Genomic DNA, 58296 nt, shown 5'->3' with positions numbered 1-58296 from the left:
TTACAAGTGACTGTGGGGGTAGCTGGGTGGATGGTTTGGTGCTGAGATATAGTTGTGTGTCGTCAGCATATGAATGAAAGCTGAGACCGTGGTGGCGGATGATCTGACCAAGGGGGAGCATGTAGATGGTGAAGAGGAGGGGTCCCAGCACAGAGCCTTGAGGTACGCCATGGTTGACTGGGGCCGGGGTGGAACTGGAGTCTCTGATGGTGACAAACTGTTTTCTGTTTGTGAGGTAGGACTGAAACCAAGAGAGAGCTGAACCGGTGAGGCCAAGGTAGTCAGATAGGCGGGTGAGGAGGATGGTGTGGGAGACTGTGTCGAAGGCAGCTGAGAGGTCCAGGAGGACGAGGATGCTGATGTGACCAGAATCTGCAGCGATGAGGAGGTCATTTGTGATTTTGATGAGGGTGGTCTCTGTGCTGTGGTGTGGTCTGAAGCCAGATTGAAACGTTTCGTAGAGCTCAAATAAAACCAATGTTCATCCACCCGGGTAGCATGTGCTTTTTTTTTTCTTTGGAAAATGGGAGTGTGTTGTGATCGCAGCGCTTATCTGTATGATGTGATGAAGATTGTGGAGTGAATCGGTCCTCTGGACCGGTGAGATGCCCCTCTGAAAACCTGCCGTGCATCGTCGGCTGTTATGTTGTCTAACAAATCAGGTGCAAAAAAGAAAAAGAAAAAAACTATATAAGCAGAGCAACGTTTAAAGGGACTTTAAAGGGACATTTAAAGTTTGTAACTTCTTACATGTATAAATCACCCGGGTCGGTGTCCCATGCGCGCTCGCATATACTCGCTCGCGTGTGGCTACGCTGTTCAGACAAGACTCCAACACAAACTACACAGAAGCACCAAAACCGCAAAGTTATATCTAGTGAAGCCCGTCTGTTGAGCAGTGTTGGCTGCGGTCGGAGGACGCGGGGGAGACCGTAACTTTGGTCTCTAGGGCCGGAGTCTCTGCTGTACTCTGCTCCTCTGCTCCTCTGCCTGCTTGCCTTCACTCAGCTCGCTCCACCTCACGTGCATGCGTGCACACTACACACTGCAGAAGAGTTAGTTTAGCTCTGAGAATATCTAGTGAATGTACAGTGGACATTTGTGCAAAAATAACTGCTGCAGCTCCTCCAGACCAACAGAGGTTTCCCATGTCTTGTGAAGTGACGGAGCTCCGCAGTGAGAAACGTTATCGTCTCCGACCGGGTGCCGGTGTCTCCCTCCGGCCGTGGTCGGGAGGCTGAGGCAGGAAAAGCCAACACTAGGATCAGCATTGATTCATGGAGAGACCTTCGTCTGGTCAGCTAACATTACTGTCATGCAGGTGAAATATAGAGTGATATTGTGGTTTTAGCTGACGTGTGTCACCTCACTGTTTTGAGCGTTGCTCGTTCATGTCTATGTAGAGCGAGCACAAGCGCGAGCCCCAAGCTGACTTTCGTTGACTTAACGGCCACAGGTGTCGCTGTTAACAAGCATTTCTGATTCTTACAAACAGTCCCTTTAATTATTCTGTATTAAATGAAAAATAATACCAGATCTGGAACTAATATCACTCAAAAAAATCCACATTAAAAAAATGACAGTAACGTTACTTTCAAGAATACTATACATTCAATCCTCTTGCTGCTGCACATGTAAAACCCTGGCGCTACTGTAGCATACCACACCACCTCAGCTCCTTCTAATTATGCTTTAGTTTATTCAACTCAAGTCATAATTTGATTATTTTTTAGAAAATGTATTATCAAGAAAGCCCACAAATCAGCTTAATGTCAATAATTCGTGCCGAGAGAACTTCTCACTCTCTGTAACTTAACAGAATACATTTAGCATTGTTAGCATTGTTAGCTAGCACAGAATGGTAACGCTAAATATGCAAGAGACTCACCAGAGAATGAAACACACAAATCATTAAATCCTCGTAGAACTTTGACCTGTTACAGCTTGTAACCCATTTTGTGACAGATTTCGTTCAGAAGAACCTTCAAACTAACTTTAATGTTGTGTTTATTCTTGTGAATGAGTCTTGATGCTGTTAGCTAGCTATGGTTCTGCTGTCTCATCCTACTCTTCCTCTAACCTGGAGGCCTGTTGTTGTGTTTCTCTCTGCAGCGCCACCACTGACCTCTGCTGGACAACAACAGCTACTGCAGGAAAGAGATGGCTACTACTGGAAACCCCCTCATTATAGGCTTCTTTGAGTGGGTTAAATATTAAGATGTGAATATTAGCAGGTCTAGTATCAGTGCCTTGCTTTTTTAATCAATTAAGTCAATCATGTTCATTATTTACAAATGTGATAAGATAAGATAAGCAATATCGTTGATGCAATATACACCTCAAGTGCAACTACCTTTGTTTACATTTATTTATTTATTACATCTACCCTACCTGTTTTACAAGTGCAATTACCTCTGTTTACATTACATCTATTTTTATATTTTATACCTCTAGTGTAACACTTTTGTTTATATTTATTTATTACATCTACTTTACCTGTTTTATTTGCTTTATAACTGTGTGTGTTTTACCTGTTATATGTTTTATCTGCCTCGTTTAGTCTTGTCAAGTATTTGTTTTAAAGCACTGACCAGAAGTGGCAACTGTGAATCTCGTTGTATTTAATTTACCATTTACGTGATACTTTAATCCTATACGGAAGCTTTAAAATGTCTAAAATGTCAGTATCATAATTAAATAAAACATATTTAGCTTTTTGTCTTTTTTTTTTTACAGGGAATCCACCTTGAGTTCCTTAATGACAAACCGGGCAGTAGAACTTTGCAGAAAGCTTTTAATCATCATATTCAGATCATGTTTACATTAATATCCACACCCATGAGTCATATATTAGCTAACACACATATACATACATACACACACACAAATGTAGTGCACTACCATGAATTAGTGCCAAATAAAATCATGTAATAATAACATAATAACACAATAACATCATAACACAACACACGATAAATAAAACAAGCTATAGTAATGGTAATTTAAATTAAAGTTGGGCAGTGGCAAAATGCCTCATAAATTTGATTAAATCACATTATTTAGTAATTATTTTTCTTTTACGTCAAGATGGGTAATAACACTGTGTATATATTTATCAAGCATTGTCCTGCAAATTTTATATATCAAACATCACTATATCTTGTTATTATATGACATGATTTTATTTGGTATATATATATATCTATAGATATATCTATATCTATACCTATATTGATATATAGGTATAGATATAGATTTATGTATATATATGCTGTATATAGATCAATATATACATATACTGTACATATTCATATACATATATATCAAACATCACTATATCTTGTTATTATATGACATGATTTTATTTGATATATATATATATATATATATATGCTATATATAGATCAATATATACATATATATCAAACATCACTATATCTTGTTATTATATCACATGATTTTATTTGGTATATATAGATATAGATGTCTATATCTATATCTATATCTATACATTTATATATATAGATATAGATATATATATGCTGTATATAGATCAATACCTATATAATAATACATATATATCAAACATCACTATATCTTGTTATTATATGACATGATTTTATTTGGTATATATACATATATACACATATGTATATATGTATATATGTATATATATATATATATATTCTGTATATAGATCAATATATACAGTATAGCCTATACTGTATATAGGCTCCTCCTAGGCTGTGAGCACTACAATGAATTAGTACCAAATAAAATCATGTCATATAATAATAACAACAAAATAACCCAACACAATAAATAAAACAAGCTATAATGATGTTTATTTATAGTTAATATGAGTTGTGTAGTGTCCTAACAGTGAAATCCCCGCTGACACAGTGCTCACCACGAACCTAACCCTCCAGCCCTTTGTTGTTGTTCTCACGCTAATGTGCGAGATCCGCCGAGCCTCTCTGCTGCGCGGTCACATTCCGCCCAGCCTTCCCCCTCTCTCTCTCTCTGCCAGCGGCCTGGTGCTTTGAGATGAGTACAAGATGTCGGTTTCGGGGCTGAAGGCCGAATTGAAGTTTTTGGAGTCAATTTTCGACCCGAACCACGAACGATTTAGAATAATAGACTGGAAACCAGACGAGCTGAGCTGCCAATTCAACGTGACCGGAGAGAAGCTGCTGATCATTCACTGCAACATCACGGTGAGTCCAGAGCAGAGGCCAGCAGACAGAGATCTCTCTGCGCACTAAGCTACCACAGCAGAGCTAACGAGCTAACACGAGCTAACACCAGAGCTACTGACTACTGACTAACGAGCTAACACCAGAGCTACTGACTACTGACTAACGAGCTAACACCAGAGCTACTGACTACTGACTAACGAGCTAACACCAGAGCTACTGACTACTGACTAACGAGCTAACACCAGAGCTACTGACTACTGACTAACGAGCTAACACCAGAGCTACTGACTACTGACTAACGAGCTAACACCAGAGCTACAGACTAACAAGCTAACACCAGAGCTACTGACTAACAAGCTAACACCAGAGCTACTGACTACTGACTAACAAGCTAACACCAGAGCTACTGACTAACAAGCTAACATCAGAGCTACTGACTACTGACTAACGAGCTAACACCAGAGCTACTGACTACTGACTAACATGCTAACACCAGAGCTACTGACTACTGACTACCAAGCTAACACCAGAGCTACTGACTACTGACTAACGAGCTAACACCAGAGCTACTGACTACTGACTAACATGCTAACACCAGAGCTACTGACTACTGACTACCAAGCTAACACCAGAGCTACTGACTACTGACTAACGAGCTAACACCAGAGCTACTGACTACTGACTAACAAGCTAACACCAGAGCTACTGACTACTGACTAACGAGCTAACACCAGAGCTACTGACTACTGACTAACATGCTAACACCAGAGCTACTGACTACTGACTAACATGCTAACACCAGAGCTACTGACTACTGACTAACGAGCTAACACCAGAGCTACTGACTACTGACTAACAAGCTAACACCAGAGCTACTGACTACTGACTAACAAGCTAACACCAGAGCTACTGACTACTGACTAACATGCTAACACCAGAGCTACTGACTACTGACTAACAAGCTAACACCAGAGCTACTGACTACTGACTAACATGCTAACACCAGAGCTACTGACTACTGACTAACATGCTAACACCAGAGCTACTGACTACTGACTAACAAGCTAACACCAGAGCTACTGACTACTGACTAACATGCTAACACCAGAGCTACTGACTACTGACTAACGAGCTAACACCAGAGCTACTGACTACTGACTAACAAGCTAACACCAGAGCTACTGACTACCAAGCTAACAGCAGAGCTACTGACTACTGACTAACAAGCTAACACCAGAGCTACTGACTAACATGCTAACACCAGAGCTACTGACTACTGACTAACAAGCTAACACCAGAGCTACTGACTACTGACTAACAAGCTAACACCAGAGCTACTGACTACTGACTAACAAGCTAACACCAGAGCTACTGACTACCAAGCTAACAGCAGAGCTACTGACTACTGACTAACAAGCTAACACCAGAGCTACTGACTAACAACCAGGCTAACAGAACAGCTAAAACTAACCCAGAGCTACTGAAACAAGCTAACAGACCAGCTACTGAAACAAGCTAACAACCCAGAGCTACTGACTAACAAGCTAGCAACCCAGAGCTACTGACTACTGACTAACAAGCTAACAGCCCAGAGCTACTGACTACACAAGCTAACCCTAGCTACTGACTACACAAGCTAACCCTAGCTACTGACTACTGACTACACAAGCTAACCCTAGCTACTGACTACTGACTACACAAGCTAACCCTAGCTACTGACTACTGACTACAAAAGCTAACCCTAGCTACTGACTACTGACTACACAAGCTAACCCTAGCTACTGACTACAAAAGCTAACCCTAGCTACTGACTACTGACTACACAAGCTAACCCTAGCTACTGACTACTGACTACAAAAGCTAACCCTAGCTACTGACTACTGATTACACAAGCTAACACCAGCTACTGACTAACAAGCTAACAGTCTAGAGCTACTGACTAACAAGCTAACAGCCCAGCTACTGACTAACAAGCTAACAGCCCAGCTACTGACTAACACGCTAACAGCCCAGAGCTACTGACTAACAAGCTAACAGCCCAGCTACTGACTAACAAGCTAACACCAGAGCTACTGACTTACAAGCTAACACCAGAGCTACTGACTTACAAGCTAACACCAGAGCTACTGACTAACAAGCTAACACCAGAGCTACTGACTAACAAGCTAACACCAGAGCTACTGACTAACAAGCTAACACCAGAGCTACTGACTAACAAGCTAACACCAGAGCTACTGACTAACAAGCTAACACCAGAGCTACTGACTAACAAGCTAACACCAGAGCTACTGACTAACAAGCTACCAGAGCTACTGACTAACAAGCTAACACCAGAGCTACTGACTAACAAGCTAACACCAGAGCTACTGACTAACAAGCTAACACCAGAGCTACTGACTAACAAGCTAACACCAGAGCTACTGACTACCAAGCTAACACCAGAGCTACTGACTACCAAGCTAACACCAGAGCTACTGACTAACAAGCTAACACCAGAGCTACTGACTACTGACTAACAAGCTAACACCAGAGCTACTGACTACTGACTAACAAGCTAACACCAGAGCTACCGACTAACAAGCTAACACCAGAGCTACTGACTACAAGCTAACACCAGAGCTACTGACTAACAAGCTAACACCAGAGCTACTGACTAACAAGCTAACACCAGAGCTACTGACTACTGACTAACAAGCTAACACCAGAGCTACTGACTAACAAGCTAACACCAGAGCTACTGACTACAAGCTAACACCAGAGCTACTGACTAACAAGCTAACAGACCAGAGCTACTGACTACCAAGCTAACACCAGAGCTACTGACTACCAAGCTAACACCAGAGCTACTGACTACCAAGCTAACACCAGAGCTACTGACTAACAAGCTAACACCAGAGCTACTGACTAACAAGCTAACACCAGAGCTACTGACTACCAAGCTAACACCAGAGCTACTGACTACCAAGCTAACACCAGAGCTACTGACTACCAAGCTAACACCAGAGCTACTGACTACCAAGCTAACACCAGAGCTACTGACTACCAAGCTAACACCAGAGCTACTGACTAACAAGCTAACACCAGAGCTACTGACTACCAAGCTAACACCAGAGCTACTGACTACCAAGCTAACACCAGAGCTACTGACTAACAAGCTAACACCAGAGCTACTGACTAACAAGCTAACACCAGAGCTACTGACTACCAAGCTAACACCAGAGCTACTGACTACTGACTAACAAGCTAACACCAGAGCTACTGACTACTGACTAACAAGCTAACAGACCAGAGCTACTGACTAACAAGCTAACACCAGAGCTACTGACTACCAAGCTAACACCAGAGCTACTGACTAACAAGCTAACACCAGAGCTACTGACTAACAAGCTAACAGACCAGAGCTACTGACTAACGACTGAACCAAGCTAACCTCAGCTAAAGAAAAACTGAAGCCCAACATAATCATTCAACCGCCTTGAGTTGCCCGATGATGTTCGTTTGCAAGTCGTAAACATGGGAGACTTATATCTAACACGATGCTGCAGTCATACCCAACCCATTTTTAACTTTATGCCACGCATCTTCAGTCACAAACTGAAGGTCATTCATGATTTAACAACTGTATTAAGGTCTAATTTAAGGTTCAGCGCAGCACTCCACTTGTCTTCCAATGCTGGAGATGCTCTACAGCTGGCAGTAGACAAATCATTTTATTCAGTGTGTGTCTGTGTGGGCTCAGACATTCGGTCTGAAGTATTTATAGCTTTGGAATAAACTTGAACATTTTATGTAGATTAGAATATCCCTGGGCAACATTTTGGTTTGGTGGTTCTCTGTTAATATCTGTAGACAATAAAGCCATTAACATACAGTACAAGCATGACCGGCTAAATTCCCATGTCCTACTGTTGACTCTGTTGCAGGAATCTTATCCCTCAACACCCCCAATATGGTTTGTTGACTCTGATGATCCTAGTCTGGCTGAAGTGTTGGAGCGCTTAGAGGATGTGAGAAAAGGCAGCACATTGGTAAGTTAACTGATGTGGATCCAGCTTCACAGAGGCTTGCTCAAAATGTCACATAAGGTTACTGCTGTAACAGTAGAAACTTGGTAGAATTGCAGTTTTCACTATAGATGTCTTCTCTTGCTGATTTCACCCACAGCTCCTTCAGCAGTTGAAGCGCCTCATTTGTGATCTTTGTCGGCTTTACAACCTGCCACAACATCCAGATGTAGAAATGCTCGACCAGCCTCTACCCGCTGGCCCGATTACCCAGGAGCGAAAGGTACTCGCTTAAAGCAAGAGCAAAATTCAATCTCTTTTTGAAACTCAATGTCTGTCAACTCACAATGTTTCACCACGCTGCAGCACGGGCCAGCAGATGAGGTGACATCTGAAGAGGAAGAAGAGGAAGAAATGGGAGAGGTACCAATGTGTATTAATGATATTCTTCATAGCTTAATTAGTTTTACATCCTGTTTCTAAACATAATTGACACACTGACAGCAGGACATTGACCTGGACCAAGACCTGGACCATTACGACATGAAAGAAGAGGAGCCAGTTGATGGAAAAAAGTCAGAAGATGACGGGATAGAGAAAGAAAATCTGGCCATCTTGGAGAAGATTCGTAAAAGCCAGAGACAGGATCACTTGAATGTAAGTGCTCTTTGAGGTTTTCTTTATTAAGCAATAGAGTGGAGGAAACTGCAAATTCTCTTTTAAATGTTAACTTTTTGGCAGCAACCTCAGTGTCACTCACCCCAAAAACATGGGAGTCTCTGGATTTTATTGAATCTGAATCCACTTATTGAATCCAAATCCTTTCAAATACCTTTATCAAATCTAATGTGTTTTCACATTTGTAGGTAACTGAAGTTATACAGAATTAAACCTCAAAGAATCAATTTAGATCTGTAATCACCTTTTGTTTGCTGACAAGGCCAAAACTCTGTACTTTCTAGTGGCAGCCCAAAATAATATACACAACCTGAAAATGAGACGTTGGATCAAATTCCTATGTCATGGATCGTTTGTTTTCTACTCCAGGGATTCTCAAACATTTTGGGGCCAGGGACCCCTTACATGGGAGACCCCGTCATAATCGTAACACTAATTTAGCATTATGCTTACTACCATTTGTATTCTAAAACTTTTCAACCTAAATACCTCAGACCTGTTTCATAGTGATAAACAGAAACGCATTTATACCGCTTATATACTTTTTTAAGTTAATTCTTTTCTCTTTTTTTTTAAACAGAGGGTCATTTTATTCAACGTGAATTTGGACTCAACATGACGGCATTTATAGCCTACATTTCAAGTAATTGATGTAAGATCGAAGATTTAAGAAAATAAACAGTTGTAAGACTCACATAGTCCTAATAAATCCAGATATCTAAACTTACCAGTCTAAAGCTGACTTTCATGAAGTGCTTCAACTTAAAAAATAATGAACTCATTGCTGTGTGTCACAAACATATCAAAGTTTCAGAAGCTAACGTGGTTGGGAGTAATGGACACAATATGCTTCTTTTATTGGTGCAAATAGTCCCAATCTGTAGATATGTACTTTTTAATGACTGATTTTGTAATCTATAGCAAATTATTTCGCGGACCCCCTGACAGAGTGCCACGGACCCCACTTTGAGAATCGCTCTTCTACACTGTTCTGTACTAATAACAAGAACGAGGAGAGATCAAAGGTTCAATAACAGATTTGTTAGCGTTAGAGTTTAGTGAATCTGGGTATTTTGCCAACCAGGAACCATTTTGCAAAATGGAACCGTTATTGAACCCAACCCTTCTCCTGGACAGTTTCACAGTACTATAGGATTATACTATAATAGACACTGGACATAAATTCTTATTTTTTATTATTCCTTCTGTCAGTTTCACCATTTTCACATCAACAGTAGCACTGCGTCCAAAATGCAGACTCATTGTTCCTTTCACTGCTGACACAGTGTGGCTGCTGCTGCAGAGGGCTCCAGCAGAATGGCTGTCCTGCAAAAAGTTTAGTTGGCTCTCAACTTTAGCAGCAGTGCACGCTGTCCTGCCATCATCAGGCAATGCAGTGGATAAAAGATGCCTGCTGAAATCAGGAACAAAATACCAGGAATAGTCCAAACTTCATCAAAAACTGAACTGATTTAAATTGCTGAATTTATTCAGATTCTATAAAGGTCAACATGTAACGGATAATGTACAGCGAGCCAGTCATTGTTGTGAAAGAAACCCCGACACGAAGCGGAGGGATCTCTCATCGCCCTGAAGGGGTTTCTTTCACAATAATGACCCGCTAGCTGTACATTATCCCGCTTATTACAGTCAATCAGATGTCGCCTTAACTTGGCTAGCTTCATGGCTTCGTGACTCATGACAGATTGTCTTGATGTGTCACAATCATATCAGAGTTTCTATTTGGCCCAAAGCTAACATGGGTAGGGGTAATAGAAACAATACGCTTGCTTTATTGTCGCAAATGATCCCCATCTGTAGATATGCACTTTTTAATGATACAGCACAATTTTATAATTTATAGCTAATTATTTTGTGGACCACCTGACGGACTGCTCTGCATCTTCTTATTTGTCCAGGTGTCCTACCATCTGTGTGATTCACTTTTGTGATTTATGTTGCAGGGTGCAGTGTCTGGCTCCGTGCAAGCCTCAGACCGCCTAATGAAGGAACTCAGGGAGATCTACAGATCACAGAGTTACAAGACAGGTGACTGCATTACCCCACAGTGGTGACCTTTTATTGTTTTAACATCTCATCAGCAGACTGACGTAAAGCTCTGTGTTTGTGTCACAGGTATTTATTCATGCGAACTAGTCGGCGACAGCCTTTATGAATGGCACGTCAAGTTAAGGACGTAAGTCTCACCTTCAGTTTGCTTTAAAAATTTAGAAATATTGTGTGGTGTTTTCTGTCAGATTTGACTTGTTGGTTTGTATTACAGGGTAGACCCAGATAGTCCATTACATAGTGACTTGCAGGTCTTAAAAGAAAAGGAAGGAGTGGACTACATTCTGCTCAATTTCTCTTATAAAGTGAGTGCTGTAATAATATTTGTCAGTTGTTTTATTCAAGTTTTCTCAAGACTCAAGGTTTGTTTGTTTTTTCTTCATATGACAGGATAATTTTCCTTTTGACCCACCTTTTGTGCGGGTTGTCGCACCTGTGCTCTCCGGAGGGTGAGTGTGTAGTGATCTCCCCCTGAAATGCTCTGAAGAAAGTAATCACTGACGGGGACATGGTCAACATTTGTTGTGCGTACAATTTTGAGATGGACTTTGTTGGGAGAGATTTACTCACAACGTTAACTTGTCCCATCGTGGATGAAATAACCCAAATGTTTCACATCGTATGTTGTGCTGGCAGCTGTTGGAGATATGTTGATACTGTGCTTTGCAACCTGATGTCCGATCCTTTATGCTTTTAGGCGCAAGGTTAACTTAATGTTATGTTGCTGCATAGTACAGGCCATGTGGTTTGCTTATGAGTGGCTGCAAATTATTGTCTCCGACTCTTAAAAGTAAATAAAAGCATCGCCTTACATCAGTGCTTTAACTCTGTGATACAAATCCATCATGCATCTCAAATCATTCAGATTCTTCAATGGTTCTGATTATTAATTAATAGGCATAAACAAATGTGCCTGGAAAATTATGCTTGAATTTCTTGGTACATCCAAAAGTTGCATACACAACGGTTTCTGGATTCAAATTGCCTCTTTGTGAAAATCTCTCCCACAAGGTAAATCAAGGTATTGTGAAATCAATTTGAAGCACAACAAATTTGCAAAAAGTCCCGTGAACACTTTCTTGATCAAATGAACATACCTGCTCTAATATATGTATTATTTAACATTCATCCTTTTATTCAGATTTTCTTTTTTCATTTCAGTTATGTTCTAGGAGGAGGGGCCTTGTGCATGGAGCTTCTCACAAAACAGGTTTAAAAAGGAGTTTGATGCATCGTTATGACATCGTGTTGCTCAATGTTTAACAGCAGAATTAATGGTTTTGTGTGTGTGTGTGTGTGTGTGTGTGTGTGTGTGTGTGTGTTTTCAGGGCTGGAGCAGTGCCTATTCCATAGAATCTGTCATTATGCAGATAAATGCAACTCTGGTGAAAGGAAAAGCCAGGGTGCAGTTTGGAGCCAATAAGGTAACTGATGTCATTGGTCAGGTCTGCTTAAAATGATCGAGGCTGCACAACATGTCGTTCAACCACGTCTAAACCACGTTTATAGCTGTTTCGAATGGCCACGCGTTGAAAAGCCCGACGATGTCAGAGAGAGGCGATGAATCCTATAAATGGGGATACCCAGACCAGCGGCGCCAGAATGAGTTTTGAAGTGGGGGGGCATCCAGCTTTGGATGATGTAATACAGTGTTTCCACAGGATTTTGTGAGACTGCGGTGGACCTCGGACCCTCTAAGGGTCTCCAGGGGTATGCTCCCCCGAAATAATATTTTGTAGGCTACATTTTAAATTTAAATGCATCAATCTGGTGCACTTTGAGAACAAAATCATGAGGCTAGATCTAGGAAGAACTTTGTGCTCTTGTAAACAAATTTAATCATAAACACATTACTGTTTGGATATGAATGCTGATGGCAAAAAGTCACACTGCATAAGCATTGTCAACGAGATGGGGTCCGTGTTTCAAGACGGGCCAGTGCCGACATTGGCCCCTGGCAAAAAAAGGGAAAAGTGTCTCAAGTTAAATCATAGGTCCCATTTACACCCGTCAATTCAAGTGTCTTGTATCTGGATAAATCAGCTGTAGAGGCTATTCCCTCAGACCGTTTACTGACATAGTTAAACTTCGGAGGAGTAACGGTTGAGTACGCGTCTTGCCGTTTTATGCCTTTATTGGAGCCAATAGTAGAAAGATGACGAGAAAGAACTATGAGCGAAAAAGAGACGGGGGATGCCATGCAACAAAGTTCCCCCTCCAGACACATTACGGAAACATTACACTTTGTGTTTTTCGTTGATTGTAGTTTATTTCCTATCAAGCAATTTCTGTGCATCTAACAGAGCATAATTTGTTTTTCAGAACCAGTACAATCTTGCCAGAGCACAACAGTCGTACAAATCCCTTGTGCAGATTCATGAAAAGAATGGTGAGTAAATATTCTTAAATAGTTGGGTGTCAGTAGACACACAGTGGTATGGATCCATTAGCAAAAGGGTTTCTCTTTCTTTATCTACAGGCTGGTACACACCACCTAAAGAGGACGGATAAGGAGCTACTACCACTATGCACTGGGAACATGTCTTTGGGTCAAAGTATCTTGTTTTCTTTGGATTATTTTCCCCTCCTCTGACTTCACTGGGGGATATATCATCTTTCTCGCGGAAACCATCTCGTTGGCTCATCTGACAAGTATTCCTCCGCCCTGCTCTGGGAAAGACTTTGTTCTGGTATCACTCTGCTTCTCCCCTCAGTGTTTTAGTGAGGAGGAGGATGTGAGGGTATCACTAGTCCTGTTTTCTAAACATGCTCATTTGTCTTTAAAAAAAAAGACTTTTTCTCCCTTTAAATGTGGGGAAATGCTTTTTCTTTAGCTGCTTTGACAAAGTGGGCTTCACAACCAGTCAGTTCCCCCTCTTTAAATGGGAAATTTAACAGCAGATTGATACTGAAGCTCTTGATGTGGCACCTCACTGCACCTCTTTTTATTGCCCACTGGAAAATTAACTGGTACATAAATGCAAATATTGTAGACATATTATTCAGCAATTGTTTTTTTTTATTATTTGAGCATCCTTCCTAGACAGTTAATAAATATTTCATCTTTTGGAAGCTCATCTTAAAATTGAGATGGACAACCACTCGGTATCTTTTAGCTCTTACTTTTTAAAATATGTGAAGAATATCGGGCCAAGCAGAATCAAAATGCTGCGATGTTGTTGAACTAAGATTAACTGTTGTCTGTGAACAAATCCACCAGTGGTTGATAATAAAACCAATGGACATGAAATATCTCAGAATCTGCATGTTGCATATCTTGGGAAGAGGAAACATAGATATATTTTCACCAGAAGGTTTAACAGATCTAATGTTGACGCTCAAAAGCTCATTTTGCCTCGTTTCAGTAAACACAACGCCGCCCGCAGGCGCTCAGTTTGGCTATTGGCCTTTCTATTGATTATAGCTGTAGACTTTGGTGGCTAGTTTGATGCTGAAAATGAAGCCCTGTGTGTGCAAAGCTAACAGCGTGGTGCACAAGTAGAATCACACTGGGATTGGCTTTACAGTGGGAATAAATGAAGAGTGTTTGGATGTTTTTTTCACAACTTTGCCCAGTTTAGCAGCAAATCTGTATGTCACATCTCCCTGACATACATGGATTGTAGTGGTTTGCCGCTGCCCAGTTTAGATTTTAAACTGCGTCCCTGTTACATGACGTCACATGCAGCTGGATTCATCTCCTCAGCAGCTAAACATCCATTTACAGGGCTTCCTTTGCCACAACAGTGAACCATAAATATTTCGGTGTCGGTTTTGATGTGTAACAAGACGGGTCATTCGCAACTGACCTGAAACTCTGACCACGCAATATACCGTAGTACATCCTCGCTACTGCTGTTCCCCATACTACAGGACACACACTGTATCTATCAACCTGTCCGTTTATTTGTTAACACTGTCTGCAAAAGTATGTTTGAATGGCAACTCAGGTAACAAACAATACTTAGGAGAGGAATCTGTACATGTACATGTCGAGTTTTGGGTTATTTTCTTGGATTAATTAACGCTCTCTACCGCTGATGTTTACTCACCCACTGATCTGATGTCAAAAACAGATAATGGAATGAGCTTTACAATAATATGGGCCACGTGTTTCTTTTAATTCAAGCAATGTAAGAGGAAGATGCCATTTTAACAGGATTGCAGTAGCATGTAATGGCTCAAAACTGTACTATTTTATGCTTTTTCTTTCATCCCACATACTGAGGTAGAGTTGATTTCAGTGTGAGATCTTTAAATATTCCTGATAAAAAATATTTGCACAACTGGCAACAACATGCCTGGATTATAACAACAAACACATTCAGAGCTAAATATTTTAAAATCAGGATTTTTTTCTCTCAGCACACATCCTGTTGTTACATGTCTGATAAAGCCGAGGGGGGAGGAATCATCGGGTCACATTATGGACAAGTGTCCTCATGTAAAGGGCCTGTGTTGTCTGGACTCTGGTCAGAGAGGATGCTCAGAGACGATTGGAGTTTGATAGTCATGCCGTGGTGAATAGACTTGCACGCTTCTCTAACTGGACTGTGTTGAAAAGATTAATTTATCTCAACTGTCGATTCATTTTCTGGCACCAACCAAACACGATCAAGTCAGGCACCGTTGGCTCGCTTTGATTTTCTTTTATTTCTCATTTTCCATTTGAAGAAATTTTGACCATGTACAGTAATTTGTAAACTTGCATCAAGTTTATGAATAAAGAATTTTAAGATTATTGCTGTTTTACTGGGGTCCCTGTGTATTATTTTTCACTGTTGCTTAACGGATTGCAGATGTGTTGGGCTGATATTGATATTTCATTAAATTAATAAAATAATTTACTGCTGACTCAACTTTCATACTGATTTGATTTTGTATTAAAGTGTTGTTTGTTGTCTTACAGCCCTGCAAATCCACATCAAAGTCTTTCATTGATCAGGTTTTCACTAAACTTTTGTGTTTACAATAACGGGGATGACAAAGTAAAAAAAAACTCAGTTGCTATTGAGGCACTTGATATTGAAATCAATACAGTATCAAATCATTGGAATATAGTTACAATTAGATAAACATCCACAATCCCTAGAATAAAAAAATATTTTATCCGGTCATTAACCGGTTGACATGTTCAAATCATTTTCTTTCAAATCTACCTGGTTTTGAATTGTTTTTATTATTATAACAGGTGGTTGAAGAAGTATTCAGATCCTTATTTGAACAATACAACTATGTACAAATACTGCATTACAATTACATCCTGCATTCAAAATCTTGCTTAAGTAAAAGTTCAGATGTATTTTCAGCTAAATTTAGGCCTACTTAATATAACGAGTAAAAGCACTCGTGATGAATGGTTCATTTCCTAGTATTGTATATTTATGATAGTGTTATTATAACTAAAGGGCAGCTTCTTGGTTGTAGTTGGTCAAAGTGTAATCCGCAAAAGTCTTAATCATTTAAAAACTTGTTTTATATCCATAGTTGAGTCCTAAAAATCAGATTTTATAGTGCAGTGAGACTATTTCAACCTGTTTTTAAATTTATATCAAAAAATAATTAGTGTCTGTATTGAAACAAGGAAGAAGAAAAAGAATATTTTCGCTTTTTTTAAGAAAATAAAACTTCGACAACTCAACTCCAGGCTAAAATGACTTCATAAAAGGGAGCTTTGTTTCACTGAGCAATGCAATATGTTTTATATGAAACATAATCTGCAAAATAACTAACTAAAGTAAAGTACCAGAACCTCAGCACTGTACTTAGCCTTAGTACAGTACTTGAGTAAATATACTTAGTTATCATTCAGCCATGACAACAGTAAGGAGCATCGGCCCAAATCTTTCCTAAATCCTGTGAAGCAGAGGTCAATCACAAACAGTTGTTGTACATCCCAACCAGTAACATTAAACCTCTTACCTGAGTCTAACTACAACATGCTAAGGAAAATTATTTTTGAATTAATTGTATTTTCAAGTCAGGTCCTCAAAAGGAAAATATTCACAACAGGTCAGTTGTTGTTTATGTGTTTAACAACACATCAGTATCCATCAAGAGTACAGAGATGCTCACACTACATTTGATTTTCAGTCAGTTTTAACCAATAAATAAATCAGATTTGGTTGATTTGGCAGATGAAGCTTTGAAACATTTTTTTTTTTGGGATAGCAGGGTGTTATATGTTAACTGTATGCTGCTATCTGTTATTTCATCAGATAAGAAAACAGTCTTGTTGTTTTTAAGTCTTTTTTTCATTCTTTAAAACGTAAAGATCACCTAATATGGAGACTACAGCGATGCATGCAAACTCATCAAATAACAAAACAGGATGCAACAAGAACTGTTTAATATCTATTAGGGTAAGACCAAATAATACAAAAGTAATACACAAAAATGTATTCCTCGTTTACTTCTTCACTCATGGAGACACAGCCTCCTCAGACGCTTCATTCACCTAATTAGAGCAGGTTTCTATTGAACGTGTTTATCCATGGCAAATATTCACCTCACCTCAAGTAATTATATATTTATACCTAGTCGTGATATAGTACATGATAATACATATCAAACACCATACAGTATATGTGGGAACATGGGGGGAGTTGATGGTAAAAAGCTTTCATACAGCAGCGTGAAATGTTAGTAGTTAGTAGTACTGTAGTATCCAATGCACTGCAGTTCCTGCTGCACGATAACTATACAGCTGTAGTTTCCATAATCACATTAACTGTGCTGTATGTACATTGTGGCAAGTTTGGACTGATCCAAAATTCACCTTGATAACTCACTACACACAGAGAGAAGGAGCTTGTTTGTTTGTCTTTGTGCAGACTTCACATTTAACTTTACAGAACTGATCAGCTAAACGTTGTGCATTTGCTAACAGATGAGCGTGTGGATAGTACGGTTTACAGGGTTATACTTCATAACTGCTGTAGTGCATCTGCTGGTGAAAATGTTATGCATTTGTAAAATCATATTAACTTAAAAACAGGCCCATTTTTCTAATTCATAACAGTTTATGTTATGGCCGTTACTCTTCATGTCTATGTTTGAAGCCTGTACAACAGGACCTCACTAATACGTCTACTGTTTAATATATTTATGTTAGTATTGCTGCACTGTGATCTACTGTATGAGGGGTGGAAGTAACAAAAATGTATTGATTGTGATGAAAATGCATATTTATTGAAAAATGGAGTGATAAATTAACAAGTGATTTGACTAATTTAAAGCTGATTTGAATCATTTTCCCCGTCTTACATTCATCATTCACAACACTAAATTGCCATTTATCATTTAAGGAAAGTGGCTTCAAGGGTGCAAGTAACAAAAATAATTGAAGAAAAGGTGAATTGATGAAAATGTATGTGAATTGAAAAATAGAGTGATGAATTGATGGACATTTTATTTGAAACAGTGTTGATCTGATAATCAACTGTCGACCAATCGTCATTCACAACACCCAACTGACATTTATCGTTTACAATTTGTGTTACTTCTGCTCTATCAAACACTCTGTCAATCAAGTTTATCAAATCAATTGACAATTTATCACTCTATTTTTTAATTCACATACATTTTCATCACTCCCATTAATAATTCATACGCTTTTTCATCACATCCCTTTTCTTCAATTCTTTTTTGTTACTTGCACCCTTGAGGCCACTTTCCTTAAATGATAAATGGCAATTTAGTGTTGTGAATGATGCGTGTAGGACGTGGAAAATGGCTGTTTTCACCATATCGCGACTTAAATTTCGCGGTTTAAATTAGTCAAATCGCTTGTTAATTTATCACTCCATTTTTTCCACATGCGTTTTCATCACCTCCATAATTATCAGTGAATTTCTGTTACTTCCACCCCTCATAGTGATCCACTGTGAATTTGGTTTGCACTGATGTCAACAGGTAACCCAGTGCAAAACATTATCTAATTTATTTTTTAAATTATAATAAAAAAAAATTCTGTTACCCACAGCCATGGAAAGACACAACGAACATGTGCTTCAAACTCATCCACACATCATCCAAAAAATACACAAAATAATAGGTTGGTACAAAAAAACAACTAAAATGTAAAACAACAAACAGCCTATTGAATATCACATCACAATCAGACAAGACGACTCACAGGTTTTTTGAAATAACGAGCATTCAGACACGAATCTTCACATCTGTTTCAAGTCTAATACTGTATTACTGTAATAAGAACCATCTACTGAACCTCGAAGACTTGAGTGACACGGAAATCAACATGACACTTTCTCTGACCGAACGGCGACACACACAAATATCCTCTCTTTCAATTTCACCTCATAAAGAAATAATTGGCTTGAATTTTATATTTTCTTTTATATAAATATCATATTACACCTACTCATAGAATAACACCAACAGCCACGAAATGACACACTGAAAGGCCTGAAATCCAAGTAGTCATTGAAGCTTTTACATGTAGGGGGAAGTGGGAGAATTTGGGGTGAAAACATCCATCACTTCATACAATGCTATGACCACCTACAACAATGATTATTAATATTTACTGTATCCAACCTGCGAAGTGTTTTGGCTTTCTTTCACTTTTCACCTGTACAATGTTGATTTGGAATGTTTTATCCAATGAACTTCAATCCTAAATGCTGCATTTGCTTCACTTTAACATGTAATAATAATTCATTTCACTGAAATCAACCCGCTAAACACGTAACCAGAGCCTACTGACGAAACCAAACACCCCGGACGGTTGGATAATGGTGATTAAAAGGAGACAAAAGCCCTACATGTTGACACTGTAAGGGCTTTACAGTCAGAATTTAAAACCAGCTATCACATCTTTCCTGAGAATGTAAAACAAAAGTTGAATTACAGTGAAAAGTTAAAAAAAAAGGAACACTATCAGGTCACCACAACATGAACTTTAAAAGGTTTTTAAAGTTTTTGAGTTGGGAAAATAACTGCTTGATACATTTTGTTCTCGATTAAATTATGTTTGAGACAAATTATTGGATTTTTTTTTTTTTTATTAATCCTGTTCAATTTTATTTTTTTTATATTTTGAAATGCTGCCTCTATTGCTGAAAGTTCAACTTTTCTTTTTCAACAAAAAATTAACAAAGTTTACATACAAAATAATAAAAAAAAGATTAGCCAGTATCAAAAGGAAAATATGCTCATAAATAAATAACTTAACATTTAACTGTACCCTAACCTTAAAAGAATCGTTTGATATATGGTGCCTTCAAATGGGGTGGTGTTTACCGTGTTCACGAGAAGAGTCCATATGAACGCCCCCCTCATGTCGTATTCATGACCTCGTAAGTGGAAAGTTTCTGAAAGCTCAGAGTTCACGAGTTGTGACGTGTTTGTTGACGTTGTCAGAAATGGCGGAGGCCTTGGAAGATAATTTTTCAGTGCATTATAAGTTAATATATGTAATTTTAGTGCATTGTTTTTCTTCGTAATTGTATAATCGGTCTGAGGAAAATGTTGAAATTCCCAACGGCCTCATCTTTTTCCTCTGTCATTATGCCTTTGCATTTACTACATTATGCTACTTGCTTGCTAGCTTGCTAAATTGTTAGCCTCTGTGGCTTCTAGATGCCGACAGTAACGTTAATAATGCCGTTGCTTAGCAGCGGTGTTCTCACGACTTAACCACTTGAACGCCGAGCATATCGTGTACACGACCTTCCATGTTGTAAACACAAGCTCACGAGTTTCACTTGAAGGCACCAATAGAAAGCAAATAAGCGTATTTCCCAATCGCTGAACCATCTCTTTAATGAGACTCGTCAGCTGAGTATGAAGAAGCTACAACTAATGTTCTTTAGTGTTTGGTGACCTTCAAGGCTAATGAAAGTAATCACTTTTAACAATACAGCTACTACAGTACATAAATAAACACATTAAATGTAATGAAAAGATGTTTTAAAAGAGTGACACAGGTAGAGGCAGAGACGTCACTGTGCTGACCACAGATGAACCTACCTGAATAAACTGATGAAGCTCAGGGGATTGTTTGTAGCTATATTATGTGTCTCCGTTGGAAAGCAACATTGACCAGCTAAAATAGAGCAGCATAAGAGATAAAAAAAAACAGCTTTTTAAATAACTGGCTGTTGATTTAAATGTGAACTGACTTAAATTATGAACTCCCACATGTGTCAGAATTCAAACTTCCACCAAAAAAAAACATGACTCTTCTCTACGTTGTTCTGGTTGAATTCAGCTTGTACAGTGTTATAATGAAGGGCACCTAATTCTGAATTGTGTTCTTAATTGATCCCTTTTTATCTCTCACACTCGGCCCCCTCCTCTGCCCTACATCGGGTCGTCGTAGTTGTAGGTGGGAGCTGCTGAGTACTGGTTCTGGTTCTGCTGCTGCTGCTGCTGCTGCTGCTGCTGCTGCATCGCTCCCTGCGCCGCTCCCATGGCCGCCTGCTGAGCCGCCTCCTGGACGTGGGGGTTCTTCCAGGCCCCGGTGGCCCACTCCTCCTGGGCCTTACCCATGCTGCCACCGCTGCCACGGTAGAGGTTATGCACCTGCAAAAGAAGGTGTTAATAGCAGTAGTGTCTTTCAGGGAAAAATGTCCACAGCAGGAAAGTTAAACTGAAATTAAAACACATTTTTGCCAAGAAGTGAAGAAGAAACAAGTTATATTTATTTTTCTGCAGTGATAGCGCCCCCTACATCAGTGTTCTTCGAGTGGCATGAATTTTTCGTACTACTAATGATGTTGGGACTGTAATTAGATTGGTGCAATATCTGTGTGGGCCACCAAGCCCCCAGGAAGTGTGCCAGGCTTTGAAGCAAATTTTCATAGTGGCCAGACAGCGGTACTACAACTTCCACGTCCATTGGGCCCAAAATGACTTTTTCCCATAGACTTACATTGGGAAAGAGACATCTTTAACTCAGCGGATCATTTTTTTTTTTCTAGGTGTATCAACTTCCCAGTATGAACACTGGAATAGCTCTTATTTAAATCATTAGGTCCTAAAAGTTTTAAAATGCACCAATAGCAGAATCCAGATTTATTTTCCTTCCTCCGTTCATATGAATGAGACCAAGACCGAGGCTGGAGCGAGGGCTGGGATACGGAGTTAAAGAAAATGCTACTGCGCCTGCTCTTTGGGCCCAATGACTGCAGAAGATTGCCGGAAGATCCGGGTACTTTATCACGCAACAGTTCATGCGCCACTGAGCTTTCATAGGAATGAACGAGAGCCCGCCTACAAGGCTGTATCCAGTTTTTGTTTTTATATAATAGTATCATATTAGCGGTATCATTTTAGTTTATTTTTATTACACAAAGAGGGAGTAGAACTAAAATTTCAGTTTGACCTTAAAGAGTCCTTTTCTAAAAAGTAGGGTAGAAATGTAACGGTCACCTTTGTGAGGGCAATGAAGGAGAGTACAGCCACCGCAGTAAACATGATGGTGGGAATCAGCATGACCACAGCTGAGCCAACGTTGGTGCTGAAGAAGGTGATGGTAGCCAGCCAGCCACTGATGGGAACAACAACAGAGTTAGTAATATCTCACACCAATGGCACTCATGACCTATGACAATGCAGAATTGTTAAAAATGATATGTAATAATTGGTTTAAGGCAGAGGTTTTCAAATGGGGCAGCGCACCTCCTGCCGCAGGAAGGCGTGGGAGATTTTAGGGGAGGATACGGAGGGATGTGAAAGAGACAGGTGCTTGCCGGTGCAGTTAAGGTACTTTAAAACCCTTAGTGCCAAAACTCACACTCCTCCTCAGAGTCATAACTCTGTGTGTGACTTATACTTCCCGTGGATAGCATTATCTCTCCATCAAAAAATATGCAAACCCAAAAACCTGCTTAGAAATCATAGAAAAAAGACGCTCCTTATAATGTATCAAAGTAATGTGATAGTGGTCTGTACATCCATGAGCACATTGTAAACAGGGACTGCTAATAGATAATTTGGCATATTTTTAATGGTGCCAATTTGCCAAAATGTGAACAAATATAAGGTCTCAATATTGTTTGAGGTGGCCACAGTGTCAGACTTTGAAATCCTCTAGTTTAAGGTAATATGGCACACTATTTGAGGGTTTTTCTAAAGGTAAAAGTCTGATAACTGTCAGGGCTGGATTGAACCCATGGGCCGCCAATTGAATAGGCCTGCTGTACACTAACCTATTCTCACCTTTCAAAGAACTGTGCTGTGTGTAAATAATAAAGGAAACCTTCTGTTCAGTGCTAGGTGTGGTACAGCACACTGAGGTGATGGAACATTATTAGGGCTGTCAAAGTTAACACGATAATAACGCGTAAACGCAAATTTGTTTTAACGCCACTAATTTCTTTAACACATTAACGCAATCTGTAGCAGGCTCAGTTTTAAAGCTAGAGTGAAGATACTGTCATCATATGAAACTAGAAAAAACCTAGAATCCACTTGTACCAACCATGTCGCTAAGGAGGATAAATAACGCTCCAAACTTACGCTAAATTTTGGCGAGGAAAATCTGGCAAGGCCATTTTCAAAGGGGTCCCTTGACCTCTTACCTCAAGATCTGTGAATTAAAATGGGTTCTATGGGTACCCACGAGTCTCCCCTTTACAGACATGCCCACTTTATGCTATTCACATGCAGTTTTGGGGCAAGTCATAGTCAAGTCAGCACACTGACACACTGACAGCTGTTGTTGCCTGTTGGGCTTGAGTTTACCATGTTATGATTTGAGCATATCTTTTATGCTAAATGCAGTACCTGTGAGGGTTTCTGGACAATATTTGTCATTGTTTTGTGTTGTTAATTGATTTCCAATAATAAATATATACATACATTTACATAAAGCAAGCATATTTACCCACTCCCATGTTGATAAGAGTATTAAATACTTGACAAATTTCCCTTATAAGGTACATTTGAACGCATAAAAAATTAATTTGCGATTAATCGCTATGGACAATCATGCAATTAATTGCGATTAAATATTTAAATGTATTAACAGCCCTAAAAATTATTAGTATGAAGTATGAAAATGATGTGAATCATGTGCTCGGGCATATACCGTCACTTCTGGGAGATTTTGGAGTGAGAGTGTTAGACGGTGACTCTCCACCACTATAATCAAAGATCCAAATGGGTGAATATATTTTAGAAGAATGGTGTTTGTTTTCTTTAATTTGTCTCCCATCTGTATTTACACTTCATATCAAACATCTCTGTGTTTGTCAAAGCTCTTACCATACTCCCCAGCCTGGAATGCCAACAGTCTGGATGATACTAATCACCACCTGGGCCATGAAGACGAAGAAGAAAGCCATAAAGTTGAAAGAGCTGTCAGTCCTGCATAGAGAGGATAATAAACGTCAGAAATGATGTGATTCAGCAGAACGACAGGTACAAAGTGTTGAGTAAACTCAGGGTGGGACCAGCTCACTTGAATGCCTTGTAGATGGGCCTGAACCAGCACACATAGGAGCAGGGGGTGAAGAGGATGAGCCACAGGAAGGCCATGCCGAAGTTGGTCGCTCCGCCACCTCCACACATCCACGCCAGGCAGCCAATCAGATTAAAAGCCAGCGTGGCACTATTCACTGTCAACGTCACAGAGAAGGAGCGAGGATGACCAAAACATGACGGACTGAAGACAAAAGCCTCCATGGTGAATATGCCACAGGCTGCATTACTCAGCAGGATTGAATCACTACGAATCTCAGCAGCTACTCAACACCACGTGTTCAGTTCTATATTAAAGCTACAACATTGCACTCACAGCACACAGTTTCTACTCTACAAGTACCAAACAGTTTGTGGAGACTAATCTACTTTTTCACCAGACTTACATTCTTGTTTTCAAATGGCAGAACCTGAATGTGGTAATGGAAAAAGATACCATGATGGTCATGTGAATATTACAATTTGACACATTACTACAACCTACTGTTATCACCAAGAGCTGCAACTAACAGTTGTGTTCTTAAATGATTAATCTGCCATTTATTTTTTCTTGATTAAAGGTACAGTGTGTAGGATTTGGCGGAATCTAGTGGTGTGGTTGCAGATTGCAACCAACTGAGTACCCCTCCGCTCATTCCTCCATTTCCAAGACTGCGGTAACCTGAGCTGCAGAGTGCAAAACCGTGGTAACGCTGTTCGCCTCACTCAGAGGTCATCCTCACCATAATAACACTACTTTAGGAGCAACGGAAGTCAGACGGTGGCTGGTGGTACCACAGTTTTGCACTCTGCAGCTCACGTTACCGCAGCTTCACAAGCGTGTCGTGTCATTCTAAGTTAATGAAAACATAATGATTCTTTGTTTCCGGGGATTAAACACTAATGAAAATATTTCTATGAATATTATATTCCATTTCTGCTTATAAATCCCCCGAAATGTTAAACACTGTTCCTTTAATAGATAAGTCGTTTAGTCCATGTAACGACAAAATTGTGACAAAAAGTTGCCCAGAGCCCAAGATGTCTTCAAATATCTTGTTTGTTTTTGGACCAAGACTCAAAGATATTCATTCTTCAATGATTTACAACAAATAAAAGTAGCAGATTCTCACATTTAAGAAGCTGGAGCCAGAGAGATTTGTCATTTTGCTTGAATAATACCTCAAAATAGTCATTTTCTGCCAATTGACTTGATCAAAACCAACCCGACCTCCTGTTTAAGATTTGTCAAGATTTAGTTTCTCAAAAGTAAAAGCAAAAAGCAAATGTGTCAAACTTAGACACAATGGAGTAGAAGCTGCTGGGTCCTTGTAGTAATCACATACAGTACAGGTACTCAGGTGTACTGTGCTTATTCAATCTTGTGAAGGGCTCATTGCATGGGTGGAATATGAAATTATTTAAAATGACCAACGCATTGGGTCTTCATCAGGGTCTCTGTCAGCAGTCAGCAGTAGCTTGCACTTTGTATTGTGTTACACTTATCAGTCCCTCTACTGATTAGTGTAACACAATACAGGTGGAGGATGGTTCTCCATCAATGTGTAAGCCTATTGGTCCAAAACAAGGAAGTGATACATCATCAATAGACAGGAGAGGAAAGGGACGGGAAGATAGAGGAGATGAGGAGAAAACCTAAATGATTAAAACAGAGATTGATCACGATATGATATAATGGGACTACTAATTCAAGGTGGACCTAATACTTTCTTTATGTAGGTCTACACATGATGAATCCCTAAATCTATAACCTGGTTCACATTGTTCTGTTCATGCCTACAAACATATTGACTACAAAATCACTATACCCTTCAATAGTTCACTATATCAAAACATAATTGTTTTATTGTTCCTGAAGTGATTTTTGAAGGAGACTTGCATATTATATTGGTTTGAGACCATATTCCACCAAGATTGAATCAACTTAAGACACAACATTTCAATTTATGCTTAAAAATGCACAAGAAAACCGAAAATATATTAACCCTCATCCTACCAACTGTTGTCCCCGCAGACCCCAGAGGTATACTTTTGTCATATCTCACAGGAGCTTTATTCTATTATTCCAGTTTTTCATGACTTTGTCAATCAATTTGTTCCTAATGACTTCATGTCATTGTTTACTGTTCCTGTTTTAAAGGTCCAGTGTGTAGGATCTGGCGGTATCTGGCGGTGAGGTTAGGAGATTGCAACCAACTGAAGCCTCTCCCGTGTGCCAAGCTTGTTGGAAAGCTACGGTGGCAGACACGAAAAGTGAATGGCGCTCTCTAGAGCCATTTGAAGCAGAGCCAGTGCGTAGAGTGTGTGTGTACGTGGGAAGTGAGTGGTGAAGCAAGAGAGAGAGAGAGCGGCAGCGACGGGAGCGAGTAACGTTATCGACTCCGAGTTTGGTTTGTCTGTTTTGGGCTATTGTTGAAACACGGCGGACTCCGTGGTGAGGATCCGCTCCCTATGTAGATAGAAACGGCTCATTCTAAGGTAACAAAAACACGATTCTTATTTTCAGGTGATTATACACTAAAGAAAACATCCATCCATCCATTTACAACCGCTTATCCCGTTAGGGGTCGCGGGGGGGCTGGAGCCGATCCCAGCCGACATTGGGCGAAGGCGGGGTACACCCTGGACAGGTCGCCAGTCCATCGCAGGGCTGACACATAGAGACAGACAACCATTCACACTCACATTCACACCTACGGGTAATTTAGAGTCTAAAGAAAACATACTTATTAATATTATATTCCACTTCTGCCAATAGATCCATCTAAATGTTACACACTAGTCCTTTAATTAGAGCTTTTTAAAAAATACCAATATATTGGGGTCCTGGGGAACCCAGTCAAAAGCACCCAATTGCAGCCTATGCAGTTAAAATATTTAAGATAGAATAGATCATATATTTGCCTTTGGTCCTAATTTAAAGTTTGACACACTATCAGGGGGGTTTAGGCACTCTGTCAGTTATTTTGAAGGATCTACTAATAATAATAATCTGTTTGTTTTTTTATTTAGATGACATTAATTACATAACTAATAATGTTTTGAGAAGATAGATGAACGAAATTTGGTAGGCACATGTAGACTTAAAAAAAGTCTCTTAAGGCGGTGCTCTAAACCCAACAGGAAGTCGGCCATTTTGAATTTTGTGTGAATTTTTCATGTATTTTTGGCCATTTCCAGGCTCTGAACTTTAACAAACTCCTCCTAGAGATTTAACCTGATTTACTTCTGCTGTGGTCAGTACAATCTAAAGACCTTTGTGATGAAAAGCTCTTAAAAGTTTGAGCTTTGGCGTGGCAGAGAATTTACATGATTCGCCATTGAACGACGAACTGTTGTAACTCGACGGTATTTGGTCAAATCTGCCCCAAACTTGACCTACTTCATAGCAGTCCAGGCCTGAGGACATCTACATGGCAATATTGACTTATAGTCATAGCGCCACCTACTGGCAACAGAAAGTCTGCATTATATGACAAACATCCGATTTACATGAAATTTACATTGTGTGATCTACACTTGACATAGAGCAACATAATGCATCACAGTAAGTGGTGCAAAATTTGCAATCTGCCATTTCCTGTGCCACTCAACCCACGCAGGAAATAACATCTAACTTGTGCGTGCAGAGTCCAATGGTCACAGAAATGCACATTTGCTTCAACCGGTGTCCCGCCAGTAACCCCAGACGTGTACAGTTTATTCTTGGTCGGTAGTCCTTGTATGTTAAATATGTTGGTAGGATGAGGGGTAAACTGTCTCTGTGACAGTGAGACCGGTCAATCTGGTCTCACAGCTATACTGGAGTGTCTGTGATGCTTGGCTCTCATGCTGTTTTGGGTAAAAACAAAGTGACACAGCATGAAAACACAGAAGCCGTGTACAGGTTAACAGCTTATACCATGATGCAAGCAACATGCATGACACATGAGTTGCAGTAAAAAGATGTTGTAAATGTAATACACCACAAACTTTTACTGCAGGCAAAACTCACAGATCCATAGGTAGTAGAGCCTCTTGCACATGGTGCGACGCTGGTCTGGGATCTCATTGAAGTCTTGGTAAAAACAGGGCTTGAGGGGGATGAATCGAGGCAGGGGAGGGAAGTTGTTTTCTAGGACACACAAAGACACAGTTCAACGCAGCTGCCCAGACACCAAATACATAAAGAATTCAAGCAAACAGCTGCATGAGAGATTACAATTTGATGAATGGGTGGACTGTGTGCATAGACTCACACAACAGATAGCTTACCTGCCATGATGACCGTTCAGTATTTTCCTCCACTTCCAAACACAGACTTCAATCTCAGCTGCCTTGAAAACCAAACTGCAGAGAACAGGATATAGCTGTTTTATTATAAGTGCAACACATTGCTCTTCTTGTAGGGCCACAATCCTCCATATAGGCCTTTCCTGTGGATGCATGCACACACTTCACTGGAATAAAACACTTTAAATCCCTACATGATTGCAGTAGAAGTGGTGCCCAGCCCTTCCAGTGCATCCATTTCAGCATCATTCATTATATCGACAGAGACAAACATGTTTGCACATATTAAAGCTGTGTAATCCTCGCGGGGGGAGAAACACTGTGGCCTTGTCGTGAGTCCTAAAATATATTCACAACCTATATGGGCGCAAAATAGGCGTTTACAGGCCTGCAGAGATAACAGATTGGGCTGTGCATGACAGATATGTTTATTTATCTCTAACAGGCTATAATCAACCAGCGTCCATGTTATTTGACTATGTTTGTAAGCCACATTTCAATGCATATAGGCTATATGATGGTGGATGTGGAGCTTTGAAGGGCATCTTTCTTCAACAAAATATAGCAATTTCTGTAACGAAAAACACTCTGATCCTGGTTGATTTGCATGCATTATGATGCTAAAACTGCCCTCTGTGTGTGTATTTGTTTCAGTGATGCTGCAGTAGGACATCGTGATCACAGGGCGATGGAGAAGAAGCGTCCTTCAGCCTGCAGCCTGTGCGACACGGTGCATCGCTGCATCCGAGCAGGTCAAACTCCTCACAATAAAACACCCAGGATGCAGATTTCGAGGTTTTCTTTACTGAGGCCCCTGAATAAGGTTTATTTAAACACATTAATTATTTCCCTCCTCTTGTAATGAATGGAAATGCATTGAATAAAAAAAAGCCTTACCTCCAGTTTATTCTCGAGAATGCTGCTAGAATCCCTCCTCTCGTTTAAATAGCATCCTCTGAATTATAATCTGTATTAAAACACATTAAAGGAAGAAGCAGACAGATCCTGGCTGGGCTGAAACAAGAAATATGTTACGTTATTCCTCAAATGACGGGTTTGGGAGTAAGAGGCGGTCACGTGACGTCAGGTCTTTTCTTTACGCACATATATACCCCTCCTCCTCCTCCTCATCCGCTGGTTTTACCCGCCCGGGCTGGAGGCCGGAGGAGGCAGGAGGAGGCAGGAGGACCAGGGAGGATGATAACTGACACCTGAACCGACCAATCAGAAAGCAGGAATATTCCAAAAAGCCCCGCTCCCTCTGATGCTGTCCACAGTGCTGAATATCAAGAGGCATTATTACACAACCTGATCTGATTGGCTGCCTGTTATCACTCTATTACATATGCAAATATACAAATATCACAGCAAAACATTAAAAAGATGTATGACAGTCCTACTCTGAAGGAAAATAATATGACAGTGATACAGGGATTAAAAAAAACTTAGTGAACAGGGTGAGAAACATTTACTACTTTTTTTAGATGTTTTATTAAAGCTGCAATGGGTATAATTGGAGCAAATGTGATTTTAAAAAGTGTGCTGTAATACAATATACGTAAACACAACACATACACAAGTGCTTGCCTTTATTTACCTTTAAGGTGTGTGGTGGTGCAGGAGAGTTTTATCACAGACACTCCTCTTTGTTGCCCTGGGTTTGCAGAGAGTGTTTCTGACTCTTAGCATTTATGCAGATTAATGTAGCTGATTAATCTGCATAAATAATGTTAGGAAATGTTTTACTTAAACCTGCAGTGGGTATAATTGGAGCAAATGTGATTTTAAAAAGTTATTTTTATAAAACGGTCACTGTATCCTGACAGTAGTGCATGAGACAGGTAATCTGAAAAAAAAATCATGTGCCTCTGTGTCCTCCGGTGCTCCTAACAGCATCTGCAAGATTTCACAGACCGTAGGAAAACAACCAATCCGAGTCGAGCTGGAGCCTGCTGTCTCTGAGCAGCTGTCAATCACTCGCAAACTCCGATCAAACTGTCAAACTAGAATCAATATTCTGTTACTGTAATGCTTATTCCTCACCTCAAATATTTTCACAAACATCTTGTAGTGTACTGTTTAGCTGTAAAATGAGAAAGTATGTGACCCAGCAGCCACGTTGAGATCAGTTGAGGAAATACCAAGCATCGCCTTCCAGCCAGAGCACAGAGATTGTAGATTTTTTAAAGCCTGAAAACAGAGCCATGAGGAGGTACAGAAGTCTAGTCTTCTCTCAGAACACTTGAATTACAATATGCTGAAAGGTTATTATGGATTTTTTGCCAAATTATGCCAAAAAACTTTCTGCCTTAGTAAATGATTTAGGAACAATTTATAAACCCTTTATAATGGATGCCTCATGAGAAAGTGGAAGCCTACCATGTTTTCTAGCTTTAAGGGTAGTCAAAGTCTTCCATCTTCTGGAGGTTTGTTCCAGCTCTGTGGGTGCACAATGCTTCATTTCCATGTTTAGTTTGGAATCTGTGAATGGTTAGTAGACCGCTACCAGATGATCTGAGAAGCAGAGACGGTTCATATGGACAAGCAGAAGTAGATTTGCAGTGAGAGACTTACATTTTTTTTGGTTGCTATTATCACTTTAACAAAGGAATTCTGAATGAGCTGAAGTTGCCTGAGATTTTTTCGGTGAGATCCATATCTACAGTCTATGTGGCGAGACCTGAGAAAAGACCATAAAAGTAGTTTATCCTGCTGGAAATAAAAACATGGACACGTTTTTCTAACTGAAGCCTGGACATGAATCCTCTAATTCTTTAATTATTTTAATTTAATCTAAGACCAATTTTTGACAAATCATGCTGGGAGTTTATTTGTCTGTGCAGGTTCATGACATGTAAGAATAGGTTTGGTTTATCTAGGCCTTTTACTGACAAAAGTCTTTATGTAGGTTGTTGGATTGTATAGACTGTAAAAGGTCAGATTTTGCTTCTTAAGACACAAAAAGAGTTTTAAAATCAGATCTGATGTCAGCATCAAAATAGTCTTCAGGTAATATGTCGGCTCTGGACTGTAGGAGTAGGACAATATGCATGTCCTGTTTTGTAGTCACAAGTTGAGCAAGCAGAGTGACCTCCCCTGCCCTTTTAGTCTTGCATTACTTGCATTACTCTTGGATGCAAAAAGTTTTATTTTTAAGGGGTGAATAAAAACAACAACACACTGCCTGTATCTACCTCGACATGGCTATAAAAACCTGTATTCTGATGATACATATTTTGCCTCAAAGATATAAGAAAGGTAAGTTTATGCATGTTTGTAGCTTCTTTCACAATCAACCATGCCCTTTTTTTTTAGGGTTTTAGGGTTACTGTAATAGTTTGTTTTTGCTGTGATATTTAAAAGGCTGCTCTGGACTCAGTCCTGTATGTTGAATGCTGCTTTCAAATATCCTCGTAAATTTGAAATTTATTGGCGCTTCTGAAACATAATAGAACGAAGATGAAAAACACACACCAAACATGTATTGACGTTTATACCAAATGAAGTTACGTGCTCTTTTTCATGTATTAATCTACTGACACGCTCATCTCCGCCTTTCTACATCGCTAAATCTGCCACGTTTGTGTTTAACACTTTTCAGCCGTGCAGCGAATAATTCTACCTATTTGTATGGACCATGAACGCAGCAGTACGTAAAGCTAACGTAGCGCTTCCTGTAGTGTGTTATGAGTTGAGCAGGACTGAAGGTAACTAAGGCAACATAATGATATAAACTAGTGTCTGTCGTGTGAAACAGGTCTGTGTGCTACAGGGGTTTATTCCTCATATGTTCAGGATCAAACAGTAGTCCGATAATGGCGTGTTTGTCATCAGTAACTCGTCACTCAGCGACAGATATCTTCACTTGTTGTAGCTCAGCTAACGCTAATGCTAGTGTTAGCTTCCTCTCAGCCTGGTGAAGAGGTAGATAACAACAGGAGGTGTGACGTGTTCAATGGGACAGCACTAGATAACTGAACAGGTGATTCACAGCAAAGGTGTCAGCTCAGGTAAAAAAAACAGCAGCCTTTGTGGGACTTTTGGTGTTGCAGTGTCAGTTTTTGTTTTGATGTTTTGGCCATAAAAGTAACTATTGATGAAAGTAAGCTTAAGTGTTAACTCTTTGCCAAATTAGTAGATGATACATTTCATTACTGTTGACTTTTTGTACAAAAGTCTCATGTTCAACATTTTATTTTGGCCTACGTTTTTGTGTTTTTATTCTGTATTGTTTTTATCTTGATGTTTGCACTATTTTAACTTATGTAAAGCACTTTGTAACTCTGTTGGAAAGGTGCTATACAAGTAAAGTTTATTATGATGAGCCTACCTGAGCCAATTCACTACAGGTGCTAAACGAGCTCAGCTAGGGTAGGTGTAATGACAAGTTAAGTTTCCCTGTCAGAAAATGTCTTCCCTTCAAAGTTAAGAGAAGATGAGGAGGAGAGAAGACTTAATATGCATCGCCTTCTCCTTAACACGTGTTGGACTATGATGATGTTAGAACAGAAACTATTTCACAGAGAATTAATCAGTAGTCATTTTGATATTGATTATTAATTTTTTTTTTTTATCAAAAATGTCAAACATTTCATGGATCCAGCTTCTTAAAGGTCTTATTGATAACATTTGTATGTAGACAAATATATATATATATAGGTGCCAAATAAAAGTATGATTTTTCCTGAAAAAAATATTATGATTGTGAATTAAAGGGACTGTTTGTAAGAATCAGAAATGCTTGTTAACAGCGACACCTGTGGCCGTTAAGTCAACGAAAGTCAGCATCGGGCTCGCGCTTGTGCTCGCTCTAAATAGACATGAACGAGCAACGCTCAAAACAGTGAGGTGACACACGTCAGCTAAAACCACAATATCACTCTATATTTCACCTGCATGACAGTAATGTTAGCTGACCAGACGAAGGTCTCTCCTAGTGTTGGCTTTTCCTGCCTCAGCCTCCCGACCGCGGCCGGAGGGAGACACCGGCACCCGGTCGGAGACGATAACGTTTCTCGCTGCGGAGCCCCGTCACTTCACAAGACATGGGAAACCTCTGTTGGTCTGACCAGACGAAGGTCTCTCCATGAATCGATGCTGATCCTAGTGTTGGCTTTTCCTGCTTCAGCCTCCCGACCGCGGCCGGAGGGAGACACCGGCACCCGGTCGGAGACGATAACGCGCCTCGCTGCGGAGCCCCGTCACTTCTCCCAAGTCTTCTGCAGTGTGTAGTGTGCGCGCATGCACGTGAGGTGGAGCGAGCTGAGTGAAGACAAGCAGGCAGAGGAGCAGAGACTCCGACCCTGGAGACCAAAGCTACGGTCTCCCCCGCGTCCTCCGACCGCGGCCAACACTGTTTAGCAAGACGGGCCTCACTAGATATAACTTACCTCTACCTTTGTTGAGATCTGGTCACCTTAATCTTCAGTGAGTGTGGAAAGACCAGATAAATGGCTATTGGCGTTAAGAGCCTGGCAACGACTTGTTGTGAAGTGAATCCAATGGAACGGGGGATGGAGAATGCGACATCTAGTGGCTAAATGTTATCAATAGCACCTTTTAAATGGGAGGATTTTATGCAATTACTTGTCTAAACAACTGAATATTTTGGGGATTTGGACAGTTGGTTTGACAAAACAAGCAATTTGGTCTCTGGGAAATTGTGATCTCACTATTTTTCAAAGACCAAGTGACTGATTAGTGCATTAAGAAAATGATCACCAGATTAATTAATAATGAAAACAATAACTTGGGGGAAACCGATCTTGATAAGAGTACACAGTTTGTCACAACACACCAGTGTTTAACCAATTTCTTTTAGCCCTCACATATGTTGTCTGTCAAGACGTCTCTGCTGTGCTGTTAACACCTAACTTATTTTTTGGCTGTGCTCACCTGTGTGCCATTATATCTTATCACCTCTGTCTGCAGTGCTGGGAATGCAGCCACCGCTCCCACCTGAGGCGGTCAGAGAGCTGGTGTGCTCCTGTCTGCACAGAGACCCAGTAGCAGCAGACCTCCGCTGCAGCCTGTTTGTTGCTGCTGCACAGAACTACAAGAGGGACTCTTTGCTCCGACCATTCCCCCCGAGATACATAAGTGGTGAAAATAAGGACTTTGAAGAGCTGGTAAGACATATAGTGACAGTCAAAAGCTTTTGAACACACTCTTTTGTAGCATTTATGCTTAATGACATAATTTGTAGTGCTTTCATTTTAGATATTATAAGTAAGCAATAAAGGCAGTAAGTGAATTGAGATAAAAATGTGACTATTGTTTAGAAAGAACGCACATGAACACCATCAGTATGGTGGTGGCATGATACACATACACTTGGTGGCAGTAATGTGCTGTTAGAAGCAGTGTCGTTAAAGAAGGTGAAGAACAAGACCGCATGACGGTGATGCAGATTTAAAACATTAAAATGGCTTTGCAAATTATTTAAGAAGTAAATGTTTCAAAGATATACCAGTAAACAATGCATTTTGGTGAGAAACACTGAAAGTACATTAAATCGCTAAAAAACTCTATAGACAACTTTAAGCACAGTTTAGGAGTCACATAAAGATTTGAGATATTTTCAGTTTAGCAGGTTTATGTCTTTGTTGGGCCACTTTATGTGACTCATTAGTTGGCATGTTGGGATGCAAATGTCAGGCTCAAGTAAGCTGTTATTACTTTGAGTCAGTGTTTTCACGATACTGGAATTCCAACTTTGATACAATACCTTGAAAAATATTGATATTCAATACTATTTTCGATACCACAGGGAAAATTTAAACAACATTGAAGGCATAACATTTTTTGATTTTTATTAAAGAATAAATAATGTGTGTGTGTGTGTCAACTCAAGATTCAAGTAATTTATTGTCATTACGCAAGCACATGAAATTGCCTTTGCTCTCAAATGGCGCATTGTATTAAAAAAAAGACTACACACATATATAAAAGTAATAAATTAAGCACAAACGAGCTAAAAGATTGGTAATAAACAGTCAGCGATAATCTTCTCTCCGACTCGCTGTCAAAGAGATGAGAGAGCAGAAAGCGCAGTAGGTACTCATGTATTGATACTGTGGAAAATGAGTATTGAAACCGTTTCAAATATTCAACATTGATATATATCAATACTTCGATATTTTTGGCAACACAACTCTCAGGAATAAAAGGCTGAAACGTTTTCTGTCTACTTTACAGTAGTTTATAATTTTAGGGTATTTGCATTGCAATAAGCATGTCTCTAACATCTGATCAAAAATGCTAACACTAAAGGTGTGCAGAACATTTTGATTGGCAGTGATCATGTACTGTATATTACAGATGTGTATCTTGGTTTCTGTGGGCATGGTCATGATATAGAATCACTTATATGGCCAAATGCAAAACAGACATTTGTGATGACATTAATGCAGAGATGACAACTCGGTTTCTGAAAGACACATGGTTCAATGAAAGTAAATCTTCACACACAGTGAAAGGGAAGACGAGACCTACCGGTGGACAGGTGGGACTGCTCCTGTTGTGGCAATATGATCAAAAAGTTTTCTTCTCTAGTTGGCAGATGTGCACTCTTTGCCTGGTGTGAGAGAGTTGGTGAGACTCCGACCCAGAGAGGGAGATCATCATCTGGCGCTCACACACTGGATTCTCTCTTCAAAGAGCTTCGCTGTGAAGACGCTACAGAAAGATGAGGTACATCACTGCAAGTATAAACACAGAAATGTTTTTTTACTACTCTCTTTTTTGTTTACAGTGTGTTTCTTCTATCTCTTCCAGTATGCCAAACTTTGTGAGCTGACGGAAAATGAGGGGATCTCTGCGCCTGTGCCCGACTTCCTGTTTGAGCTGGAGTACTGCGATGAGATGAACGCCAGGTTTGAGAAGACGAGGGAAGGCAGAGACGTCTTCTATGCATTCCACGGGAGCCGCCTGGAGAACTTTCACTCTATCATTCACAGCGGGCTGCACTGTCACCTCAACAAGGTTAGTGCAGTCATCACTGCTTCATCTCGCATAGACCTGTATTATTTGATATAATAAAGAAGAGATTACTAAAGGATGAAGTGGAAATGAGAGATCCTCAGTCGATTTGGGTTTTTTTTCTGCATGTTGTGTGCAGAACTCGGTGTTTGGAGAGGGGACCTACCTCACCAGTGACCTCACCATGGCCGTCCTCTACAGTCCCCACAGCAGCGGCTGGCGAGAAAGTCTCCTGGGTCCACAGCTCAGCTGTGTTGCCTTGTGTGAAGTCATTGATCACCCAGATGTGAAGTGCCAGGTGAAGAAAAAAGGTGTGTAAACCGTGTGACTCGCAGAATAAAACACATTTTAAATCCTGCAACACTGATTTTTAAATCGCTTCCTTCCCCTTTCAGATTCTGAGATCATTGACCGCCAGCGCTTGAGAGCAAAGAACAGCGAAGGAGGGGACGTACCGCAGAAGTATTTTGTAGTCACCAACAATCAGCTTTTGCGAGTCAAGTACCTGCTTGTTTACTCTCAGAGGAAGCACATGTCCAGGTAAGAATCACTTATGGGTAAAGGATGTGAATGCTGAAAAAGTATTGATGAGCCAAATTAAATTTTTTTTTTTTTTTTCAAAGGAACAGTGTGTAACATTTGGGGGGATCTATTGGCAGTATGAAGTATGATTTCTTTAGTGTATATCCACCTGAAAATAAGAATCGTTGTTTTTTTCGTTACCTTAGAATGAGCTGTTTATGTGTACATAGGGAGCGAGTCCTCTTCACGGAGCCGGCCGCTATGTTTCTACAATAGCCCAGAACGGACAAACCGAGCACTGGCTGTAGAGAGGGCCATTTGGGTTTTTGCGTCGGCCACCGTAGTTCTCCTACACGCTTGGCACACGGAGAAGTTTCAGCTGGTTATATCTGAAACCTCACTGTTAGATGCCGCCAGATCCTACACACTGCACCTTTTAAAGCTTCAATAGGCAATAATTTTTTGGCATCATCGGGCAAAAATGCCATAATAACCTTACAGCATATTGTAATTCAAGTGTTCTGAGAAAAAAATAGACTTCTCCACCTCCTCATGGCTCTGTTTTCAGGCTTTAGAAAATCTAGCCTGTGACAGAAGACTTTGACCAATCACAGGTCATTTCAGAGAGAGAGCGTTCATATTGGCTCTGCTCCGGCCATGTGAACAGTGCTTGGTATTCCCTCAAGAGATCTCAACATGGCTGCCGGGTCGCAGACTTTCTCATTTTACAGCTAAACAGTACACTACAAGATGATTCTGAAAACATTTGAGGCAAGAAATAGGTATTAACGTAACATAATATTGATTCATATTTGATCTGCGCTGCCTAGTTTGATCGGAGTTCGCAAGTGATTGACAGACGTCCCTCATAGACGGCAGCTGGACGACTGTCTCCAGATCAGCTCTGACTGCTTGTTTTCCTCCGGTCTGTGAAATCTTGCAGATGTCTTTAGGAGCACCGAAGGACACAGAGGCACATGATTCTTTTCGGATTTCCTGTCTCATGCACTAGTGTCAGGATATAGTGACTGTTTTATAAAAATACATTTCTTTAATCATATTTGCTCCAATCTTGCCTACTTCAGCTTTAACTGAAAAGCAAATGTGCAAAATGTGCCCAGTGACACGATGTGGGAAAGCTGAGAAAGGTTCAACTTTATGCAAATGTCCTCTAAGCATACAGGAGCAACAACCACTCTGCTTGTTTTCACTCCCACGTGGAACAGAAACACAATGTTGTATTCTTCTCCACTCAACAATGTAAAAGTAATTCAAGCAAAATGAAGAAAAAGCTTCTTAAACCCCTTTCCCTCTGGACAAAAACCCCAATAACATCTGGCTTTTGTCTTCAGTAGGGAAGGTTACAACTGGCATTCATTCCAGGGACAAATGACTCTGCATGACTCTGCCCTTTTCCGGTGTGATGCTATGTGGCGTGCGTTGAAGTGAATATATAATAAATAAAATCAACAGGGATTTGTGCAATTATTCTAATTTATTAACGTACAAAACATACAATTCATATGCTGTCCTCAAAGCCACCAGACTTCATTGACAGAAACAGTAACTTTACCACACTGATCGTTATAAAACATACTTCATTCAAACTCGACAGAACCAAAATAAAACTCATAGAAACCGTCTTTGTTAGTCTTTCCACTGATCCAACAATCACCATGAGTTTGAAAAAGAGACTGAATAAGTAACAGATATAAAAAAAATAAGTAACCATGTAACATTTTCAATGGTTACTAACCCTGCTGCCGGCGTGTCCGTGACATCAAACGTGACACAGTAGGAAAAAAACAGGAAGGTCAGTGCAACAGAATGGCAGAAGGAAAGGAGACTATTGCCTATTTTTAGCAGGTTTTCTGTGTTTAAAAAAAAACCTAAACATAAACACACTAATTTTGGTGGAAAAAGGCTTCTTATTGTGGTCAGTGGTGACAATGCTAATTACCTTTGATGTAACTTGAGTGAGCTACTGGGACATTAATAAGAAAAAAGATGCATGGAAGCACATCGTTCAGGAATATAAAATACTTTATGTGCCAGTGTAGTGGCAGTGTAGGCAAAAGACTGTCCAATTGCACGTGAATATGTAAATGATGTGCTCAATGCAAACAAGCTTCAGGCTTGTGACAGACGAGAGACTTCGTCCCACTTTGTATCTGTATGTGTGAATTCACTACAACTCCACGCATTAGAACTGTTTTTGTTGATAATACACAACTATACTTTTATAAATACTTGTCCGTAGTTTGGGAATAAAAGAGGGTCACATTAAAGCCATTAACAGTTATTCAAACCTTTGGCAGAAATTAAAATATTTGCAATATTTGCTGCTGCATCTCTACAAGTAAACTAAACTTAAAGAGTCCGTTTTGGTTGGTGCTGGTAAACAAATGGTAATGTTTGTGTTTTTCTTCCTCAGACGTTCCCGCAGACCCTCCTGGCTCCTGAGACACCATTTTGCCATCATGATGAGTCTCTACATTCTGCTGCTCATATTCATCGGTGCCTTTAACTCAACCAACTTCGTATCCTTTTGGAACAGACTGTTCAGGTGACGAAACAACGGGACAGACGGCCTGGATGTTTATTATCCACAGTGCCTTCCTGATCAGAGACTGGCTCGAGGCCTGAGCAAAGATAAAAGTTTTATGCACCTTTTATACTGTTTTCTTGTTTATTAATTTTGTTGAAATGGGTAATTCTGCATTTTGAAAATGTTATGCAATGTTTCAACTGTAAATTGTTTGGTTTAGTAAACATCCTGATTTTAGATAAGATCTGTTGCTGTGTGGTTTTAGTCCAGTGAGAACACAGTCTTACTAACCAAAGAATTAAAAGAAAACAACATCTTCTTGTTTAAATAACTTCACAGCGAAGAGTCGAGCGTTAAATGTCCTTTTTGGTTTGTTAGGTCTTAAGTTAGGTCTTAAGTTAGGTCTTAAGTTCTGAGGATTATTAGCACATTAACTGATTGCATGGACTCATTAGTGCCAGCGATGCCTGAATGGCACTAATGACAATGTCCCAATTTAAATTCTTACTTTTTAATGTTATGATTTTGCATCCCTCAGTTATGGGTAGGAACCTTTTTTTAACTCATGATTTAAGTGTAATTTTAAGGTATTTAATATAACGGTTAGGTTTAATAAAGGTAGAATATATGAGGTGGCCATTTTTTGTTGTGATGATTGCTGACATGCTGTATTCATACAACGTATTCTCATACAACAGTTTGTATGATATCTTACGAGAAAGTTATTCCCCCTTTTTCATCTGTTTTCCTATGAATGTCCAGAAACACGTGTAAATTTCTGCTACTTATATGCATACAGTTCAAAATACACACCCGTCTTCACAGGAAACAACTTGGTTACGTTAAAGCAACAAAACGACTTTTAGGAAAAGATTGTGGTTTGGCTTAAAATAACTCCGGAAGTGTACTGAAGTACGGAAGTTACGTGACAAATCAACGTCTGGTTTCACATGGGACACGAATGGGGTGAAAGTCCGGTATTTTTTGAGCCATCTATCCACCCCGACCTCCTCCCTACACATTATTCGCCCGCTATCTGTATTTCCTGGTTCACGATTACGTTAATTACACACATATTGTGGGATATATATGAATTACAGTACGTTACTTTTCATAAGTGTAGCTACGAACACTGTATGAGATCAGCCTGATTTATAATGATGAAAGGCCACTGATGACCTCATTCATAATAACTTAGGATACGCTTTTATATCCTTATATTGGTAAAGGAAGTAAACTGTTTATCCACTTAAAGCTGCAGTTGGTAACTTTGAGCAAATATGGTAAAAAGTTATTTTATAAAACGGTCACTATATCCTGACAGTAGAGCTTGAAACTGAAAATCTGAAAAAATTAATGTTCCTCTGTGTCCTCCTGTGCTCCTAATGGCATTTGCAAGATTTCACTGCGCCCGAAGGAAAACAACCAATCAGAGCCGAGCTGTCTCTACAGCAGCTGTTAATCACTGATGACAAAACTAGCAAACTCCGATCAAACTGTCAAACTGATCAAATATAAATCAAATTTAGTGAACTGTTTAGCTGTAAAATGAGAAAGTTTGTGACCCAGCCGCCACGTTGAAAACAGTCAAGACAAAACCAAGCCTCATATTCATTTATCATATTTGCTCAAAGGTACCGACTGGTACCGAACAGGTTCTGAAAATTTGTTACATCTTTGGCACTAATAAAATTATACTTTTGATTTAAGTTGTTTCAAGGGTTTGAGTGAGGTTCGTTTGTTCCAAAGTGGTAGTGTCTCGCATTATTCAGACAGGCTGCAGCTGCTCCCCGCACATCAACATCTACCTGCAGGTCACTCCTTCATAATTATCTCTTGTGCTTTTCTATTGTTTTGTGTTGTATTCAAACTTTAACATGGGTTTCCTCTGACAGGGGCACATTTATTGCCGCTGGCACGCAGACGGTCCTTTGTTATGCGTTGTTTTTATCAGTAAAAAAAAAAAGTGAGACGGCTATATGGGATTGATAACAGAGGCGGCCTGCTTTGGCCCTGATAGGCTGATGTGTGTCCACACTTAGACGCACAAGAAATGTACAAAAGGAAGACAATTTTCACAGTTTTTTATGGTTTGCCATAAAACTTTTATTTTAGGACAAATTATTAACTGAAATTTTTAAATGAGTACTATATTTACTCTACACATCTTACAAACAGGAAAGTTTAAAGTTGTTGCATTAAATATTATATATATCTTCTGGTATTATATTCAGATTTGTAAACAATAAGAGTATCTTGTATTTAATAATGATTTCATTCATTTAAGCATAATTGCCTGTATAATACTGACAGTGTCGGCACACTCCTCTCTTCTCTCTGATTAAACGCTGGATATTATTTATATATCGCATTCCTTTAGTGATGCAAATGACTGACAAGTTAAAAGAAGATGAAAGAAAACGCAGGCCTTTGTTTTGGTATAAAACCCGATTCCTTCTTGCGAAATCCTTCAGATAAACGGCTTCTCTTCAGAAACGGCTCACATTTGAAGGACACAGAACAAACTGTCCATTGTTGGTCCACACTTTATTCCCTTTCTGTACAAGCTTCATTATTGCTGCCTCATAAACCGTCTGTTATTCAATAACCATCGACTGTCAGGGGGTTAGCGATGGCAGAGGGGACTCGAGGCGCTTCACTTCAGTCCTGTGAACCAGAAAAAACTCTCCAAAATGGGAACAATTCAAACAGAAGAGAGACGGTGCTAGACTGATATGATCGCTTAATACATTGTTTTACCCAAATTATTCCACTTCATTTCTCTGCCTCATTAGTTTTCTTTTTTTTAAATCTGGCTTCATTGTTTCTGCTTAACTCAATGGTGGTGTGGGTCACTCATTCATGGTTCAACATTCACTACAAAGGGAGTTCTTTGTGTAAGGCTAGACTTGAGAAAAAGATGCTTTGAGCTAAATGCTAATATCACCATGGTAACAACTCACAATGGCAATGTGCTGATGTTTTGCAGGTATAACAGGTTTACCTTATTCACCATGTTAGTTTAGCATGTTAGCACTAAACACAATGTACAGCTGAGGATGATGGGAATGCCATTAGTTTTCCAGGTATTTCATCATAAACCAAAGTATTGGACAAATAGAGCGCTCCAGGGATGACTTCTTTTTGTATACCAACTAGGAAGTCCGGATCGCTCTGGTTCCGTCGTCAAAAACACATTGGATTTTGGATTATTGCAGAAAAATAGGTTCGGTGGCAAACAAGCGTTTATGATACGTACAAGTTTTGTTCAGCAAGATAATCTTCACAAATTAATTTTGAAGTGTGAATGCAATCGCCAGAAGTAAAAAGTTAACGTTAGGTTTTAAACAACCTACAGTCACATCACATAGGGTCACCACCACTGAGCTAAAGGCGGACTAGAGTTCGGCGTGATGACGTTTAGTAGTCTCATTTAGCCTCTTGTTGGCAACCGCCTTTTTTAAGACACGTAAAAGCTGTGTTAACCACAGACCTTATTTCAGGCATCTAACTAAAAACCCATTCAAAAAACCCATTGACTTCTAGACAAGGGAACTGGAAGTGTTAAAATGCTAACTCATTTCCAGGTTTTAGGACTCATTCCTGCAGCACTCTGTCAACATTGTGACTTGATGATGGTGCTACATGAAAAGTCAGATGATTTATCCTAATGGGGACGTGAATGTCTGAACTGAGTTTCATGGCAATCTATATGCAAGTTGTTGAGATATTTCAGTCTGTACCAAAGTGACATCTCTAGAGCCTCGCTGCTAGCATGGCTAAAAACTGTATCTAACATTGTTGCATTGTGGGATTAATCAAGTCCAAATACATGGAGTGTAATCATTTTCAATAGAGAACTTTTCAAAGCAGGTGGATTTTGTGTATTGATGACTTGAATCTTATTAAACTTAACTTTGTGTCTATGAGGGGAAATGTGTCTTGCCGATTGGGCTGGGCGATAATTCAATATGATAATTTATCATCTTTTAATGGAATTGTAATGTGATGAAATCATATATCGTGATACACAATTACTTCATCTAAATTGATAACAAGCAGCACATACTGACTCAAATTTCTCAGAAAATCCAATCAAACTCAGTTAAACTGTTGTAATCTGATTATTCTGTATTTGTGTGCATGCATGTAAACATAGTCAGCGTATAGCTGGAAATATTTATGTTTTCTCAATAATTTCACTTGATACTTGTTTATTTTGCACTAAAGTTCTGAATCAAATGAGAAAATACTCCGTACTTTTTCCTTTGTCAAGCACTTAATTCACACAGGAATATACAAAATATACAAAAATATGCTTTATTAGAGTAAGTATTTATTAGAGTGTTTATTTATTGAATAACCAGAAACCATACTATATCGTGATATATATCATTATCGAGATATTAGATAACGTATATCTGGATAGAAAATTTGGGCCATAAATGCCCAGCTCTACTTGCAGGAAGGTAAAAACATAGAGCACGCACTGGCTTAAACATAAGATACACAAAACATACAACAAACTGAAAACAAATGTTAAAACACACAATGTACATCAAGTGATATAAACTGTCAACCCAATCATCAATGGGTAAAACATCACCATTGTTCCCACTAGATTAATAAAATCAAAGAAAGCACAGTATGACACGTCATTTTATTTCTCATGATTCAATAATACATTACATTTCACAGGTTTTCATTCACATTGCATACAAAACGTGATTGTTTTTGAATTTTCAAGTTATACACAAAGTTAATAGATAGCTGCCTTTTTTCCATTTTGCTACATGAACTAGTGAAGACTTCTTTTCTTTACTTGGCTGCGTTCGGACAGGCTGGGACCAAACACAGGAAATGCCCCTCAGGATGACTCTACAGAGAGAAATAGAGAGACACAGTGTTGGATTAATGAATGATTTAAGGCAGTACAGCAGCATAATGAAGAAATACATGTCGATGAGCTTTTCTCCACCTACCTGCAGGTTGTTGTGGCATACAGGATTATGAGTGGCTGTCAGGTGATTGTGCACACACTTCCCAAAGTGCTGCAGACAGGAGGAGTCGGAGGGGCTGCAGGTCTGAGGGCATGATGGAGGTTTCAACAGCAGACAGCTTGAACAGGAGGTGTGTTGGCAGGAGCCCTGGCACGCTGTCTTCTCCAGAGATACAAACCTACAGAGCAGGAAACTCAGATAAAAATGCAGCACGAGAAGATATTAAGGTAACAACGTCTTTACTTTTTCTTTTTTAGTCACCTTGCAGAGCAGATTTCAGAGGGGTTGGCCTGACAGTACTCCCTGGTGCACTCTGGGTGACAGCTCTCTGGATCCGACGACTCAATCACTGCACAAAACAACATTTGAAACACTTGCACTGCACTTGCAATTCACAAGGCATATATTAGACATAACAAATTTACTATTTACATCTTTCAAAACATGAAAATGTCTGTAATCTCGTACTACGTCTGATATCATATCAATAACAGTGACAACTGTGTTCACCATGAGGAGATAAGAGGTGTAATTATGGCTTAACTGTTAGCAGAAACCTTTGAATCAAAGGAAGCCTTGACCACACTATCAGTCTTCACAGCTCATAAACTATATTGACCACATTGGCACAGATACTAAAGGATCCTGAATTTCAGACGAAGATCTTGCACTTTTTACTAACTTACATTTATTTCACAGCTCTAGTTATTTACAAAACATATGATCCGTTTTTTAAATATAATGCCCTGCTATAGGTTGAACTGCCCAACAGTATATAAAATAGTCAAGAGAAGCTCCCCCTCGATCAGCTACAACAATACAAATCATCTTATATGCTTAGGTTGTTCAAAATCTATGAAAGGAATTATTTCTGTAAATAAATTGTTGCCAGAACTTCAATAAAATAAATAAATAAATCCTGTATTATAATTAATCTGTAATAATAAGGATAATACAATAAATATAACTCTAGCAGGAGCAATTCTACCTCATGGCTGTAATTTTATTTTGTATACTTTAAGGACATTTCTTTGGACTATTTATACATTATGATATTGCTATTTACAACATGCATTTTTGACTTTTTGTGATTGCTGCATCTTTTTTCAAATAAATTAAATTAAATTGTATCAATAAATTTGGCTCATTTATATTGATGAATGATTAAAAAGTCATCCCATTACCTGCTTGATACTAATTGAGGTTATAAACTATAATCTCTCACCTGCTTCACAGGTGCCTCTGCGCTCTGCGTCTGCTCTGTCAGCTGTTGTCGAGTCCTGGTGAACACACACCAGTCCCTCGTCACACTTGCCCAGATAGTCCCACGTCCCTCCGCAGGTCTCCCCCTCTGCTCTGGCACAGACGGGGCAGCAGCCGCACACGCCCGTCGTGACGCCGCCTTTACACTGGAGCTTCAGCGCCCGCCGGGAGGAGCAGTGTATCCGCTCGCAGGGCGGGCAGTGAAGGGCCTGAAGCTGCTGGGCTGCTCCAGAGGGCGTTTCCTGTGACCCCAAAACCCCCAGCAAGGCACTCAAGAAGAAGAGCATCCACATCCTCGATCCACCTGATGTTATCCTGAAGTGAGAACACCTTGCGGCCCCTTTTATACACACGTCGGCCCCTAACACACCAGCAAGGCTTCATAGTTTATGAGCCACAACCTCCACCCCCCACCAGCAGCCAATAGATGAGGGGTTTCCACTCTAAATACACAGTTGACATCTTATCTGCACACTATCAACAGTGTGATTTTGTTTTGAAATAATTCCTCCTTTTGAACACCTGTAAGATAAGTCTGATGAAGACTGGCCCCCTTTGTATTTGAGTCACATGACCTCTGGAAGGGGCAATTCAGTGCACACCTACAATCAGGTAATGACCTATTTCTTCAAAGAACAAAAGGATCGAGACATCAGCAGGTTATCCGATCAAGACATCTCGTAAGTGTCGTATCACTGAATAAAAACTGTGTACATAACAGTAAAAGATGACTACTGTCACTGGATATCTATTAAATTACACCGGACCTTTCAATATAAATATCTTTTTCTTTTTTTTATCTGGCTTCCTTTTACGGGGCGGCATGTAGCTGAAGAGTACAATGTGTTCACTCATAAATCACACGTATGCAGAGACACGAGGGGATTGTAAAGAGATTGAATAATTACCACCTTATTGTAACATAAAAAAGTACATTTCATCAGCAGCTAAAGCATAACATAAAAAATGAGCTGCTTTGCACTGTAAGAACGAAGCAAAGCATTATGTAGCATTTCAGTTTTTTAAATCAAAGTAAAAGCCATAATATTACAAAGTAACAGCACTTATTTGACACTATCAGATAAATAGAAATTATCTGGATAATATACAATCACTAATATCTGTGTACTGTATGTTGTAGGTCTTGAAATTATGTATTTTATGGCTGTCAATCAATTCAAATATTTAATCAAGATTAATCATAAATTTTTTTATCTGTTCAAAATGTACCTTAAAGGGAGATATTTAATACTCTTATCAACATGGGATTGGGCAGATATGCTGCTTTATGCAAATGTATTTATATATTTATTATTGGAAATCAATTAACAACACAAAACAATGACAAATATTTTGATTATCATAAAGTGGACATGTCTGTAAAGGGGAGACTCGTGGGTACCCATAGAACCCATTTTCATTCACATATCTTGAGGTCAGAGGTCAAGGGACCCTTTGTAAGTGACCATGCCAGTTTTTCCTCGCCAAAATTTAGCATAAATCTGAAGCTAGTTATTTAACCTTCGCAACAAGCTAGAATAACATGGTTGGTACCAATGGATTCCTTTGTTTTTTTTAGTTTCTTATAATGACAGCATCTTCACTCTAGCTTTAAAACCAATGCCTGCTGCAACCTAAAAATCACAAGTTGCATTAATGCGTCTTAGTTTTTTTTCTTCAAAATCTTAATCTGAGATTGCAAAGTGGTGCACTTGAAACAGGCAATCAAGCCTTTGTTTACACTCTGCTATCCTACTGAAAATATGTATTAATGTTTGCAAAGTATTCAACTGTTGTTGAAGGTCACATGAGTAAAGAATGTTCCAGAAAACAAATTCTAAAAGGATTTAACGGATTTGACCTTTAAATAAGTAGTTTGTGGGAATAATAAACCCATCTCTGTGTTTGAGACTTCATCAGCTTTCAAAACAAAGAGGCAGAGTGTTTACCCCAAACACAGGCTGCTCTTATATTAAAAAAGGTTTAAAAAACAAACAAACACATTTTAATGATTTGAGTGGCTCTGAAATATTCAATATGAGCTGTTCTGTGATGGTTGTATGTGTATTTTATCCACTAACATATCACTACAGTAATACAGAGACAGTGAACAGCAGCTACCACATTACCTTTTCTAATACTATACTTGTATATTTTATTTGACATAAATGTTGGGCACAAAAATAACACTAAAAATCAAAGTGTTTGTGCTTGGATGTGCAAAGGGAAACCCTTTGTGGGTTCTGTATCTCTGTAAGAGACTCTTTTCACTGCTGACATTTTGACTTGTTAAAGCAGGAACAGCAAAGGTGTAAATAATCACATTAACGAAGGAAGCTTTCAGGGAGATCTTCAGTTGTTCGTACTGGAACTCACTCAAACTGTTGGATCTTCAACCTCTTAATCTTTTTGAAGGCTACTTTTTGAAGGTTTTTACGGTTCATTTCTCAAAAGACTCACAGGAGCTCCAGTTGTTCAGGTCTAATAAAAGAGACCATTGAAGTGAAAATCGTTTACCCTTAAAGCAAGTTTCAGCTTTTAAAACGTTCTTTCATTGATAATTAAAGAAACCTCATCCATAAACCAAACATAATTCCATTAAATTAACTTGTTACACTGCAACAGAAATCTTCATGAAAGTTTCTCTTGTATGTTGACAAAACAACTTCAACTCAAAATCCACTTACCTACGTATTTGTTGTGTAGCTTTCGACCAAATCACACGGTCCTCATCAGCGGGGACAGTTTTAACACCTACAGTTGGCATGGCAACTGCCAGGCTGCCAATGTAAATAAGAATTTGCTCTTAATTGGCTTGCCTGGTTAAATAAAGGTTAAATTGAAAAATGTTAAAAACTGCGCAAACTCAATGTTGAGGTTTTGTTTCCGAGATCCAAATGACGTGTCAAACTCAATTATCTTGTATGCTTTAATTACTGTATTGTTGAATTATAATAACTTACAAATTAGCAGTTATTTTCATAATTAAAATTAAAAAGAAATCTAAATGTTCATAAATATACCCAATGTTATGTATTTTAATAACGTCTGTCAGCCTTAACGCAAAATCGCTTTAACACCACTTATTTAAAACATTGACTCAATCGATCTTTCGGAGATTGTAGCGGGCTCAGTTGTACCGACCATGTCGTACCAGCTTGGACGTTAAATAACGCTCCAAACTTACGCTGAATTTTGGCGAGGAAAAACTGGCAAGGCCATTTTCAAAGGGGTCCCTTGACCTCTGACCTCAAGATATGTGAATGTAAATGGGTTCTATGGGTACCCACGAGTCTCCCCTTTACAGACATGCCCACTTTATAATCACATGCAGTTTGGGGGCAAGTCATAGTCAAGTCAGCACACTGACACACTGACAGCTGTTGTTGCCTGTTGGGCTGCAGTTTGCAATGTTATGATTTGAGCATATTTTCTATGCTAAATGCTGTACCTGTGAGGGTTTATGGACATTATTTGTCATTGTTTTGTGTTAATTGATTTCCAATAATAAATATATACATACATTTGCACAAAGCAGCATATTTGTCCACTCCCATGTTGATTAGTGTATCAAATTGTTGACAAATCTCCTTTCAAGGTACATTTTGAACAGATAAAAAATGTGAATAATTTGCGATTAATCAGAATTAACTACGGACAATCATGCGATTAAATATTTTAATCGATTGACAGCCCTAAAATAGACCCAATGTTATGTGTTTTAATTATTATTAGGAGGCTCCGAGTCGTAAAAAAATGTATTTATTTTCAAGGAAACCATTGAGTAACACTGAATACAACAGGAGTGATCATTCAATAGTCAATAAAACTTGTGACTCCTACATCATAAAGATCCCACATAGAAGACGTCTTGGAAAACAAGATTTCAAAGCAAACATGTTGGCAATTTGCTGGTGCTACAATTTCATTTACCCACCGCTTCCCACATAACAAATCGAGGTGATACACACCTGTATAGAAAAGTGACAAGATTTTACATCAACTTACAAAGGGCTGGATGTCAAAGTGCAAGATGCCTGAACCCCCCCACCCCTCCCCTCATTAAATCAGAAATGGACTGTCAAATACAAATCTCCAAAAATTATAATTCAGCCATTATGGCTTTGTATTCAGTTGAGACCCAAGTCTAGCTTACATTACATAGCTTTAAAATATTGTTTCAGAAACATTTTCCTCCCAACGATACTTTTTTTTTTTTAAACTGCACCTTATTACAGACAACTGCATGTAATGGAGTAAAGCATCACAGGAATAATGCAGGCATACAACAGAAAAGCAGCTGTTCATCAACAACTTCAAACAAAACACACTAACATCTTGTTGGTTTATAAAAGCAACCGAATCAAAGAAAACATACTAAAATCTGAAATAAAATGACTTAAAAACCTTGAAGAAAAAAAACTATGTACATATATTTACAAGTAAATAGAGTGAATATTGTACAGGTTTGACTGGCCGTTCGAGGTCAGGCTGAAGCCACCAGGGTCCATGTGATCCAACACTGCATGACATTCACTTTTTTGTCCAAAATGGTTCTTAAAAAGACAAAATACCTTCCAGGAAGCCGCCTTCAAAGTCGCAAAAAGTGAAAAGTCTGTTTGTTCTGAATCTGGTTCGAGTGTGTGTGTGTGTGTGTGTGTGTGTGTGTGTGTGTGTGTATGTGTGTATATATAAAAACATCCAGGGCTTTTTGACTCAAACACAACTAAATTTTTTGCATGATTTAAAAAATATTAATAATAATAATGGCAATGTTTGCAAAGAGAAATCCATTGAATATATTCTTCTGGGAGTCTTTTTTCTTTTTCAAATGATACCATCTTGAAGTGAGAGACGAACAACGAGGTCATCAGTCTGGAGGAAGGAGGTTGTGCAAACGAAACTGTTCTCGGATGTGCGGTCTGACATCTTCGTTCTGTGATAAAGAGAGAAAACAGATCAGAAACTACAGGGAAACCTGACTTTTCAGTTCAGTGTTTACGACTAAAGCTTCAGTTATAATTTCCACAAGGACGGCCGCACGGACATGAGCTGACGTGGAATCGTGACAAGGAAGCGTTTGAATCTTTTATGCTCGGTGCGGATTTCTCCTTGCGGCAAACACGCACCCACAAAGCTCCTCAAGTTCTCCATTTAACCCCCGTGAAGGGCCGTGTCTGATGGTGTGACGTCACTTTGGCAGTGCAGACACTCGCGGATGCAGCAAGCATAAATCAAGCGTAACGCCTCTAGTTTCACAGCAATGTGGGTAAAGCTGGCAGGAACAAGATTTATGAGGTGAAAACAATGAGCTGCATGGGTCGTCTCAACAGTGATATATTAAGATAACAGACCTCCATCTGTGAAATATCAGCCTCAGATCCATCAGCCTCCAGACTAGGGATGTCAACGGTTAACCACCGAGAATATTTTTGATTTATAGGATTGATTGATATGATTTGATTTTTGGTTAAACATGTCGGACTCGGTCTACAAGTTAATTTAAAATAGGTTAATTTAACATGGGTGCAAAAAGGCTTTCAGGGAGATATTCAGTTGTTCGAACAAACCGTTGTATCTTTAACTTTTTCTCGGGCTACTTTTAGAAGGTTTTTATGGTGTTTTTCCTCAAAAGACTGGAGCCTCACAGGAGCTTCAGTTGTTCAGGTTTAACAAAAGAGACCATTGAAGTGGATATCGTTTCATTTCAGCTGTTAAGATGTTCTTTCAGAGATAAAGAAACCACGCATCATTTAATTAAATTACTTGTTACACTGCAACAGAAATCTTATGAAAGTTTCTCTTGCTGGAATTCAGAGCGAATTGAAGAGCAGTCGAGAAAGCAGGCAAATGAGTATTGAAAATGGCCTTTATAGAGAGAACCGATCAAACCATTTAGAGCCAATATAAACTGATAATGATCGGTGGCCTATCGGTCAGAGCGACCTTAACGATGACCTGATCTAAATGCGACAATAAACTTCAGGAAAGCCAACAACAGAAAATAAGATAAAAAGTCAAGACATTAAAATTCCAGCTCCTCTAGCTTCACTTAGAAATGCGGCGCCAAAGCTCACGGAGTCAACAGAGCGACGGACTAAAAGAAAAAGCATCTCTTGTATTTCACGTCATCTTGCGTTTTTTTCTTAAGAAATTAACCGGTTAGTTACCAGTTTGTTTTTCTTTCTTTCAATATTTTTGTTTATTTTCTCTCTAGTTTCTGTTTTTATCTTTCTTGTCTTTGCTCTACGCCATGTCACATGAGTGATTCCTCTGAGTTTGTTAAGGACAGTGATTCATGAATGAGTCTTCTTGCGCGTGTCTCATGACTATGACTGATCCATTATACTTGTGTAACAGATGGGGGTTTATTGGATGCATTGTTGACAAGTACTTTGCTAAACTATGTCTCTTTTTTTACTATGTCTAAAAGTATTGATATATACATACAACTTATGTATTTTATATTACAGTCATTACTTCCTGTAATATGCCGCCTGGAGGCAATTCTCCTTCACATTCCCCTGCTAATTAGAAAGAAACAAGTGTATATACATACCAGCTCCACAAGCTTCTCGAGGAAAGGAACAAGCTTTAGAAGCTCGTTGTCATTTCTATCCACAAACCAGCTCTCAATAGGGATTCCATTGGAAAGCTGCAAAAGACACAAAATCTATGCTCTAGTATCACTGTGACACAGAAACATTGGTAGAAAAATGCACGTTTGTAATGAATGAAAAAGTTCTACCTGATAGGCAAAGGCTTGGGGTGAGTTGTCGATTATTATCGTCTTGGAAAGATCCCGTCCGAGAATGTTTAGGTCTTTAATATAATTTCCTTGAACACACACACAGTGCTCACGAAATAGCCTATGTCTAAAAAAACAAAACACAAAGAGAGAATATTCCTCAGTTAAAACATGCAGTAATACATCTCTATTTTAAAAGGCCATATTGAGTTAAAACATCACGCACTACGTGTGGTGATAATCCTCATTTATTTGAAAAATAGCACAACTAAATTTTGCAGAGGATTCTAGGTTAAATGACGGGAATTTAAACTTCTACTAGCGGAGAAAAGAAGTCTTCATAAAACTTTAAAACCAGCCTACACAAGCATTCACTAGTTATGTGAACAGTGATTGTTTGCTTTCTTTTAGCAAAACAGGTTCTTCCTCTCATTTGACAAAAGGAAGAGGAAGCTGCGTCCACCAGACTATTGTACATATTGTATTTGTGGCTGAAGATGAATAAAGAGGTCAGAGGTGTGGAGGACCAGATCAGAAAGCATGGGTGTGTGTGTGGAGGATTAACAAAAACATCAATACATATACTGTTGCTAGCTCGCTATGCCGAGCAAACTTGATTCACTTTAAAACCAGCAGTTTTTTTTCTCCGTTATGCGAGACTGTTAAAAAAATTTGAAAAGAAAGCAGCAAAGAGCTCGAGCCTTCTCTGTCCCGCTGACAAACGTCATATGTTTATCTTCGATTACTTCCCTAGGCCAACTGTAGTCAACTTCCCTGGTTGAGTCGTGGGTGACAAACAACTTCCTCTAGCTTTATTGTGATTAAACATCCTGTTAGATCAACATCATTTATTATAAAAGCTGCTCCAGAGTCTTGTGTTGTCACTGACCTGACCAACTGTTTTTTCGGATCCAGGATGTTGAGCAACTTGTCGGCGTACACTTTCTTTGAAGCGGTGAAGAGAATAATCTGAAATTGTAACGGAGAGCAGCAATAAATGAGTAATCCGTAAACTTAGGGCAGGGCAAATTGAACAGTCTGGAGTGAAATGAAAGTGGCATCTCACCTCATACATTTGAGACATGCGCTCAAGAAACTCGCGGAAAAAGGGCCTCAACCGAACGTACACCTTCAGATAAAAAAAAATGAAGAAATGTTATCACAGCAGCAAGGAGATGTAGACGTTTCGATTAGAGAACGGCATGTAACAGTTCATACCTGGTATATTACATCTTGAAAGAGCACAGGGAATGTGAGGGCTGCGTCTTCTAGCTCATTCAAACTACAGTGGACCAGAGTTTCATCCTGACAACCGAAAAAAAAGAAGAAAATCAGTTATAAAAATCTATTAAAGTGAATTTACTTTTAATATGAGATGCAGCACAAGAAAGCGTTCACTGCTTACCAGATCCAGGACAAGAGAAAACTCTGGCGTGCTGCGTGTTTTCAAAGGTAGTGCTGGTTTGCGTGTTAACTGCTCTTCTGTCAGCGGAGGCACGTGCTTGATGAAGAAGTACCTTAAAGCAGAGAAACAATATAAAGACCCTCATTTAACAAAACAAACAAGGAGTCTCCCAACAAAGAGCAACAAAATATAGTCTTAGTCATCCTGGCTGAAATGTGAAGTAGTAATGGCACAGATTTTGACTTTTCACCACCAGTTTTCGGATGCTTCCCTTCCCTCACCCCAAGTTTCAGACCCAAACCAGAACATTTGGCGTGAGGCTGTCTGTTTAGATTCAGTTTCTAAAGGATTTTTTTAATAACCAGAGCAAATCCAAATTGTGATTTGGCTGCTGTTCAGTTAATAGAGCAGTGTCGAACTAGATGATATAAAAGGATAGACTTGAGGTGATGACTAATCTTGTTCTTTGTGAAATGTTGTTCTAAGTGCCCTTTAAACAGGATGGACTCAGAAAATGTCTACTCTAATTTCAGTACTAAAGGGGTCTAAAAAGATTCAAATAAGAGTTTGAATGTTTGAATCAACTGAATTCTTTAGTCCACAGTAGTGGTGTAAACATGGTGTCACATGTCATCACAGAGTAGTCACACAAAGGCTGAAAGTTGTGTTTCTGCTGCCATCTAGTGGTTAAAGTGTCACATTGCAGCTCTGTTCACAGGCCAACATGCAATGTCACCTTGAATGCCTTGAATATATCTGATCACAAAAGTACAGAGTTGAAACTTTAACCCAAAAATCTGTCTCAATTTAAACCTTATTTTTACTTACCATCTCATTTTTTAAAAATAAATAAATAAATAGCTATTGATGTTATAAACTGGTTAAAAATCAACTTACGGATCAAAAACTTCCCATTCCTCTTCATATGAGGTTTCTGGAGGAGCTGGAGGTAACGCATGTGGGTAAACACCATCTGGCATACAACCAGGAGCTGAGAAAGACAGAGAAAGATGGAAAAGGAGTTCAAATATTATGTTCTTGAGCAACCAAGAGTCGTGACGTCACGTTTGGGGTAACCTCTGTTCCACAAGCTTCTGTTAAATCAAAATGAAACCTGTTCTTCATATTCTAACACAAATCAGCATCTACTACAGTACCTGTTATGGGAAGAAGTTGAAACCAGAGTTTAAAAACAATTAAGCATACGTTTACCCACAATAGTCCAGGTCTTATGGGAAATGCTGTTCGTTAAAGGCCACTAAACAACTGAAATGTTGAAAATTAGATCATTCTTTTAAAAATGACATTTTATAGAGCAAACAACTAATCGAGTAATTAAGAAATTAATTAACTGATTAATCAACAATGAAAATAACCGTTAGTAGCAGCCCTAAATGTGAGAGTGGTCATACCCGTTAATGGTGGCATGTCAGTTTCAGTGACTATTTCTCCTTCTTCTATGGTTGTATCCGAGGTAATCTGAAGCCTCTGCGGTAACATCGGGGCAGTGTGACAAGGAGTGATGCCCTCTGTGGATGTGAGAGTGCTGCTTGGCATTTCTTCTGCCGGCTCGATGTCCAGCTGTTTCATGATTTCCTCGGCCTCCATCGCTTGGCCTGGAGAGTCTGGACCAGGAGTGGCTGAACACAAATGACAAGTGCGCTCAGTAAAGTTTGGTCACATATCAGAAATTTTTAGATTTTAATATCTAAGGATTCTTTTGCTTACCAGTTTTAGTTGCTGGTGAAAAGAAGTTGAAGACTGGAGAGAAGATGGTTCCCAGCAGGGTGGTGCGTGGTGGGCTGCTTGCTGCCTCGACGGGTGCCTCTAGTTTACCGTTCGGTTTCAGGGGTTTACTGTTGCAGGTCATCGTGTCTAAAAAAAGACAACTCTTTAATAACAACCCAAAAACAAGATATCTGTATGTTTTCTTTTTTTGTAACCTTGGAAAAGGCATATGATCTGTTGAGAAGATGAGATATTTCTTTTACAACACTCATTACAGGGTCTTTAATACCTTTATTTGGAGTTTTCCGGCAAACTTTGGAGACTGTTTTGTTGGAAAGGCCTCTAGTCTGTGGTGTTGAAGTAATTAGATCACTCTCAGAATTACAATCAATACGACTCCTCTTTGCGGGGATATCCTGCTCCACCTGGTAAAAATAAAAACAGGGACACAAAACCGATAAAGGTTACAAATTGTTCACATAATTTCAGCTTTGTTTGTGTTTTTAGTCATTTAATCTGAAATGATACATATAGATATGTCAGCATAAATTCATGGTACCATTGTGTCTCAATCCACATAAAAAAAATTGAAATTACCCTAAAGTATTTTTTTCCACAACACTAAATAAAAACTGATTTCTCTTCTGTGCACAGGAGGAAAGATGATTTTTAGAGTTTAGATTGTAGGCAAACAAAACATGCATTTAATTTTGACGCAATATTTGTTAAAGGTGAAATGTGTGTGTTAAAATAGCATTTTAGATTAAATATTATCATGCTGCGGAGATGTCCGCTGGCCTACAAATCATATTCTACAGACTTAAGAAAACATAACCATAATCATTTTAATGTTTTTACAATGAAAATGAGAATAATTATGTAAAAATGATCATCCCTCTAATATCGCAAATGCAATATCATGTGCATTTTACTTTGTGCCACTGCACCGTTTACGTTAATGTGACGGCATTCAATTGAGACTGTTCTGAGAGAGTTACAGAAAGGTTACTAAGGCCGACCTAGTATGATTGACATTAAGACTTTTATGTAAAGTGACTCTGGTGCTTATTCAGACACCCAAGTAATGAGGTAGTGAGCTGCATGTCTGAAAAGGGTCTCAAGATAAAGTAAAGCAATTTCTTTAGTGGGGAAAAGTTTTGCATTTTAGAGAAATGCTGTTAATAAAATAAACAGACAGTATTTGGTTTTAAAGTTGCCAATTAGCTTACCATTTAACATTATAATTTATAACAGCTGCCAGAATGAAAATAGAGGACGCTCACAGAAACTTACAAAAAGCCAGTAGGAAACAATGTTGGCTGTGTTGAGACTTTCTGTTAAGCGTCTAAAAACACTCCTAGCTATTATGTGTGAGTCACTGTTTCAAATTATCAGCACAAAAATGCAGCTGAAGCACTGCTTTCTGTGCATAAAGTCAGGGTGTGTGCTCCTACAGTGTGTCATTATGTTACAGTAGCCAAAACTAAATTGTGAAAGAGCAGCTGATGCAAGCCCACCTTGACAGCATTTCCACGGATGAATTTCTTTATAGTGGAGAAAAGGCCTGTTTCATTCTTCTGCATTTTGCCTCGACCTCTCACCGGGGATGGCGCCACTTCACGGTGTTTCCGTTTGGCCTGGGACGGGAGGACTCGACGGCCTAAGTTTGGCTGCTGAGGAGCTTTACGCACTCTCAGCTTCATCATGCTCCAGCGTCACATAGAAAAATCTGACGAAGGGGGGGAGAAAAAAAGTTACAAAACATTGCCCTAATAATGAAAACAATACCGTAATCTGTGAAATATAAATGTGGATGCCTACAAAATCATTGTTTTCACTGAACAAAATAAAGTTGTTAAATGTTACAGGTTCTTCAACCACAAGCAGCTTTACAAGAACTAGCTGAATACCATTTTTTGGGCTTCAAAGCTTTGGTGAGAAATATTCTAAGGTATTCAAAGCTTCGCGGCGCAGCAGATTGACATGTTCTTCTGTAGGCTATGTCTGTCTCCATCTCCCCTGTTTCAGCGCCGCTGCCGAACTACTGTACACACGCATCTCTAAACACAACAAACAGCGATATCCGTCTGAAAATAACTAATAATGTTGAATATGAATAATGTATGATTTTTCCTTATTTCAGGGCTATTTGAGGATTTATACATTATTATTGCATTATTACATGCTTATATAAAAAAAATTAAAAAACAAAGCATTCGAATAGTAATTTGGAGGTTGATTATCATGGCAACGGTCGAAGCATTTGGGTCAGCCCTAACAAGAACTGAATAAAATAGTCTAAAACCGGCAAATTCTGATTAAAATCAGTAATTATATTATCAAAAAATAAGTAAACAAGATTATTTATCTAACCAGATATTTGATGCCAACTTACTGAAGTATACAGTTTTTGATAATTGGTGATACGGA

General features: G+C 39.2%; 5 protein-coding genes across 11 annotated transcripts in view; 2 read left to right on the top strand and 3 right to left on the bottom strand.

Moving 5' to 3' along the window:
- The first annotated feature begins 3937 nt into the window (after positions 1-3937).
- On the top strand, positions 3938-15692 carry LOC141766035 (ubiquitin-conjugating enzyme E2 Q2-like). 2 transcript variants are annotated; one of them, XM_074632473.1, is made up of 13 exons: positions 3938-4217; positions 8123-8227; positions 8364-8486; positions 8570-8626; positions 8711-8860; positions 10846-10930; positions 11018-11078; positions 11166-11256; positions 11342-11400; positions 12113-12161; positions 12280-12375; positions 13274-13340; positions 13431-15692. In XM_074632473.1, the coding sequence occupies exons 1-13, from the start codon at positions 4059-4061 to the stop codon at positions 13460-13462; spliced, it is 1134 nt and encodes a 377-aa protein (XP_074488574.1). In that variant the 5' UTR covers positions 3938-4058; the 3' UTR covers positions 13463-15692. The 2 variants fall into 2 exon arrangements, with proteins under 2 accessions (XP_074488574.1, XP_074488573.1); XM_074632472.1 differs by having other exon boundaries at positions 3940-4217; positions 8708-8860.
- Positions 15693-19567: 3875 nt separating this feature from the next.
- scamp5a (secretory carrier membrane protein 5a) lies at positions 19568-29739 on the bottom strand. The gene is made up of 7 exons (XM_074632474.1): positions 29570-29739; positions 28655-28729; positions 28395-28514; positions 24381-24537; positions 24185-24286; positions 22349-22466; positions 19568-21499 (listed from the first exon to the last, which is right to left on the bottom strand). The coding sequence occupies exons 2-7, from the start codon at positions 28659-28661 to the stop codon at positions 21278-21280; spliced, it is 726 nt and encodes a 241-aa protein (XP_074488575.1). The 5' UTR covers positions 28662-28729; positions 29570-29739; the 3' UTR covers positions 19568-21277.
- Positions 29740-31857: 2118 nt separating this feature from the next.
- parp16 (poly (ADP-ribose) polymerase family, member 16) lies at positions 31858-41428 on the top strand. 6 transcript variants are annotated; one of them, XM_074632465.1, is made up of 7 exons: positions 31858-31930; positions 34604-34800; positions 36227-36364; positions 36449-36655; positions 36792-36963; positions 37048-37192; positions 39609-41428. In XM_074632465.1, exons 1-7 carry the CDS (start codon positions 31873-31875, stop codon positions 39742-39744), a joined length of 1053 nt encoding a protein of 350 aa, XP_074488566.1. In that variant the 5' UTR covers positions 31858-31872; the 3' UTR covers positions 39745-41428. The 6 variants fall into 6 exon arrangements, with proteins under 6 accessions (XP_074488566.1, XP_074488571.1, XP_074488565.1 ...); XM_074632470.1 differs by lacking the exons at positions 31858-31930; positions 39609-41428 and adding exons at positions 32227-32379; positions 38118-38253; XM_074632464.1 differs by lacking the exon at positions 31858-31930 and adding an exon at positions 32228-32379.
- A 2935-nt stretch (positions 41429-44363) lies between these two features.
- On the bottom strand, positions 44364-46411 carry LOC141766034 (uncharacterized). Its single transcript, XM_074632471.1, has 4 exons — positions 45948-46411; positions 44984-45071; positions 44705-44900; positions 44364-44600 (listed from the first exon to the last, which is right to left on the bottom strand). Exons 1-4 carry the CDS (start codon positions 46276-46278, stop codon positions 44541-44543), a joined length of 675 nt encoding a protein of 224 aa, XP_074488572.1. The 5' UTR covers positions 46279-46411; the 3' UTR covers positions 44364-44540.
- Positions 46412-49731: 3320 nt separating this feature from the next.
- Positions 49732-58296, bottom strand: part of ctdspl2a (CTD (carboxy-terminal domain, RNA polymerase II, polypeptide A) small phosphatase like 2a) — a 13443-nt gene continuing 4878 nt past the window's right edge. The window contains exons 2-13 of the mRNA XM_074632461.1: positions 57384-57595; positions 56156-56291; positions 55867-56013; positions 55551-55778; positions 55036-55129; positions 54139-54250; positions 53952-54038; positions 53800-53862; positions 53623-53702; positions 52734-52860; positions 52545-52640; positions 49732-50921 (exon numbers count right to left, since the gene is read on the bottom strand). Of these exons, the coding sequence (XP_074488562.1) occupies positions 50856-50921; positions 52545-52640; positions 52734-52860; positions 53623-53702; positions 53800-53862; positions 53952-54038; positions 54139-54250; positions 55036-55129; positions 55551-55778; positions 55867-56013; positions 56156-56291; positions 57384-57572 (1425 nt within the window). The 5' untranslated portion in view covers positions 57573-57595 and the 3' untranslated portion in view covers positions 49732-50855. The remainder of the gene's footprint in view (positions 50922-52544; positions 52641-52733; positions 52861-53622; positions 53703-53799; positions 53863-53951; positions 54039-54138; positions 54251-55035; positions 55130-55550; positions 55779-55866; positions 56014-56155; positions 56292-57383; positions 57596-58296) is intronic.

This window comes from Sebastes fasciatus, chromosome 4 (genome assembly GCF_043250625.1).
Source record: "Sebastes fasciatus isolate fSebFas1 chromosome 4, fSebFas1.pri, whole genome shotgun sequence".
Lineage (NCBI taxonomy): Eukaryota > Metazoa > Chordata > Actinopteri > Perciformes > Sebastidae > Sebastes > Sebastes fasciatus.
This window is presented reverse-complemented; position numbering and strand designations above follow the sequence as displayed.

Bases quoted from the DNA above. Each gene is read 5' to 3' on its own strand.
- scamp5a (XM_074632474.1), bottom strand. The intron at 22,467-24,184 runs GTAAGAGCTTTG...TGTTCCCATCAG, and splicing joins ATTCCAGGCTGGGGAGTATG to TGGCTGGCTGGCTACCATCA. The intron at 21,500-22,348 runs GTGACCGTTACA...CTTCTTTTGCAG, and splicing joins CCTTCATTGCCCTCACAAAG to GTGCATAACCTCTACCGTGG.
- LOC141766034 (XM_074632471.1), bottom strand. From the start codon at position 46,278: ATGTGGATGCTCTTCTTCTTGAGTGCCTTGCTGGGGGTTTTGGGGTCA. The intron at 44,901-44,983 runs GTGACTAAAAAA...CCTGCTCTGTAG, and splicing joins TCTGAAATCTGCTCTGCAAG to GTTTGTATCTCTGGAGAAGA. The intron at 44,601-44,704 runs GTAGGTGGAGAA...TTCTCTCTGTAG, and splicing joins TATGCCACAACAACCTGCAG to AGTCATCCTGAGGGGCATTT.
- parp16 (XM_074632464.1), top strand. From the start codon at position 32,310: ATGAACGCAGCAGTACGTAAAGCTAACGTAGCGCTTCCTGTAGTGTGT. The intron at 34,801-36,226 runs GTAAGACATATA...TTTCTTCTCTAG, and splicing joins ATAAGGACTTTGAAGAGCTG to TTGGCAGATGTGCACTCTTT. The intron at 36,964-37,047 runs GTGTGTAAACCG...TTCCCCTTTCAG, and splicing joins GTGCCAGGTGAAGAAAAAAG to ATTCTGAGATCATTGACCGC.
- LOC141766035 (XM_074632472.1), top strand. From the start codon at position 4,059: ATGTCGGTTTCGGGGCTGAAGGCCGAATTGAAGTTTTTGGAGTCAATT. The intron at 4,218-8,122 runs GTGAGTCCAGAG...ACTCTGTTGCAG, and splicing joins TCATTCACTGCAACATCACG to GAATCTTATCCCTCAACACC. The intron at 11,401-12,112 runs GTGAGTGTGTAG...TTTTCATTTCAG, and splicing joins GCACCTGTGCTCTCCGGAGG to TTATGTTCTAGGAGGAGGGG.